This window comes from Schistocerca americana, chromosome 5, assembly GCF_021461395.2.
Source record: "Schistocerca americana isolate TAMUIC-IGC-003095 chromosome 5, iqSchAmer2.1, whole genome shotgun sequence".
Classification (NCBI taxonomy): Eukaryota; Metazoa; Arthropoda; class Insecta; order Orthoptera; family Acrididae; genus Schistocerca; species Schistocerca americana.
In genome coordinates, this window is record NC_060123.1 from 392,381,611 (window position 1) to 392,453,699 (window position 72,089).

The window sequence follows — 72,089 nt, forward strand, 5'->3', positions numbered from 1 at the left end:
ATTTAGTAGAAATGACTGTGTCAAACTGCACTGTACTAATGTTTATTTTGAAATTTGCAGGACTGTTTTTCCTATTCATTAACTTACATTGAATCAACTTACATTCTCATAAATTTAGAGCAATCTGCCGGTCATCATACTTACTACAAATATGGTCTAAGTCATCCTTTATCCTCATACAGTCACTATCTGACATCTTCTCGTACACTACAGCGTCATCAGCTAACAGCTACTTACCCTGTCCGTCAGATCATTCACGTATGTACAGAGTACGAGCTGTCCGATCACAAATCCTTGGGACTTTCATGAGGATAACCTTGTTTCTGATGAACGCTCGCCGTCGAGGACCAAGTACTAGTCTATATGACATAAGAGATCTTCGAGCCAATCACATATGTGGAACCTAACCGTATGCTTGGACCCTTGTAAATAGTCTTTAGTGGAGCATCGTGTCGAACACTTTCCGGAAATCGAGGAATATGATATCTACCTGTTATACTTTATCCATTGTTCTCATAATTTCGTGTGAGAAAAGGACAAGTTGAGTTTGACACGACTGATGCTTTAATTAACCAACCATAAATGACTGGCAAAATATACCCTCCTTGCTCCTTCTAATGACATATGGCTAACTGAAAACTTAATCGAGTCACAAGAAAACCAATATCCTCCAACGACGGCCTGGAGAGGGCCCATGTTGCCTAGGAGTTGCGCTAGCGTTAGCCAAACTACAATGCTGTTCAAAACTTAATAACGAAACTAACTTTTGCATTATGTGTCACTGCTAGGTAACATATCCCGATGAATTGCTACAACATAGTACAAAAGGTAAATGCAAGAAATACGGAAAGACACGAACGTAAGTGACATTTTTATTAAAATAAATCAGTTGTACTAAAGACATTGCGATTCATAATGGTCCCCTGGACATTAGAAAAGGCGGAACACGGTTTTTGATAGCTTACACGGTAACCGCTTTGGGCACTGCATGCTCTGCAAAGTGCTCCCATGCTGGACACAACGCTGGTGCTGAGTTGTCGTTGGGGGATTCAGTTTCTCAACCAGCGCGTTTGACAAGTGTTGGATGGTCGTTGGTGCATGTGGTCGTGCTGCAATACGTTCCCGCAACGCCTCCCACACGTGCTCCTTGGGATTTAAGTCGGGGAAATGGGCGGGTCACTCCATTTGCCGAATATCCTACCGTATCCACAGTTCATCCAACCGCGTTATTCGATGCGGTTGCTCGTTGTGAATCATAAGAACGAACTCAGTATCGAATTCACTCTGAACAGAGGCATGTCGGGAAGGAGTACAGTGACACAATACGGTTGAGTGGTGAGTGTATCGTGTTCAGAGAAGTGGAGGTTTGTACGCCCACGCAACATTACGCCTTCCCACATCGTTAACACCTGACCCACAAAGACAGTCATTTTCAGCAATGATGGACGTGACGAGAGGTGGGAACATGCAGCACCCGCGGAACACTGTCGCTTACGTCAACGTTTCTGAAGCTACTCGTCGTTGATTAGATACCGTGGCACCATTAAATTATAAGGATATTGATTGTTACTTTTACTCGCTGTTTCAAAGACACCCAGATATTTGCTATGGGATTAGTGTCGAATGATTTAACGAACCAGTTGCGGAACTAAAAATTGCCTGAAAATTATTAGATCGGCCACAAACGCGAGCAGCCCTTTGAACGTCGTTGTTATCTCGCTGTGTGGGAATGCGTACACCACACACATGATGTAAAGTAAGGACAACATGAGGTCCCAGAGAATGTTGAAATCAATTTCCTGGTGCACGTTAACGGTTACATTAATGAGTGGTTCTAGATCGTTGTGCCCATCATACCACTTTGGTCTGCACATTAATTTCCACTTTCTGATGTTAAAGGCGTAATGAGCCTTTAGTGCACTCGACATATCATTTAGACGGCTGCTGAGTATGTCTTTCATTAGAACTAGCCCTAAGTGGAAGTAAGAGTAGCTGGTGTCCAGATAAAACACATTGTGACCTGTGAATCCAATGATTCTCCTGCCGTGCTGCTTTTCCCGATCACCAAGGGCACTTAAGATTGTTTGTACATGTCTCCACCAAGGTAGAGCCCAAAAATTACCTCGTACAGCGGGAGGAACCGCAGGATATCAGGCAGCCCCACTGTTTTTTCATTTCAGTAATTATACTGTCATTTAATTGTGCTTCAACAAAATATTTTCTAAAATTACTCTACGGTGACTTATAGCTACTGTACGCTTTTGTGTGGATATGTGAAAGAGTCAGATTGGGAAAAATGGATCAGGTTGCTGTTACAGATTTTATATGTAAGGAAGACGTTTGAATGGGTTAAGCAATTAGCCTTAAAATATCTCAACTACGCGGTTTGTAACTGCGACTGAATTTTCTCATGTTAACAAATCAGAAGGAGCAATCTGTTTTACTTGGTAAAAACTTTCTCAAGCAAAGAGAGCATAAATTTCTTTTTATCTACAAACAACGGTTTTCCACAGCTTGCCTGTCATCTTCAGGCTTTCACAAATTTTAGTTATAAATGTTAGGATGATGAGAATATGTCCAGCTAAAGCAAACAGATGTGCTACTGTGCGTAGTTCGTAATGTTTGAGCTCAGTATACGTTCCAAAATCTTACTGCAAATCGACGTCAGTAACAGGTCTGTAATTAAATGGATTACAGCTTTTTTAGTCTTCCATGTTTCACCCACCTGTGCTACTTTACAGTCCACAGGCTTGGATCTCTCGTTGAATGAGTCGTTGCTTTTATTAAATGATTTAAGTTGCTTCGCTACACTCAGAGTACCTACTTCGAAGTAATTCTTATACGCAACTGTTCTTGACTCGAATTCTGGAATATTGATTTCGTCTTCATTGGTGAAGGTATTTCGTAAAACCGTATCCCTCAGCTCCGCTTTAGTGGCACCGTCATCAATTGATTATGTCTCGCCACTGGTGTAATTTACATATTACCATAATCTTTTTGAATTTTCTATCATGTTTCGAGAAAGTGTAGTTGTTAAAACTATTAAAAGCGTCTCAGATTCAAATCCGCGCTAATTTCGAGTTTCTGTGAAACATTGCCAATAATGAAAATTTTATGTACTTCTGCATCGGCAGCAGTGTTCTGGCGTGTTTTGTCTACAACGGGGTCTCTTATTAATTTATTTGGTATAAATCTGTCAACTACCGTCGATACTATTTCTCTGGTCTACGCGTACACAGTTCGCTTGGTAAGAGAGCAATCTGTCTCTTATGATGGCCCCAAAATAGGTATATTTTCCGTTTATTTTTGGTGAACTTGAATGTTACTCTATTCACTCTCACTACAATGGTCTTGTAACGATGCTCCTCATTTGCTCTGGACTGTTAGTTGCTTAGACGTTATACATGTTATGGCAACCACCTACACTTCGAGTCGATCCCTGGACTAGCTGTTGAAATAATTTCAGTGAAAGCATTTAAAGGAATTTCCAATAAGGCTGACCGACTTAAAAAACGTAATTTCCCCAATATATCGGGTGTAGATTGAATTTAGTACTAACTTAATTCTGTTAGTTGCACGCTTTTATTTCAACTGTATTCATCTTGTTCTACTGTAGTGACCATTCGATCTGCAGTCCTGATATGACACTATTAATGTGAGTAAAACTTGCCGTTTTTCAGATCGGTGTGGAAGGGCAGTTTCAGATGTCAGTCGGACGAGGAAGAGAAACATTTCGCTTTTTCCTGAACTCTCTTTTTCACTGTGTTGGCGTCAGTCATTTCGCTGCTCCCTTCGTCACAGGAAATTAATAACAGAATAAATATTATCCCTTCCGCTACCATTTTCGCTCTCTGTTTTTACTTCCTGTATATTCCAGCATGGGGAGTAAAACATATTTCGACGCGGAAATGGTTCCAGTGAATTTTTATTGTGGTGACTTGAGAACGAGTTTTGTAGGTTGTGCTCTGAACAATTATTCTGACTAAATGATTAAAATATTAAGAACAGGAAATTTTTTATTTGTGGATTATGATCTCCATTAAAATAATTTCCGCTGGTTGAAGTTGTAAAGACTCCGCGAAGAAAAAACAGCATGAGTGTTGCTCTTCCGTCTCCAAGCGGGTGAAATTTTTTAGGCAGGATGACCGAAAATCGATGTGGCGTCCTATCCGCTCATTGTCAGGGTGTCCTTATGATGGGCTTCTGGTGTTAAAGTGCGGTAAGAGTAGATGGATGCGAAATCAGAAAAGGAAATTTATGTATTCAGATATTGTTGCTAATCTTCTACATAACTCTGAAGGCTAGATCGAGAGATAAATGATAGAGAGTAATCATCATGAAATCGAGTCCGTATATACATATAAAAGTTTATGTGTGATAAATTTTAAGATAAAAACGTCTCGTAGAGCTATGACATTTAGGATTAATTTCAAACGATACGTACTGTGTGCAAAGCATACGTTTGCAGTAAATGGTTATTGGTGCAATGTTAACGTCGCTAGTTTCGTCTTACACAATGCGTTTAGGTAGACAGATGTAATATTCACTTCCAGCAGAAACAGCTATAAATGAATAAATAAAATTAAAAGGACAGTAATATACAGCCTTAGGACCACCATATTATTTAGAGTGAGGAAACCAGTGACCGTGGCCTATGGTGTTCTTTAGCGATTCCTTAATGCAAAAATAAAAGGCGGTAATATACTGGGTGATCAAAAAGTCAGTACAAATTTGAAAACTGAATAAATCACGGAATAATGTAGATAGAGAGGTCTAAATTGACACACATGCTTGGAATTACTTGGGATTTTATTAGAATCACAAAAATACAAAAGTTCAAAAAATGTCTGACAAATGCGCTTCATCTGATCAGAATAGCAATAATTAGCATAACAAAGTAAGACAAAGCAAAGATGATGTTCTTTACAGGAAATGCTCAATATGCCCACCATCATGCCTCAACAATACCTGTAGTCGAGAAATAATGTTGTGTACAGCACTGTAAAGCATGTCCGGAGTTATGGTGAGACATTGCCATCGGATGTTGTCTTTCAGCATCCCTAGAGATGTCGGTCGATCACGATACACTTGCGACTTCAGGTAGCCCCAAAGCCAATAATCGCACGGACTGAGGTCTGGGGACCTGGGAGGCCAAGCATGACGAAAGTGGCGGCTGAGCACACGATCATCACCAAACGACGCGCGCAAGAGATCTTTGACGCGTCTAGCAGTATGGGGTGGAGCGCCATCCTGCATGGTGTTTACCAGCCAGGTTGGGGATGATGCGATTCTGTAACATATCGACGTACCTCTCACCCGTCACGGTAGTAGTTACAAAACCACAATCACGCATTTTGTCTAAGAATATAGGCCAGATAACGGTAGGTGTGGTAAATCCAACACATACCGTGACTTTCCCTTGAATCAGCTTTCACTTTACAAAATAGGGTGAGGACAGCCATTGCGTTGCCATACATATTAATACCAGCTTCCATTAAAATCAACTGTAAGTTCTACACGCAGAATGATTACAAAATAACCATTCAAATATTTGTATCACACTTACTCTATTGAGCACCAAAGCTAGGCAACTGGAAAAATCTCACACAAAAATCCTCAACACTCCGACCTCCGAACCCTCTCGCACCGGCTCCGATCACAGTGCAATGGAATGCAATGCCCTACTCAAATCTAGAGGACCTCTTGGTCCCGACAACCGCCAGCGTTTCTAATTGACTGTTGCCCTGAGCAACACCCCACAGATGGACAGTGTGGAAACGAGTGGATAGGTCCAAAGACTTACACGGCTACGCGAAGCTGACCACTGGTTGCCTTTGCTGGAATGGTAAAGATTATTTCGTAGTTTTATGACGTAAAAAAAAAGCTGTAGGCAGAAACGAAAGTGCAGTTTGAAAGTCAACTTTTAATCCTTCCCAGTGCAACAAGCTTGCCAAGTAACATCATGAAGAGTCTTAAATCACGCCAATTGCGTAACCTCGCCTAAATGAGTTTCCGAATCTTCAAATTGAAAATATTCCTCAGAGTCTCATAGCAATAACTGATCAACTGGCAAGACGAGATAAAAGGATTTTCAGTTAATATGTGAGGAAGGGCGAACACCATATTGGCACTGCCGTTCTTCTTCAGCACATCTGAGAAAGAAATTGAGTCAAAGGGAAATGGAAATAAAGAATCGTTTATCTCTTTTAATCTGTATCAGTCTCTGTTAAGTTCAGTAGACTCCTTCCGTGTAGCGATCTGCAACTGGCGTTTGTGATCGCTCTAACTGCATGGTGCTAGTAGTTCTGCTTAAGTCCAGTAGATGGCGATATAGCCGCTCTGGCTTGAGGAGGCAACTGCGCTCGACTTCCTTGTCGCTCGTTCGAGCATCACACGCTCGAATTGCCTGGCCATCTGCTATAGTCACCCGAGCTCCGCTTGGCCGCCCGCTATGGGATCAAGGCGCATGAAGGTGAGATCAAGAAGAGTACGAAAGTGAAACTGCTTTCGAAAATAGGATTATTGAGTGATATACACGGTATTTGTAACAGTATTAGGGAGATATTTTCATCAGTGACTGATAAGGATGTCGACCGCATGTGCTGGGCAAGTGCTTTGCAGTTCTATCTTACAGATCCGCCAGCAAGTATCTGAAGACAGAACACGAAAAAAATTTAAGTTCTGAAGTATTACCAGTTTCAGTGAGAGCTACAGTGGTTAAGAAGGTGCGTGGAAAAGAGTGTCAGAGACCACCTTCCATTTACATGAACATTAGGTGTACGATTTCGCGTTTTGTGTCAGGAGCTTGTAAACGTCGGTTTGGAATTGGGACGGTAGACGTCTCCGACATTTTGCCTCATCTAGTGTCAGTACCATGAAACACTGTAGGGCATGGCGATGAAGTACGAATGAATACGACGCCGGGCATTATTCAGGCCATAGGTGTAAATGCATGTGTACGTACAGTGGATGTATGCTCCAGTACATATCGGAAAATGTGTTACTTATCTATTAATGCACACTTCCCTTATCAAGATTAGGCACTGCGAAATATGGTATTTTTTTCAAAGCACTTTTCTGAGAAGACAAAAATTAGGGAATTTATTTATAACCACAAAGAGATAACATTATTCAAATTGTTAATAGCAAATTTCCAAAATTATAATAAGATTTAATTTGTCACTGACCGAAGCACTAATATACGCAAGACAAATTTTCTGCATTATGCGTGCATTACACTTGTTCTGACCACATTTCTGAAACAGATGTTGGATGACGATTATTTGATAAGTGGGGCTGCATAGCGACTTATGATGTCGAAGATAGTGTCCGTTTCGTGAACAAGGTAGGTAACGTGAATTCGATATAGACAAGCTTGAAGCAAGAAACGAAGATTATGTCTAACAGCTTCTTTAGAATCCTGCGATCTGTAGTTTGGCAGTACGATAAAATCATGGGTCGTAGAGAGACATCTTTAACAACCTGTTGGTTACGAAAATAAACTGCAGAAGGTCAGCTCACAACATTTTCAGAGCCATTCAGAGATGCAATAGAATTGCTGCAAGGCGAGAAGAATCCATCAATTCTGTTTCTTATGGATGCACAGACTAAAAAGTGGTTGTAATACAGTGCGCGAGGATACAGAGGTACGTTTAAATTACTGAAGAGGCTCTGTGTAAATAGCAAATAAAAAGTGGTCTTAATTGTAAAACGCCGTTTTCAGTGTGGATGGTTTTTCTGACAGTACAGTACAACGGTCGTATTATCGCCTGTTAACTGTAGATGCCACTAGTGCTGGAAGGTCGCTGCCTCCGTCTCACAGATGGGAAAGGCGAAATTTCGTCGTAGTCTACAACAGTAGCAATTCTTTCGATTACTGAAAATGATGCGTGTATCTGATACAGATAATACGTTACATCTTGTGCGTCAAATGTGTGATGAAATACCAGTTCCTGGTAAGATGTACAAAAATTATACTATGATTTAGTTATATTTGTCAATATTTGTTTAGGGCTGTTGAGAGAATGTTAGCCGTACTCAGCAGCAAAGAAAATGGCGTCTCGTTTTCAGAGCACTTCACACTAAGCCTACAGATGAATCTGGATGGCCGGCCATTGTGCCCGAGCGTTTCAGGGTGCTTCAGTCCGGAACCTCCCTGCTGCTCCGGTCGCAGGCTCGAATCCTGCCTCGGGCATGGATGTGTGTGATGTCCTTAGGTTAGTTCAGTTTAAGTAGTTCTCAGTCTAGGGGACTGATGACCTCAGATGTTAAGTCCAGCAGTGCTTGGAGCCATTTGATTTGAAGCCGAACAGACAGTGGTGTCGCCGAAGATCAGCTTGAGCGCTATCTCATGTGGCGAAGAAAATGTTTTGTATTCCAGCCTCAAATATGACAAGGGAAACAAATTTCAGTGCGGCTTGGAATGTTATCTTGGACGGACGAAGCTAACTTGATCCTAAAACAGTCAATTAGTTGTAAGTACTACGACGGCGGGGAATCATTTGGAGACAATTTTGTTCCTGTTAGATTTATAATTTCTTTATGGTCAAGTTCACATATGATGTATAAAGCAGGTGATGTTATGAAAACCTGTAATGGAATTTTTCACTAGGAGATCGACAAAAGTTGGTAGTTACATGGTTCTAAATTTTCGTTACTGCATGAAACAACCTATTTTCTCTTATGGATCACAATCATGTGGCGATTAGACACCACCGCCCTGGAATACACATCTTTTGAGCTGATCTGAGTGTAGTTCCACCAGGTGGTGGGAGTATGTCACAAGCGACACCATTCCGCAGACACACGGAGTTGCTACTGAAGCGGCCGCAACAGCCGCGCTGTAAGCGCACCATACCTGGCGACCTCTGCCCTCGACACGGCGCCTCACTCGAACACAGCATGCCGGTTTCGAGCTCCCATACTCGGGCTAACCAAGCGGCGGGCTGGGCGAGTATGAGCGAGCAGAATTCCCCATTGGTAGACCTCTAGTCCGGTGTAGTTTTCTCCTACCACCTAAGCTACACTATCTTCTTTTCTTTTCTTTCTTTTGGTCGTCGGTCTTCTGACTGGTTTGATGCGGCCCCCGACGAATTCCTCTCCTGTGCTAACATCTTCATCTCAGAGAAGCAGTGCCACCTACGACTTCAATTATTTCTTGGATGTATTCCAATTTCTGTTTTCCTCTACTGTTTTTGCCCTCTACAGCTCCCTTGCTAGTATCATGGAAGTAGCAGATGTCCTATGATCGTTTCCCTTCTCCTTATCAATGTTTTCCACATATTCCTTTCCTCTCCGATTCTGCACAGAACCTCCTCATTCCTTACCTTATCACTACACATCTCAAATGCTTCGGTTCTCTTCTGTTCCGGTTTTCCCACAGTCCACGTTACACTGCCATACAATGCTGTACTCCAGACGTACATTCTCAGAAATGTCTTCCTCAAAATAAGGCCGATATGTGATATTAGTAGTCTTCTATTGGCCAGGAATGCCCTTCTAGCCATTGACAGTCTGCTTTTGATATCCTCCTCGCTTCGTCTGTCATCGATTATTATACAGACTAGGTAGCAGAATTCCTTAACTTCATCTACTTCGTGCCCATCAATGCTGGTATTAAATTTCTCGCTGTTCTCATTTCTACTACTTCTCATTACCTTCATTTTGCTTCGATTTACTCTCAATCCAAACTCTGTACTCGTTAGACTGTTTATTTCGTTCAGTAGATCATGCAATTCTCCTTCACTTTCACTCAAGATCGCAATGTCATCAGCTAATCGTATCATAGATATCCTTTCCCCCTTAATTTTAATTCCACTCCTGAACATTTCTTTTATTTCCATAACTGCTTCCTCAATGTACAGACTGAACATTAGAGGCGAAAGGCTACATCCTTGTCTTACACCCTTTTTTAATTCCGCCCTTGGTAGCTAAGTGGTCAGCGCGACGGAATGTCATAACTGACGGCCCCAGTTCGATTCCCGGCTGGGTCGGAGATTTTCTCCGCTCAGAGACTCGGTGTTGTGTTGTCCTTATCATCATAACTTCAATCGCAAATCGCCGAAGTGGCGTCAACTCGATAGACTTGCACCAGGCGAACGGTCTCTCCTACAGGAGGCCCTAGCCACATGGAATTTCCATTTACCGTTTATGAAACGAGCACTTTGTTCTTGGTCCTCCACTCTTGTTATTCCCTCTTGGCCGTTGTACAGATTGTATATGAACCGTCTCTCCCTATAGCTTACCCCAACTTTTTTCAGAATTTCGAACCTCTTGCGCCATTTTACACTGACGAACAGTTTTTCCACGTCGGCTAATCCTATGAACGTATTTTACTTTTTATTTAGTCTTGCCCCCATGAACCATGGACCTTGCCGTTGGTGGGGAGGCTTGTGTTCCTCAACGATACAGATAGCCGTACTGTAGGTGCAACCACAACGGAGGGGTATCTGTTGAGAGGCCAGACAAACATGTGGTTCCTGAAGAGGGGCAGCAGCCTTTTCAGTAGTTGCAGGGGCAACAGTCTGGATGACTGACTTATCTGGCCTTGTAACATTAACCAAAACGGCCTTGCTGTTATGGTACTGCGAACGGCTGAAAGCAAGGGCAAACTACAGCCATAATTTTTCCTGGGGGCATGCAGGTCTACTGTACGGTTAAAAGATGATGGCGTCCTCTTGGGTAAGATATTCCTGAAGTAAAATAGTCCCCCATTCGGATCCCCGGGCGGGGACTACTCAAGAAGACGTCATTATCAGAAGAAAGAAAGCTGGCGTTCTACGGATCGGAGCGTGGAATGTCAGATCCCTTAATCGGGCAGGTAGGTTAGAAATTTTAAAATGTGAAATGGACAGGTTAAAGTTAGATATAGTGGGAATTTGTGATGTTCGGTGGCAGGAGGAACAAGACTTCTGGTCAGGTGAATACAGGGTTATAAATACAAAATCAAATAGGTGTAATGCAGGAGTAGGTATAATAATGAATAAAAAAATAGGAGTGCGGGTAAGCTACTACAAACAGCATAGTGAACGTATTATGGTGGTCAAGATAGACACGAAGCCCATGCCTTCTACAGTAGTACAAGTTTATATGCCAACTAGCTCTGCAGATGATGAAGAAATTGAAGAAATGTATGATGAGATAAAAGAAATTATTCAAGTAGTGAAGGGAGACGAAAATGTAATAGTCATGGGTGACTGGAATTCGACAGTAGGAAAAGGGAGAGAAGGGAACATAGTAAGTGAATATGGATTGGGGCTAAGAAATGAAAGAGGAAGCCATATGTTAGAATTTTGCACAGAGCATAACTTAATCGTAGCTAACACTTGGCTCAAGAATTGTAAAATAAGGTTGTATACATGGAAGAATCCTGGAGATACTAAAAGGTATCACATAGATTATATGATGGTAAGACTGAGATTTAGGAACCAAATGGTAAGACAGAGATTTAGGAACCAGGTTTTAAATTGTAGGACATTTCCAGGGGCAGATGTGGACTCTGACCACAATCTATTGGTTATGAACTGTAGATTAAAACTGAAGAAATTGCAAAAAGGTGGGAAATTAAGGAGATGGGACCTGGATAAACTGACTAAACCAGAGGTTATACAGAGTTTCAGGGACAGCATAGGGGAACAATTGACAGGAATGGGGGAAAGAAATACACTAGAAGACGAATGGGTAGCTCTGAGGGATGAAGTAGTGAAGGCTGCAGAGGATCAAGTTGGTAAAAAGAAGAGGGCTATTAGAAATCCTTGGGTAACAGAAGAAATATTGAATTTAATTGATAAAACTAGAAAATATAAAAATGCAGTAAATGAAGCAGGCAAAAAGGAATACAAACGTCTCAAAAATGAGATCGACAGGAAGTGAAAAATGGTTAAGCAGGCATGGCTAGAGGACCAATGTAAGGATGTAGAAGCTTCTCTCACTAGGGGTAAGATAGATACAGCCTACAGGAAAATTAAAGATACCTTTGGAGAAAAGAGAACCACTTGTATGAATATCAAGAGCTCAGATGGAAACGCAGTTCTAAGCAAAGAGGGGAAAGCAGAATGGTGGAAGTAGTATATAGAGGGTCTATACAAGGGCGATGTACTTGAGGACAATATTCTGGAAATGGAAGAGGATGTAGATGAAGATGAAATGGGAGATACGATGCTGCGTGAAGAGTTTGACAGAGCACTGAAAGACCTGAGTCGAAACAAGGCCCCGGGAGTAGACAACATTCCATTAGAACTACTGACAGCCTTGGCAGAGCCAGTCCTGACAAAACTCTACCATCTGGTGAGCAAGATGTACGAGACAGGCGAAATACCCTCAGACTTCAAGAAGAATATAATAATTCCAATCCCAAAGAAAGCAGGTGTTGACCGATGTGAAAATTACCGAACTGTCAGTTTAATAAGTCACAGCTGCAAAATACTAACGCGAATTATTTGCAGACGAATGGAAAAACTGGTAGAAGCCCACCTCAGGGAAGATCAGTTTGGATTCCGTAGAAATGTTGGAACACGTGAGGCAGTACTGACACTACGACTTATCTTAGAAGTAAGATTAAGGAAAGGCAAACCTACGTTTCTAGCATTTGTAGACTTAGAGAAAGCTTTTGACAATGTTGACTGGAATACTCTCTTTCACATTCTAAAGGTGGCAGGGGTAAAATACAGTGAGAGAGAGGCTATCTCCAATTTGTATAGAAACCAGATGGCCGTTATAAGAGTCGAGGGGCATGAAACGGAAGCAGTGGTTGGGAAGGTAGGGAGACAGGGTTGTAGCCTCTCCCCGATGTTATTCAATCTGTATATTGAGCAAGTAGTAAAGGAAACAAAAGAAAAGTTTGGAATAGGTATTAAAATCCAGGGAGAAGAAATAAACACTTTGAGGTTCGCCAATGACGTTGTAATTCTGTCAGAGACAGCAAAGGACTTGGAAGAGCAGTTGAGCGGAATGGACAGTGTCTTGAAAAGAGGATATAAGATGAACATCAACAAAAACAAAACGAGGGTAATGGAATGTAGTCGAATTAAGTCGGGTAATGTTGAGGGAATTAGATTAGAAAATGAGACACTTAGAGTAGTAAAGGAGTTTTGCTATTTGGGGAGCAAAATAACTGATGATAGTCGAAGTAGAGAGGATATAAAATGTAGACTGGCAATGGCAAGGAAAGTGTTTCTGAAGAAGAGAAATTGGTTAACATCGAGTGTAGATTTAAGTGTCAGGAAGTCGTTTATGAAAGTATTTGTATGGAGTGTAGCCATGTATGGAAGTGAAACATGGTCGATAAATAGTTTGGACAAGAAGAGAATAGAAGACTTCGAAATGTGGTGCTACAGAAAAATGTTAAAGATTAGGTGGGTAGATCACGTAACTAATGAGGAGGTATTGAATAGGATTGGGGAGAAGAGAAGTTTGTGGCCCAACTTGACTAGAAGAACGGATCGCTTGGTAGGACATGTCCTGAGGCATCAAGGGATCACAAATTTATCATTGGGGGGCAGCGTGGAGGGTAAAAATCGTAGAGGGAGACCAAGAGATGAATACACTAAGCAGATTCAGAAGGATGTAGGTTGCAGTATGTACTGGGAGATGAAGGAGCTTGCACAGGATAGATTAGCATGGAGAGCTGCATCAAACCAATCTCAGGACTGAACACCACAACAACAACAACATTTAGTCTTGCTTTCATTATTAACTGCACTGTCAGAATTGCCTCTCTCGTGCCTTTACCATTCCTGAAGCGAAACTGATCGTCATCTAACGCATCCTCAATTTTATTTTCCTTTCTTCTGTGTATTATTCTTGTAAGCAACTTGGGTGCATGAGCTGTTAAGCTGATTGTGCGATAATTCTCGCACTTGTCAGCTCTTGCCGTATTCGGAATTGTGTGGATGATGCTTTTTCGAGAGCCAGATGGTATGTCGCCAGACTCATACATTCTTCACACCAACGGAAGAGTCCTTTTGTTGCCACTTCCCCAAATAAATTAAGAAATTCTGATGGAATGTTATCCATCCCTCTTGCCTTATATGATCTTAATTGCTCCAAAGCTCTTTTACATTCTGATTCTAATACAGGATCCCCTATCTCTTCTAAATCGACTCCGGTTTCTTCTATCACATCAACCATACCTTCCCCCTTCATAGACGCTTTTAATGCGTTTTCCACCTACACATTCTTTCCTTTGCATTAAACAGTAGGGTTCCCTTTGCGCTTTTAATGTTCTCACCCTTGCTTTTAATGTCACCGAAGGTTGTTTTGACTTTCCTGTATGCTGCGTCCGTCCTTCTGACAATCATTTTTTTATCGATGTCTTCACATTTCTTCTGTAGCCATTTGGTCTCAACTTCCCTTCACTTCCTCTTTATTTCCTTCCTCAGCTACTTGTATTTCTGTATTCCTGAGTTTCTCCGTATAGTTTTTTACATCCTCCTTTCATCGATCAATTGAAGTGTTTTTTGTGTTACCAATGGTTTCTTTGCAGTTACCTTCATTGAGCGTATGTTTCCCTTCCCAACTTCTGTAAGGGCCCTTTATGGAGATGGCCATTCCTCTTCAACTGTACTGCCTACTGAGCGATTCCTTATTGCTGTATCTATAGCCTTAGAGAACTTCAACCGTATCTCGTCATTCCTTAGTACTTCAGTAACCCACATCTTTAAGTATTGATTCTTCCTGACTAATGTCTTAAACTTCAGCCTACTCTTCATCAATACTACATTATGATCTGAGTCTATATCTGCTCCTGGGTACGCCTTACAATCCATTATCGGATATTTGAGTTTCTGTCTGACTAGGATGTAATCTAACTAAAATCTTCCCATATCACCCGGCCCTTTCTTAGTTTATCTCCTCCTCTTGTGATTCTTGAACAGGGTATTCGCTAATACTAGCAAATACTTGTTACAGAACTCAATTAGTCTTTGTCTTCTCTCATTCCTTGTCCCAAGCCCATATTCTTCTGTAACTTTTTCTTCTACTCCTTCCCCTACAACTGCATTCCAGTCTCCATGACTATCAGATTTTCAAATCCCTTTGCATATGGTATTAACCTTTCAATATCATCATACGCTCTCTTTATCTCTACATTTTTAGCTGGCGATGTCGGCGTGTATACCTGAACTATCATGGTCGGTGTTGATTTTCTGTCGATTCTGATGACAACAACCCTATCATTGAACTGTTCACAGTGACACACTCTGTGTCCTACCTTCCTACTCATAACAAATCCTACTCCCGTTGTAACATTTTCTGTTGGTGTTGATAGTACCCTACACTCATCTGAACAGAAATCTTTGTCTTCTTTCCCCTTCACTTCAATGACCCCTACTATATCTATACTGAGCCTTTGCATTTCCCTTTTCAGATTTTCTACTTTCCCTACCACGTTCAAGTTTCTGACATTCCATGCACCGACTCGTAGAACGTGATGCATTCGTTAATTATGTTTTTCTCATGGTAAGCTCCCGCTTGGCAGCCCACTCCCGGAGATCCGAATGGGGGACTGTCCCTGAATCTTTTCCAATGGAGGAATCATCATGACACTTCTTCAGTTACAGGCCACATGTTCTGTGGATACACGTTACCTGTCTTTAATGCAGTGGTTTCCATTGCCCTCTATACTCTGATGCCGTTGATCATTGCTAATTCTTCCACCTGTAGGGACAGTTTTCCACCCCTAGGACAAGAGAGTGCCGTGAATCTCTGTCCACTCCTACGCCCTCTTGGACATGCCCGTCGGCAGAATGAGGCGTGACTTCTTATGCCGGATATCTTCGACGGCCAATGCTAATTATTAATCAAAATTTAAGGGGATTCGTATCCAAGACCGAAGACGTTTTGAGTATGAATGAAAGGCGCTACCCCTAGACCACGCGTAGACTTTCAACATCTTCTTACTAACATTAGTAAGACAATATTGGTAACCGACACCCTCTTGTTTGGAATTTAAAACAGAGGATCAAAGGAGTATTGATGGAGCCGGAAATCGAGCTCACTGTAAATAACAATGTGACATCAGTAATATTTCCTTGAAAGCAACACCACCCCAGATGTCTTCCTATCATCACCAGCCTCCTTAGACGTCCAATTACAGAACTCCTCGATACAAGTAAAAGTGACCGACTACCTGTTCTTCTCACATATCCTATACACCACCTCATCCCCTAGCACCCAGTCCCATGGTCCATCAAAAAAATTATTCACGTCTACTGTCGTGACAAGTGGAATGCCTACCGGGAATCAACATTTTTTCGTTTTTTTCTTTTTTTCTTTTTATTTTTTTTGGTCATCAGTCTACTGACTGGTTTGATGCGGCCCGCCACGAATTCCTTTCCTGTGCTAACCTCTTCATCTCAGAGTAGCACTTGCAACCTACGTCCTCAATTATTTGCTTGACGTAATCCAATCTCTGTCTTCCTCTACAGTTTTTGCCCTCTACAGCTCCCGCTAGTACCATGGAAGTCATTCCCTCATGCCTTAGCAGATGTCCTATCATCTTGTCCCTTCTCCTTATCAGTGTTTTCCACATATTCCTTACCTCTCCGATTTTGCGTAGAACCTCCTCATTCCTTACCTTATCTGTCCACCTAATTTTCAACATTCGTCCATAGCACCACATCTCAAATGCTTCGATTCTCTTCTCTTCCTGTTTTCCCACTGTCCATGTTTCACTAGCATACAATGCTGTACTCCATACGTACATGCTCAGAAATTTCTTCCTCAAATTAAGGCCGGTATTTGATATTAGTAGACTTCTCTTGGCCACAAATGCCTTTTTTGCCATAGCGAGTCTGCTTTTGATGTCCTCCTTGCTCCGTCCGTCATTGGTTATTTTACTGCCTAGGTAGCAGAATTCCTTAACTTCATTGTTTTCGTGACCATCAATCCTGATGTTAAGTTTCTCGCTGTTCTCATTTCTACTACTTCTCATTACCTTCGTCTTTCTCCGATTTACTCTCAAACCATACTGTGTACTCATTAAACTGTTCATTCCGTTCAGCAGATCATTTAACTCTTCTTCACTTTTACTCAGGGTAGCAATGTCATCAGCGAATCATATCATTGATATCCTTTCACCTTGTATTTCAATTCCACTCTTAAACCTTTCTTTTATTTCCATCATTGCTTCCTCGATGTACAGATTGAAGAGTAGGGGCGAAAGGCTACAGCCTTGTCTTACACCCTTCTTAATACGAGCACTTCGTACTTGATCGTCCACTCTTATTATTCCCTCTTGGATGTTGTACAAATTGTATATGACCCGTCTCTCCCTATAGCTTACCCCTAATTTTTTCAGAATCTCGAACAGCTGGCACCATTTTACATTGTCGGAAGCTTTTTCCAGGTCGACAAATCCTATGCAAGTGTCCTGATTTTTCTTTAGCCTTGCTTCCATTATTAACCGTAACGTCAGAATTGCCTCTCTCGTCCCTTTACTTTTCCTAAAGCCAAACTGATCGTCACCTAGCGCATTCTCAATTTTCTTTTCCATTCTTCTGTATATTATTCTTGTAAGCAGCTTCGATGCATGAGCTGTTATGCTGATTGTGCGATAATTCTCGCACTTGTCAGCTCTTGCCGTCTTCGGAATTGAGTGGATGATGCTTTTCCGAAAGTCAGATGGTATGTCGCCAGACTCATATATTCTGCACACCAACGTGAATAGTCGTTTTGTTGCCACTTCCACCAATGATTTTAGAAATTCTGATGGAATGTTATCCATCCCTTCTGCCTTATTTGACCGTAAGTCCTCCAAAGCTGTTTTAAATTCCGATTCTAATACTGGATCCCCTATCTCTTCTAAATCGACTCCTGTTTCTTCTTCTATCACATCAGACAAATCTTCTATCTATGAGGAAGAACTGATATCAGTGGATTGTGTCCTTAGAGGGTCTTAACTTGCCGATACATATATACGCTGTTCGCTGGCCCGGGAGAAAAGCACGAAATTGGGGGATTGGCGGTAGCGTCGCGATAAGAGGTGGTCACGAGGTCCGAGCGAATAAGGAGCAGCATCGGCAACTAACAAGAAAACTTTTTGGTGTTTTACGCCATTAGGCCGTAAAACTCTCATACCATCATTAAAGAGCTTCACTGGTATTTGGTGGTTACATTTAGGAGGTTCTTCACATGCCAACAGAAAGGAATTGCTCGATTTATCTTCATTCATCCAATTACTACATTGCCAATGCACCTCTCCTGGGTATCCGTTGTCTCGTCGATTGCGACCCGTGTAGGACAATTCTGAATTTCGTCTTCAATCGACGCCAAACGATCCTCGTAAATGCTGCTGATATAGTTTTTTCTAAGTGTAGATTTGTCAGGAACATTTTTGCCTGAACTCTAGGAAGCTTTTTATCACTGGATTATCTAATTTCCTAAAATGTATATCTGCAGAAATCATGGCATAACACAAATCTTTGCACAAGGCAAAACTTCGGGTGCCACTGGGTGATAAAAAAACTTTTGTTTGAATTTATTTTTTCTTGTAATATTTGTCTTATGTTTTGTGGTAAAATTGTGCTATGATAGAAACCGTTGCTCAGTCGACACGGACTGTATTAAAAAACAGTACTTTACCATCTGTACTCAAAGTCTGGTTTGAGAAATCTTCAACATATTTATGTAATTTGCAACAGAACATTTGCGGATACTTCGGAATTTTTATGTATATATAGTTCCGCCACCGTAGAAAAGTGGTAGCGTTACCGCCTACCACGCAAGAAGGCCCGGGTTCGATTCCCGGGAGGGGAATGCGTTTTGTGTGACCTGCATCATCATCGACACGCAAGTCGCCGCGGTGGTGTCAACTAAAAAAGACTTACAATACGGCGGACGAACACCGTAGGGCACATCCCGGTCACTAAATGTCATACGATCATTTAATTTTAATGTATACATAAAAAAAACACATTCACAGAGACCGAGATACGCAACTTTTATACTTGAAAGGACGTAGACTCGTAAATAACACAATGATAAGTAGCAGCAAACCTCGTCGTTATCAGAAGTGAATGACGACACGGACGTGTAGTTATACATACGGCTAGCGTACTGCTTGTGAAGGTGCGCGTCAGACGCTGCGAGCATTGTTCGCGTCACTGGTATGTACCGGCCCTCTTGACTGTAAGGGCTTTCCATGCGAAAGACAGTCAGTCAAATGACGAAACAGTAAAGTGGAGGAATACAAATCATGTAACATATCTACTAGGAAGACGGCATATAAGGTACCGTCTATAAACTTCTTCGTGAGCCCTTGCACCCTAGTTTCGACTGGCAGATACCACGGACGTCGAGGGAACCGACAACCTTTGCTGTCGATAGGAAATATGTTTTAGCTGCCTTATTTCAATACCACAGCTTGTAATGGTGTGTTTATAAATGTGCTTTAACGAAAGCATTTAACTTTGGTAAGACATTTTCACTACAGCAGATGACTGATAAACATTAGGGTATAGACAGCAGCGGAAAACACGTCACAAACTGCTCTCTCGCACCCCCCTCCCCTCCCGCCCACCCCCACCTCTCCATCTCTCCGAAGGCATCTTTTCCAGGGTTTCGCACCCCAGTGGAGATTTTGCTTCTTTCCCCTCTTCCCATAATCCCCAGGAAGCAACACTAAAATGCTTGCAGGCTATCTGAAAAACTTGGCGTGATTCAGATGGTGTGATCTGTGTTTTCGACTCGTCCATTCCGAGGCCAGGAATCGCGCTTTCAAGTGCCGTTTAATGACTTTTCTTTAATACTGTTAAGCTTTAAAAAGATCAGTGTTATATAACGTGGAGTTAAAATATGAACTTATGCAATTTTGATATAAAAAAATGGTCAAAGTATGAAATACAAAAAAATACTGTATAACCTAATCTTTGAAATACGGAAAAATATGTAAAACGAAAGCCGCCGCAGCGTTCCTAGGCCATTCAGTCTGGAACCGTGCGACCGCTACGGTCGCAGGTTCGAATCAAAAAAATGGTTCAAATGGTTCTGAGCACTATGGGACTTAACATCTGTGGTCATCAGTCCCCTAGAACGTAGAACTACTTAAACCTAACTAACCTAAGGACATCACACACATCCATGCCCGAGGCAGGATTCGAACCTGCAACCTTAGCAGTCGCGCGGTTCCGGACTGCGCGCCTAGAACCGCTAGACCACCGCGGCCGGCACAGGTTCGAATCGTGCCTCGGGCATGGATGTGTGTGTGTGATGTCCTAAGGTTAATTAGGTTTAAGTAGTTCTAAGTCCTGGGAGAGTAATGACCTCAGATGTTAAGTCCCATATTGCTCAGAGCCATTTGCACAAATTTTTTGGAAAATGAAACTTACATTGTTAGGCTCCGAATGTCATGATTTATGCGGAAATCTACAAAAGAATGAAAATTTGTATTTAAATATTAATCTGCGCCCTACAAAGTACATATAAGGGAAAATACAGTTGCATTGGTGTAACTTGTCTGCGTGGTACGTTCCGCCGTTAATGGCATTATAAGTAGGGAGGTAGGTTATGTCTGAAGATCGTTTTTAATATTTTGTTCCAATATGGAGAGGAGACTTAAGAAAGGCACTCCATGGCTGTTGTCAAAGTACTGTGTTCATCTGCATTTCCATCTACATCAACAACTAAGTCTGCAATCCACACTGCGTCATTAGTGACGAAAACCACGTAATGGATCTAAAAAGCTTCGGTTCCTCCCTGTTCTGTTTGCACATTATGCGCAGAAAATGCGAATGTACATAACTGCCACCCTTCAATCATACTATGTGTCTTAATTTTTTTAATACTAAATCCTAGATCATTACGTATATGTAGTCGTAATTTTTATGTAGTGCCGTGATCTCTCTCTCTCTCTCGCCCTCACTCTCTCTTTCACTGCATTGTTAATACAATGTAGCAAGAAGCTTACGGAAGACATTTCATCATTAGTCACGCGAGGGTTTTAAAGCGAAGTTTCTAACTGAACGTGAATAATGTTTCCATAGCATTCTTCCGAGAAAAAAAATGAAAAAGCAAACTGCCCTATTGTTTATTCGTATTACATTAACTTTATTTACGTAGAGGTTCTGCTACCAACCTTCACATCTAGTTCAGATCATCGTCAAGTCTAACGCATTTCGCAAGAATTTTATGTGATATGACTACCCCGCATATAGCTGGATTGCCTATGAACAGTTTTAGGAAGTTAAAATTACTTTCTTCCCGGTCGCTTCTATGTAGCTGGGGGTATCTTTGATAGGAATTCTTCAGTCCAGTCATATATTTTTTTCTGTTTCTATGTTTTTCTGTATTTCCTTTCTCTTTGTCCAATCTGCATCATGACTCAGCACAGTGAATATTGTTATAATGGCAGTGTGTGCAATAATAATGTATGTACGTGAAATTGTTGATCATTCTTAAATTAAGAGGTAAATGGGTTGGAGGGATTTTTGTTGGCGATTGAGCAAATTCATTGACAAGACTGTCAGGAATTTTGGTTCCAGAACCGAACAAAATTCATATTGGGAAACGGCTTGCATAGATACAGGAATAGTGGCACGTCGGTGTATCAGACTTTTCTATTCGTGGTAAATAAAACGAAATATTGCAAACGGCGGCTTCCTGTGTAGGTTCTATCGTTTGCGTTTATTTCGAAATATCAACAAAATCCGCAAATTGTATTACAGGACTGTAATCACAAATGAAATTCGAGCGTGTTTACTTCGCTTCGGCAAAAGATACTCTCAGTTTTTCGCCCGACGTTCAGTCGTTTACAAACACCATTCCCATGCGACCAGTTGCGAACAACAAATGAATGTTGATTTTCTGCAATTCCCCAGAGAATGTTGAACCTAAATAAAGCTTCCGGTGTCACTGAATGCTCGTACTCTATAACTTGCTGGTGCACAGCGCCAATCACACAAACCCATTACTGTATTTACGAGAAATCTTGTCACCAGGCTGTGACTCATTTGTCATCTGTAACAGGTTTATTAACAGCGAAATTCTGTAATCTGACTAAAAGCAGAGAATTTTTTCCGTCAGAGTGTCTAGTTATTTTTTATCGTATGTACGAGATGAAGTTGTTCTCAACTTTTCATTCACTGTAAGGATTTCAATGTTTGTGAAATCTATAACTGAACAGACACATTTTGATTTCTGGAAAAATATAGCCCACACAATCCTGAAGATAAAAAAGACTCATTAGTGCGAGAAGAATCGAGTTTACATCTCCTCAATCCTAACTGACGACAAAAATAGTATGGAGAAGAATGGAAAGGCAAATTTACAGATTGGTATCAGTAAAGGTAAACCCATACTAAGCACTTCCGCCGTTGAGATTAAGAGTGGCAGAAACACAAGACAACCGAGACACCTTCATGGGATATATCTACCTGGAAAAAGAGCTCAGTTACATTAAGTGGTGTAGAATGTTTAAAATTCTCAATAAAAGAGATATGAGCTATAGGCAGAGACAGATAACATACAGTTTGTACAGAACGGAAGACCAAAACGAAGTGCTCGGGTTAAGGACGCAGTGTTTTCACCATACAGTAAACTTGGGACAATGAATAAACATTGACGGGAACAAAATGTAGGTGAAAGAGTGAGATTAGGAATTAAGCGTGAACAGATATTAACAGTAAGATTTGCTGACAACATTATTACCCTGATTGAAAGTAGAGTGGAAATGAAGTACGTGTTTAACAGCATGACCGGGGTTTTGTTTCTGTTTTGTTTTAGGACGCAAAAACAGCGAGGGTCATACGCGCCCAAGTCAGAACCGTGGAACATGAAGACTAAAAATAGAGGGGATTTAAAAGCGACTTAACGTTAAGCCCAATCGACGGACGAAAAGACAGCTAAAAACAGGTACTTACAGAAAGCTCCATAAATACCCCGTAGAGAAATAGAGGCCCTGAAATAAAGAGTGAATGTTGTTCGCCATATTGCAATGACGGATAAAAAATAGAGTGGGTGAAAGTCCGCGCGTCGTTCGCTAAAACGGCCGATAACTCAGACGGAAAACATAAATTGGAAAGTAAGTGACTAAAAAAAGGGCATTCTGTCAGGAAATGGTGCACCGTAAAAAGGCTGAGGGCAATGAGCACAAAGTCGTGAGGGAGCACCTCTTAACAAAGGGTGTGGCTGAAAAGACAGTGCCTAGTACGCAACTTAGTTAAAATGATCTCACCACGGCGAGAGGGCCGAGAGGAGAGGTTTAATATCCGGGAGCCTGTTCCCATCAAGTGAGAACCAGTTGCGATGCCACACTGAGATATCATCTGCTGACAAACGGCAACACAGAATCATCGGAGGGAATGGAAGGACTAGCGGGCTAAGGTACCAGAATTGCAGCCTTAGCATCATCATCAGCAGCCTCGTTTCTCCTCAGACAGACGTGAGCAATAACATGACCTGGAACACACATAAACATCACAGCGGCTCCATCTAGAATGAGCAAGTGACAGCATTCCTGGACCCGTTGCACTAACGGATCGACAGTGTACAGCACACGGGGGCTCTGAAGGGGACTGAGAGAGTCGGAGCAGATGACGCAATTGAAATGCCTGTGTCTCCGGATGTACTGTGTGGCCTGATACAGGGAAGTTTCCTGGAAACTGATACCGGAAAACATCGGTGCCAATGTCGAAGGCACACCCGACACCACGTTCGTTCTGATAGCCATCAGAGTACTCTGAGGTACTATAGCAACGTTCCGTGTGAAGGTCGTGAAACTTACGGTGATAGACCGAGGATGGACTAGTGTCCTTAGGAAGCGAATGAAGTCCAATGCGAACACGGGCCGTGGCATGAAGCCAAGGTCGTGAAGAGTTCACACCCACTGGGAAAGTGGCAAGTAGCGTGAAGTTTAGCTGTTGGAGCTAGAGCCGAAAGCGTACTCCAGGAGGTAAGAGAGATCAGGGATGCTCCCCATACAGGCGATCAGAGGAGTCATCGAAGTAGACTGCCTGTGTTGGTAGGCATGGAAGACAAACGCATTCGTATCGGCTGAGGAGGAGATCAGACAGGATGGTATGACAGCGATGGTTTGGCAGCTTCTGTACACAGACACTCAACCGGGCTTATGTAAAAAGTGTTAATGGTCAAACAGATGCTACTATGGTGGACTGTATTGAGACGACGTAAGATGGACAGACGTGCAGCTGCATAATCTAAACACCCATAGTCTAGTTTCGAACGGACTAGGGATTGAGACAAACTGAGAAGTGTGGTCTGATCCGCTCCGCAGGAAGTACTGTTGAGGACACGTAGGACATTGAGGGACTGCATACAGTGGGCGGCCAAGTAAGACATGTGGGAGGGCAAGGGAGGTTTCGCAAGGGTGTCCGTTCGCTAGTGGCAGCAGTGGCGGGTATCCGTATGTAGTAACTGTTGGCCTATCATTGGGGCGACGTCGTTGCTTTTCCAGGTCGTGTGAGTGAGCGAGTTCGGTTGGGGACTCAGGAGGAGCCAGGTCCGCTCAGTGCCACGACACGCCGGGACCACTGGCAGCACGCATGATCTGCCAGACGGAATGGCCGTGGTCACGAGGGTGCCCGACCTCGTCGTAAACCGGATCCTGCAAGCTTTAAGATGAGTGAATTTCAATCCAAGTAGAGAAACCTCCACCATTGTGATATCTCGCGATTCTCCAGTGAATTGGGTTCGTGTTGTTGCTCGTAGTTCGCCGAGGCGAAGAGCAACGAGTGGAGTGCTTGGGGAAGGGCAATCTGATTATCTTTCCTTGACTTCTTATTAATATTTACTGCGTTCAACTTTTTACAATTTGATAAGTTCAACCAGCGTAGTTTCTCTTGCCTGGTGGCCACTAACGGCCCAGTTACCTGCTCTGGGGGTTAGTACGCCTTGCCACTGCTGTCCGAGAAGGCGTGCAGTTTTGACAGCTTTCTTGATTGTAGCCTAGTTGTTGATTCTTCTGCTCTGGTGGTAGTGATTCCTTTCTCGTTCCTGCGCTCTAAACACAGTATTTTGGCGCCGTAGTGCAGACCGCCGGTTCCGGCTTTGGCGTATTGTTCCGTCGTTGCAATTGGTTTATCGGACGTCACGTAGCTTCAGCAAGATTATCGAAAGTCATTCGCTAGACTGCCACTAGTCTTAGTTACCATCTTGTGAAGTGAATGCCACTCTTGGCTGCCTATCTCATCGCTCACGTAAGTGATGGTTGCCGAACCTCCTCAGAGGTCGATACCTGGAGCACCGTCTGTTGCCCCTAGGTTCTTGTAAGACATATGTGTTCTAACAGGAGGTCTGATGGCCAGTAGTTCAGTGTAACGCTCCTTCAGCCCACGCCTTCTGCGGGTGTAATCTGTCTGAGTACCCTTTAAGGAATTTATGTATTGGTCCTTGTGTTTTATTATTGTATTATTTATTTCAATACCTTTTAATGCCTACATTAAAGGTTATATATGTCTAGTGAATAGTTCTGGTCGCCTTCTGGAATAAATCTAGCACTGCAGTGTTCAGTGGACGTTAAGGGTTGTCTTACAAAGTTTACCACCACCTTAGTTCACCCATTTGGTGATCAGTTGCTTGTTTTTTAAATTAAACTTTACTATTGTATTTCCTATTTTACAGCAGGTTTCTATATTATTGCCGTTCCTAGCGTGTAAGGCCTTCAGCCGTGATTGTCGTCATTTGCTTTAAAATTCTAATTTGGTATTTGAATTTAGCAGTAAGCCTTAAAACCTTATTTACTGCCATTCCTGGCGTCTGATGCCCTCTACTATGTTTGTGGCGACTTGCCTTTAATATTTCACTACCTTTAACTTGTAAGTTGCAGCGAGTCTTAAACGATTTTTAATTTATGGCCATTCATGGTGTGTAAGACCTTCTGCCCAGATCACAGTGGCTTGCTTGCAAAAATTATCTGCTGTATATGTATGTTGAGCGTGGTTACGATTGTCATACCGCTATTTCAGTTAATGCTGGTTTGATTTGTTAAGTCTGTTAGTGTTGTATGATTTCTGCCTTTGGTACTGTGTTCTGTTTTAGGTGATCAATTCTTTAATGGCGGTCAGGCAGTTCCTCGGGATCGGCCTATTGAGGAAAGAGCACCTCACTTATGAGTTGGCGATAAGACGCCCGCCTATTGAGGGTAGTGTTCCGGGCTTTGCAGCCCGCTTGCGTGCTATCGTTCTTCAGCCAGTTGAAGTCACGCCTGATGTTGTTGGTGAGACTAACGCAGCCACAGAGTTTTTTTTTTTTTTTTTTTAAAGCTGTTAGGAGTCTTGAGGACAACATCGGCTTTTTGAGCGCACACAACCTACTGGCAGTCAGGCAGACAGGGCACGGGCACAGTTGATACATTTAACCGACCGGATATCTGATGTAAGGGCATTAAAGTTATAGGATCGTGATAAGGAGTCAACCGCTGAATTGGGGTCCTTGGTTAATACATTGCAGTTTAAGGTCAGATGTTTAGAGCTTGATCGAAACAGGACGGGGAAGCAGGATTTGTTATCTTCCGGGCAGTGCGCTAAAGAGTCCGGGAATAACGCCCTTATGTCCTCCAAGGGATTAGCTGGGGCGTTTGCTAAATTACCTAATGCCCTGGTGCATCTGTTTCGAGATCACAGAATTAGCTACAGACTGACTCGAGCAAATTGAAAGGTTGTTATGGTTGTTTGTCCGCTTTGAGCAACACGCTGATGGATTTGGTGTTTCGCATCAGGTAATTTTATCTCTACTGTATTCTTTAACTAGATGCGAATTTAGGGTACTGGTGTCCATGGCCATAGCAGAAGGGTTTTCATTGCAGCAGTTGATGGAGCTTGTGATCAGCGAAAGATTGACCACGGGAGTTCGTAAACAGCTCGAGTTGCAAGATAGGGAAGAGCTGCATTAATACGTGGAAAGAGTTAGGCGGCCTGTTTTGCCTTGTTAGTCGACTTGCCAGAACGGGAGTTAGTTTCAGTGCTCCTGAGGGGAACGCGAGTGGTAGGTAAGTCACATTTCATTTTTCGTGGTCGTCCATCCACTTGGGAAGAACTTCGTGTGGCCGTTTTAGCGATATCCGCGTTGCTGCTCTCGGACGATAGACACAGTGAAGTTAAAGTTCAGCCCGTGGGGGTCAATGAGGGCAACTCCGGGTTACTAACATCAGCTGAGTCTGCTAAATCGCGGCGTTGCTTCAGGTGCGGTCGAACAAGGCATTTACTTCGTACTTGCGTTCAGCCGCGGACACCCAGAGTTAATAAACGACGCCGGGCTGGGCAGCAACCCCGGGGTCGAGACTTTAAACACTGGTCTGCCCATGTCGCTGCTCAATCATCACCCCCACTGCCTTATACTTATTCTAGAGTAGGTGGCGAACCTATTTGAGCCCTTTTGGATTCTGGTAGCTCCTTTTGATTGTTGAACTTGGAATAGTTTCTTGAATTTAATAATCTTGCGAGACTTAGGCCGGTCCTCTCTTCGGTATAGAGATGTCGGTTTGCCAACGGGCAGCTGTTGCCTCTGCATGGTTGGGTTCGAGGAGTATCTTGGTTGGGGATATCTCGTGGCCCTTGCTTTTGGCCTTGGTTAACGAGCTGCCGATCGATTTGATTTTGGGATGTGGTTTTATCGGTAAAATTGGTCTTGTCTTGGATTATTCGGTGTACACCTTTTTCTTTAAGTTTGCTTCTGGTCAGAAATTTGGGTTCTGTGAGTGTACTAAACGTAAGGTCTATTGAGATGTGGGAATGCTGCCTATTGAGGCTAAGGTTAGTAAGTTTGATCTCACCCATCTTCCTTCCCAGCAGGCCTCTGAGCTAGGGGGTACGCGTTTCAGAGTTTCAATTCGATGTTAAGCACGTTAGAGGCACTGAGAATGTGCTCGCAGACGTCCTCAGCCATATGTTTACTTAACAACCATCTAGTGAGGGCGCCCCAGAAGCTTGGGAAGGCAATCTTAGTTTTGTCGTGCTAGGTGGTATTCCTCATTTGTTTAGTGACCTTGCCGATCATCGGGATCAGGACCCACTTGGGGGCCCGTTACGAAACCGCTTTCGGCGGGGAGCGTTCAGATGAATGCATTATCAGGAAAGGCACTTTGAGTAAAAGGGTGGGACGTAACAAGGAGATTAAGATCTGTCTACCAGGCACGCTAGTACGCCCCGTTTTCCATTATTTTCAAAACTCGTTGATCGGCGGGTATTTAGAAACCCTCTAAATTCTTCATTTATTGCCATTCCTGGCGTGTAAGGCCTTCTGCCCAGATCACAGTGACTTGCTTTTAAAACATTATCTGCTGTATCTGTATTTAATGGTGATTTGTTATACTGTAACTATTATTTACATGGTTGTTTATTTCTTCATTAATAATGTGTGGTATTTTTATTTATTGTTGAGTCTAGAATTACTGGTTTAAAACAAACGTATCTTTAACTGTAAGAGGCAACCAATAATAATTGATTACGGCCCCATCAACAATCGTAACCGAATCCTGCCTCCCCTTGAATATCAGGTTTCAACATGGTTAATGGCGATTGCAAAGAGAACGACGCTCAGGACGGAACCCTGAGGCGCATCGTTTTCCTGGATAAAGGTGTCTCACTAGGCAGAACCCACACATACCTTGAAAATTGAGTCTTTTAAAAATAGTTGAAGGAAATGGGGCATGAGGCCATGGATGCCCTATGTGCAGAGACTACGAAGGATACCAGTCGTCCAGCAGGTGTCGTAGGGTATTTCCAAACCAAGAAACACGGCCATAGTCTGGTATTTCGGCAGAAAACCATTCGTGACGTGGGTTCACAAATGGGACTAGATGGTCAACTGCAGAATGGAGCGCTCGAAATCCATACTGCGCAGTGGTCAGTAATTGCGAGACTCGAGCCACCATACAAGCTGGGCATAAATCATACGTTCCATCACCTTGCAAAGACAGCTACTGAAAGTAATGGGGCGATAACTAAAAGGAAGGTGTTTTTCCTTATAGAGCTTAGGTATGGGTATGACAGTAGTTTCATGCCAATGTCTGGGATACATGTCCTCTGCCCAGATGGGAATGTATGTATGAAGGAAAAAATGTTTGCCCATAAGAGAAATATTTTGCAACATCTGAATGTGAACATCATCCGGCACTTGGGTGGCGGATCAGGATGAAGTGAGAGAAGGATCTAGCTCCCTCATAGTGAACTCAACATTCTAGCCCTCACAATTCTGAGAAGGGTAGCACTTGAGCGTCTTGTTTCCCACGGAGGAAGGCAGGATGACAGTCCGAGGAACTCGAAATCTCCGTAAAGTGGCAGACCAAGGTATTGGAGATAGCAATGGGGTCCATTATGACGTCGTCTGCTACCGTGAGGCCGGAAATTGAGGACTGGACCTTGGTCCTAGAGAACCGTCGGAGGATGGCCCGTATTACAGAAGAGGGAGCGGAACTGTTGAAAGACCCAATAAATGAAATGCCGCTAGCTTTCATGCTATGCCGAAGAACACGACGACATGACACTGTGCATGCAACTGTTTATAAAAAATGCAGTTGTCCATCGCAGGATGACGGTTAAAAACGCACAGAGCACGTCTCTACGCGCGAATGGCATCGCGGCATGCCTCAGTCCACCAAGGGGCTGGGTCACGGCACAGTAAAGAGAAAGTGCGAGGATTGTAACGTTCTGCGGCGGTAACGATAGCATTTGTAAGACAGTGTACTTGGCCGTCACTCGGAAATTATGGTTTGTCGAAGGTAGAAGAATAAAGCCTTCAGTCGGCCCTAGAAAGATGCCACTTGGGTGTGTATGTAGGTGGGGTAGGAGTCAGAAAACGGATAACAGAGGGGAAATCATCCGAGTACACGTCAGAGAATAGACCTCTGGAGACGATGGGCACAATGGGCAGTGCAGAAGGAGAGGTCCAAATGGGGCTAAGTGGGCGTGGAGTATGAAAGGAACATGGATGCTCCTGTGTTAAGGCAGATGAGGTTCAATTCAAGAGAGTACTTCTCATATTCTGGAAGATCCACAAAGGGGAATGGTGAGCATTAAAGTCACTGAGCAGCAGAAAGGGGAAAGGGAGTTGCCCAATAAGCTGGAAGAAGTATGCCCTGGTGGTACCGAATGGTGGAGGGATGTAAACGGTATAAAGGGAAAAGGTCAGGTGAGGAGGGAAAAAGCAAGCTCCAACAGCTTGAAGCCAGGTAGTCAGGGAGATGGGTTGACTATGAACGTCATCCTAGGTGAGCAGCATGACTCCCTCATGAGATGGAATGCCGTCTTCGAGGGGAAAGTCAAAGTGAACTAGAAGAACTGTGGGAGTTAAAAACGGTTGTGAGGACGCAATTTTGTTTCCAGGAGGCAGAGAGCAAAGGGACGCTACGATTCTAAGAGCAGCTGTAAGTCATCTTTGTTGAATCGAAGGTCACGAACATGCCATTGGAGGGAAGTCATGACGAAGGAAGGGGAGGAGAGAAAAAATAAAACAGGGTTGTCACCTCGGCGGGTGCCGAGTGTCAGTCTCCGCAGACCCACTGCTACAGGGCACAGAGGCTGGAGTATCTAGCTCCATGAGAACCACAGAGGCTTCGGAATTCTCCTTCTGTAAGTCTGTAGAGTCCTGGGCTGAAAAACAGTTAGCCATGCGCACCGGCAACGGAGACGACCATTTGTCTTTGTTTGGACTCTTGGAGCCTTTCCGGTTGTGGAAGACTCAGGTGTTGGTTGGCTGGAGGATCATAGAAAGTATTTGTGGGAGTATTCCTTCTGTACCTCCCAGCCTGCTGGTTGTGTACATTCGCCCTGTGAGGCGAAAGTTTGGTGCTGCTACCATGAGACTGGGCGATTTTACAATCGCAGTGCTGAACTTGAGGCCGCAAGTCAACATGGCCATGTCCTTCGTGGAACGAGAGCAGCAAGAAAAGTAGCGTAAGTGCCAGATGGTGGAACGCAGGATTTCTGACTAGCCAACAACTTATGAGCGACTTGGTAAGGCACTTTTTCCTTCACCTGTATTCCTGGACATCGTGTTCATTAAGATACATGGGATAATCTCGGGAGGAGACAGCATGGTCGCCATTGCATTTGATACAGCAGGGAGAAAGAGGCGGACAATCACCCTCGTGGGCATCCTTACCAGTGGTTACACATTTGGCCGGTTATCGAGAGGACATTCGAGTGTGTTTGTAACGATTACACTGGTAGCAGCGCATCAGGTTCTGAATGTACGATCTAACTGTGATAACTTCATAACCTGCTTTGATCTTTGACAGAAGCACCACTCTATCGAAAATGAGAGAAAGAGTGCGTGTGGGTACTAAGGAGGATTCTACATTTTTAATCACCGACGGACTGCAATGACACCCTGATCAGAAATGTACATTTGGATTTTTGCATCAGCCATACCATCATGCAGCCTAGTGTAAATAACACAACAGGAAGGATTCAGCGTTCAATGGGCCTCAACACGAACAAGGTAGCCATGGAGGAGCGCAGCTGCAAGCAGTTGTTGTGCTTGGGAATGAGAAGGGCCCCCAAAAGGAAAGTGCCAGTGTGTAAAGGAGAGAGGGATTTCACACGGCCAGCAGTTGCATCTACACCTTTCTGAATAATAAACGGATTTACTGCAGCTGAGGACCGACCATCTTCAGTACGTGAAACCACGAAGAACCATGTAGCAGCTGGGAGGATCTGTGAATCGTTAGCCTCATTCCGTTTACGTTTCGAAGACCTTGACCGTGAAGAAGATATTGGCTCATTGCGAGAAAATGTCTCATGACTGCAAGCGTCTCCGACGGTGCGCTCCTTCCTAATGGGGGGGCCCGCTTCAGAGCGGGTCCACCTGCCTTAGGTGATTGTTCGCGCTTCAGGTCACATCTCCCGAACACCTGACAGATGGACCAATCGGCAATTTGGGAAGGCAGCAGCTCAGGCACTCATCCCTCCCTGGGCCTGGGCTGTATCAAGGTGCAAACCCTACCTGTCAACCTGGGGCTGGGCGTTACGCGTTACCCAGTGACCTGTTGCCCGTCAGACGCGTGGACTGACCTCCAGGAAGAAGAAAAAGAGGAACCTCAAACGCAGAAGCGGAGGGAGAGTAGGAGAAAGGGAACGAAGACAAAAGAAAAAGGAACGAAAAACAGTGGAGAGACTGTTCTGGTAGTGACTAGTGAAAATGGAGAACACATTTCCAAATTCATCCCAGACATATCCCCCATGGGAGCGGCAAATGAACAGCAAGAAAATAGACCGGCAGCACGGAAGGGAAAAGATGCTGCGAAGGCTGGGGCCCCGCAGTAGCCAAGCACGAACCAATCAAAGAGCGGCGAGCCCCCTGGGGAGAGCTTGGACGGGGTAATAAACAAAGTATATGGATTGAGATTCAACCAAGGAAATGAGAAAGTAATGAAGAGTTGCTGGAATGACATCAGGGAGTAGCTTAATACCAAAACAGGATGCCACGAAGTAAAAGAGTTGGTGGAATTCTGCTACCTGGCAAGCAAAGTGAGACATATAGATGAAGTAACGTGGACACAAAACGCAAGCTAACACACGTGAAGAGAACATTTCCGGTTAAAAGAAGACTGCTATTATCAAACATTGGCCTTAACCTGAGGAAGATTTTTCAGAGTATATGCATTTTGAGCACAGCACAGCATTGCATGGAAATGTCTCAGGAAAACAGGAAAAGAAAAGAAGCGTTTGAAATTTACTACCATAGGAGGTTGTTGAAAACGTGATGAGGCTCTCCAAACAATTAGCGATGAAAGGAATATGAGGAAAACAGTGACCAGAAGAAGAAAAAGCAGGACGTACGGTAAGACATCAGAGAATAATATTCATGGTACTAGTAGGAGCTGTAGCATGAGGAAAGTCTAGGGGAACACAGAGATTACAACAAAGCCAACAAATAATTGAGGACGTCAGACTTAGGACCTGGAGTGACTTAAGGAGTTTAGAGCAGGAGAGGAATTAAGAATTCGTGGTGGGCTGCATGAAACCCGACGGAACACTGATGATGCGAAAAAAAAGATAAGTGTTTGTGATATACTAGGGCATGCTGGAAGGTAACGCCTCTAGCTATCTTACCTGAGAATTCTTTAAATAAAACAAACGTTATTAATATTCTACATATTTATGCTTCACGTCTACATATTTGTAGCCCTGTACACTCAAGCGCGCCGAACTGCAGAGCGCAACGTCACGGCGTGCAACGTAACTACACTGACGGAAAAAGGATAGTAATATTAAAAAGGATTTATGCAACATAAACGAAACTTGCTAGGCGAGTTGCTACATCTGAAAGAGGATGTTTATTCAAATTTCGTGCCACTCACATAGGGTTTGTGTCAAACGTTACTTTGGAGCTTTAGTTACCTTTGTGATTGGAGATGGTGAGTTGATGGTAGTAAAGAATGCTTTTAAGGTCACAAAGTCGCTATTACTCATAGCTCACTGAGTCTGAACGAGGTCGCGTAATAAGGCTACGACAAGCTGGATGTTGCGATAATGAAGGAATCCCTGGTAGGAATGTAGCAACTGTTTACGATTGCGGGCAGCGATGGTTACGAGGGTGTATGGAAGCGAAAAGAGTGGGCTCCTGACGGCCACGAGTGGAAAGACCATCGTGTTCGACGCATTCATCTGGGGCATCGTAGTGCATCTGTAGAAGAAATTTGAGCACCAACTAGCAGCATAGTGGCACAACTAAGTTTTACATATCTGTTACTACAAGGATAGCTCCGAGCCAGGTCCCACTGACCACAAACCACCGCCATTTGGTACTTCAGTGGTGTCAAGAGAAAGCTCATTGGAGGCCAGGGTGGAGGTTTGTTGTGTTTTCGCAAGAATGCTGGTTCTTCTCGGTGCCAGTGATGGTCGTGAGTTAGCTAGAAGGCGGCCAGTTGAGGGCCTGCTAACACCCTGTGTGTGTGCTAAGTACAATGATCTGCTCCTGGGGTTATGGTCTGGGGTGCGACTTTGTATGACAGCAGGAGCGCTCTCGTGGATCCCACGCACCCTGACTGCTCATCTGCATGTCAGTCTGCTGACTGGACCTGTTCTGCTGCCATTTATGAACATCATTCGTGAGGGTGTTGTCCAGCAGGATAACGCTCACCTACCTATTACTGTTACAACCCAATATGCTCAGCAGTGTGTCGGTATGTTGTTTTGGCATGCTGGATCAGCGTATCTGTCTCCCATCGAGCACATATGGGACATCATCGAACGAGAACTCCAGTGTCATTCACAAACAGCATTAAACGTCCCTGTACTGATCGACCAAATGCAGCAGATAGGAAACTCCACCGCACAAACTGACATCCGGCATCTGTACAACAATAGCTTATCACGCGCTTACATTAACCTGTGATCTTAAATTGTTAATCACGTAATTATGTTACCCGGACAAATACAATCCTGCAATTTCATTCCTGTGTAGTCTTCATTTTTTCCATCAGTGTAGATCAGTGTGTGAGAAACAGTGGTGTAATTCAGTTTAAAATTCGAGCAGTTCGCCAATACAAGGAGCGCCCAAACCTGCAGCTCGAGAACACACGACGTCTGCGACATCTGCTACCATCCGAAGCCTTCGGTTCGCTGTCATCGATCATCCTTCGTACAGCGCTGACTTGGCTTCATCCTATTTTCACCTTTTTCTAAATATTAAAGAACACCATCGAGGTCTTCGGTTTGACAGTGATGAAACGATGCAAGCAGAGGTGGGGGTCCGTCAACAAATCAGACATTTTACAACGCTGGTATCAAGAAACTGTTCTCTCCTTGGGAGAAACGTGGTCGTCGCGAGGGTGACTATGTTGGGAAATAAGTATGCAGACCTCAATAATGAAGATGTTGAAACTTAATTCGCTTGTTTTAAATGAAACACTTTAACAGTTTTCAAATAAAAATTCAGTCAGCATTAATTTTCAGCACACGCTCGTATAATAGCGTTGTGGACACTGTAAACGTCGGACATTCTTTTGCTCAGTGATCAAATAGACCTGCTTTAGACTGCCTAACACTCTCGTCAGGATAAGTCCTGGAAAATACTTTAAGAACCTTTTTCAATATCTGTTGCAACTTCTTCAGTGGAGGTTTTGTCTTAGCTTCGATCACTTAATGATCAACTTCAGTCCTCAAATAAAATGACAATTATGCATTAGTAAGTATCTATTTAGCTGGCCGGTGTGGCCGAGTGGTTCTAGGCGCTTCAGTCTGGAACCGCGCAACCGCTACGGTCGTAGGTTCGAATCCTGCCTCGGGCATGGATGTGTGTGATGTCCATAGTTAGGTTTAAGTAGTACTAAGTTCTGGCGGACTGATGACCTCACATGTTAAGTCCCGTAATGCTCAGAGCCATTTGAACCAAGTATCTATTTAAATACACTACTGGCCATTATAATTGCTACACCAAGAAGAAATGCAGATGATAAACGGGTACTCATTGTACAAATATTATACTAGAATTGACATGTGATTACATTTTGACGCAATATGTGAGCATAGATCCTGAGAAATCAGTACCCAGAACAACCACCTCTGGCCGTAATAACGGCCTAGATACGGCTGGGCATTGAGTCAAACAGACCTTGGATGGCGTGTACAGGCACAGTTGCCCATGCACCTTAAACACAATACCATAGATTATCAAGAGTAAACACTGGCGTATTGTGACGAGCCAGTTGCTCGGCCACCTTTGACCAGACGTATTCAATTGGTATGAGATTTGGAGAATGTGCTGGCCAGGCCAGAAGTCGAACATTTTCTGTATTCAGAAAGACCCGTACAGGACCTGCAACATGCGGTCGTGCATTACCCTGCTGAAAGGTAGGGTTTCACAGGGATCGAATGAAGGGTAGAGCCACAGGTCGTAAGGCATCTGAAATGTAACGTCCACTGTTCAAAGTGCCGTCAATGCGAACAGGATGTGACCGAGACGTGTAACCAATGGCACCCCATACCATCACGCCGGGTGATACGCCAGTATGGCGATGACGAATACACGTTTCCAATGTGCGTTCACCGCGATGTCGCCAAACACGGATGCGACCATCATGATGCTTTAAACAGAACCTGGATTCACCCGAAAATATGTTTTGCCATTCGTGCAGCCAGGTTCGTCGTTGGGTACGCCATCGCAGGCGCTCCTGTCTGTGATGCAGCGTCAAGGGTGATCGCAGCCATGGTCTTCGAGCTGATAGTCCACGCTGTGCTGCAAACGTCGTGGAACTGTTCGTACAGATGGTTGTTGTCTTGCAAACGTCCCCATCTGTTGACTCAGGGATCGAGACGTGGCTGCAAGATCCGTTACAGCCATGCGGATAAGATGCCTGTCATCTCGACTGCTAGTGATACGAGGCCGTTGGGATCCAGCACGGCGTTCCATATTGCCCTCCCGAACCCACCGTTTCCATATTCTGCTAACGCCGGTCAACTGCTGTTTGTGTATGAGAAATCGGTTGGAAACTTTCCTCATGTGAGCACGTTGTAGGTGTCGTCACCGGTGCCAACCTCTGAAAAGCTAATCATTTGCATATCACAGAATCTTGTTCCTGTCAGTAAAATTTGCGTCTGTTGCACGTCACCTTCGTGGTGTAGCAATTTTAATGGCTAGTAGTGTATACAACAGAGACTGATTATACTTAAAATTATTAGTAGTGTATCTGAGTAAGAAGATGGCATTAATTGAAAATATTTAAAATTCTTAAAACTCTACTTCATTAATGAAGGGTTGTCAAAATTCAGAATTATTTGTACAAAACTCTCGTTAGCTAAATAAGTTGCCACAGAAGAAATTTCTCCAATAACAATTGGTATGTTATAATGTCATGTCGCTTTCAACTGAAATTGCTATCGTGGTAATTCTAATAGCCGATAATGAACATGATGGCGTTCAGAAGATATACGCAGGGCTTTTCGATATGGGGCTCTCTTGTTGTTTGGATTGACTTTATGATTGCAATTAAAATAAAGGTAAATCTGAACGGCAACTGACATTTTAGAAAATAAAATAGATCTCTGAAAGGGTTTTCTTATAAACGATTAAAACTCAGTCAGAAAGATTCGTCAGGCAAGATTGCAATTAACGTGCGTACAGCTCCACCCAGAAGCGTTTGTATAAGGGGAACGCTGCTCTCACAGTACCCGGGTCTGTTCCAGCTGACGGCTTCGTTTCGGGCGGCCGTAATTTTTGTCCTTTTTGCTGCTTTCCAGATGGGCTCCCACTGTTTTCCGATCACGTTCCGCGCCAGTTGGCCGTTTAGGTAATTCTGCGGAGGCCTCCCGGGGAGCCCGCAGGGTGCCGGCGAGCTGCGCAGATATAAAAAGCAGCGCGGGGCTGTGGGCGGCGGACTATGGACTGTGGGCCGTGCCGCGCCGGACGGAGGCGGTCCATTCTGCAGCCCACCCGCATGAGGGTGGCCGGGCCGCTCCTTTCTCCGCCAGACGAAACGCCGCGCGGCCGTAACGGGCTACGTCCGCCAGCCGGTCCACCCACGCTAGCAGCACCCCGCCCAGCCCAGCCCAGCCCAGCCCAGCCCGTGTCCCAGGCACACCAGTGCAGCTCAGCGCAGCGCGACACGAGCGCGCGCTTCTCCCTCAGTATACGGCACTCGCCATGCTGACTGTAATTAGGGGGCGTGGAGGTCTGCCTTGCCCTCTTCGGTGCGCTCCACACTTGTAGCATTTGAAGCTCAGCGTCCGGATGCAAAAGTGCTGAAACGTAATACTCAGATATATATGTGGAAAAAATCTCTTTTGAAGATAAAAAGAGTTCCAAGTGCTGTTATGAAGAAAACATTTCTGGCTTAACCCTCATAATACCAACGGATTTTCAGTAGCGCGTAATACCAAAAGGAGGAGGGTGAAGCGTTCCTTACGCCCAACCTAAAAGAAAAATTATAAAACAAACTAATTTTTTAACTGTTTTTAACTGATATCGGCAACATAGTTCCTAATGAAGCACTGGTGTGTACGTAGTGTCCAGAAACAGTAAAATAACTTTCAGCGCACTCTAAGCAATACGAGCGATTTTCAGGAGGGGTACTTTAAGATCACCGTAAAAAGAAATATTAGTTTTGTTCACTTTTACTCACAACATACTTTTCCAACAGTGTTCCAGTTATAGTAGGACTTGACTGCTGGATTATTAAGTATCGAGGCTTGAATGGAATCATTATTTCTAATTTCTTTAAATGGTCTTCAACGCTTTGAAACATTAACCTCTCGGATGTTCCACAGTCCACTGTACGATGACAGGATACGAACACTATCTCACTCCTGATGAATCTCTGTATCCCCCCCCCCCCTCCCATACACACACACAAGGAACACCTCCCGCAAAATCAGGTGGTAGGGCTTGCACCCAGGCCAAAGTGGAACACGCTGCTACGTTATCCCAGAAACTAGGAGTGTAATCACTACCCGCTTTCTTGAAGTAACTTAGAGCGAACTTAGCGGTTGGTTTCACAGCTTAAGTTTCCAATGAAAAATTACGGTTTTTCATCGACCCGTTTTCGCTCTAATGGGCGTGTCCCATTGCCAAAGCTCAACTCTTTAGCGCCGAGATAAATACAAACATCGCAGAGCAAGAAAGAGCGGTAGTAACTACAATACTAGGGGAAGGTTTTAAACATCAAACATAAATGGCGGGCAAGGCAGAGTCAAGCCTTAGCAACATGGTTCTTAGAACAAACTTAATAGTGGCGAAGTGCATGATTACTAAATTAAGCTAACATTGCCCAGCTGCAGCGACGACAAGGCTTTTATAAATTACTATGCTAAAAGTATACTGGCCAAGTTCAATGACCTGCTTCATTCGAACAATAAGGTACCATCACCCAGACGCGCTATACGCTCACAGGACCACAACAGCAATGCGATACCTTAACCTTAACGCGGCGTAGCCACGCAAGCGAGGCCGAACTCTGGCCAGGCTGTAACCGGGTGGACACTGAGGCGCCTGCGCAAAATAATGTTAAACAAGACCGTACGATCGTACACAACACATCAGTTGCTGTCAAGTACTCTTACATAAAATTTACTAACTGCAGTAGTGCATCACTTCACTATTCAGCTAAAGCGAAGGACTCTACTTCAGTGAACACACTCCGCTATACAACCGGCTCAAAAGGGCATCATACACACTTTATTATAAAATTTTTAGAGCCAATTCAAAGGATACAGGCGCTGACCATACAACGTTCTGCACTGCCAGGACATTATGACCACATACACAGCTTCAGTTCAAGAAAAAGAAGTATTCACGCTACACACCACCACTACCCCTCTCCTTCCCCCCCCCCCCCCCCCCCCCTACCTCCTTCGCCCTCTTAGGTAGCATCAGTAGCAACTAAGATACATACAATCCAGAATCGCTAAAACCAAGAATGGTATAACTGCTAAATAACGACCCTTCACGTGAGCTTAGTAGAGACAATCTTTACAACATCTCACAACGGTCTCACCAAACCACAACAAGACAAGGACCATTAAACGCAGTACCTCTAGAATAGTAGTAGGTACTCCTGAATGGTCGTATCCAATCACTTTAACACGGTGGATATGCTTTTGTAGTCCCCTTAGTAGCAGGACTATTACCGAGCAGATATGTTATCCCAGCCATTCCTTGCAATAACTCACAACGACCGCACCACAAAACAAGGAGATCTACACGTCGCATACAACTGAATAATTTCGCTAACAATTCTCAGTTGTTACCGGCACTTTAATGCTACAGACAACACAACCAAGAAGCTAAGGAACATGCTTAGCTGTATTAGTCAGTTCTCGTAGTCAGCCACCGTGTCAGCACCACACACCATCTTATCGTCGGCTCGGTCTTTCGGCGTTGTCTTCTTGAGGTAAGAATAAACGTTACAACAACGCTATTCACAATTTGACCGAAACAGGCCGGCAACGTTGAAGAAAGACAACAGGAACCATCAGCCGAGTCTGACGACAAATGTTGGCTACGAATTACTCTCCCCAGTATCCTGACTGAATCCAACTAATAATCAGAATGATGAACTAAACCACCAGAAACTTATTTCAACACTTTCGCAGATCTAACGCCAGCGCACACATTTGCTGTCGTCAGCCACGACGGACGCTGAATAATACAACTCTGCCTCGTCGCTGCAGTGCCACTATGCAACGCTGCGGCCCTAAGCAATGGCAGTCAAAATCTGAGCGCCCTGCCTAGCTTGCACTACTCCACGCTGTCACCTTTGACGCCACAAGCGACATCGCACCGTAGCTCGGTGCCCTTAGTACAAACTACACACCATGGAATACAGTGGAACATTGACAGAACCGCAAAGGCGCGAAATGCAAATTGCCGGAGGAGGAAACCAACCGGCACAAGAGGTATTCATGTGTAAGTAGAGTCATGAACGTGAAAATACTGGACATCACATTAATTATGAAAGTCACATCAACTACCAAGGCTTAAATTTTCAGATTACGTCTAACTGAAAAATTTAAAACACTTGTGGAATTTGGCACAAGACTTAATTAAAAACAAAACATATTTATTTCAAAATTTTAAAATATGACGTACCTTGGTATTTCGTGTTTTCATGACATACTTTTCGGTAGTTGAGTGTATGCAGGCACTGTAGCTCATCTTGTTCAGTCGTGGGATCCTGTGTAGTAAGAAAGCTCAGAGAAATTTTCATTAGCAAACCGCGCAGAACTGTTGACGCCATATAACAAAGAAACATATAAAATGAAAAGAAAACTGTGTAGCATAAGAGGCTAGTAATCTTAAGTCAGTGGTTCGAATCTCGCTGGTGGTAACGATCTCTTCACTTCTATTGAGATTCAGTATTTATTAAGAAACAGAAACATTAATTAAGAAATATCAAATTTTAATATTTTTTAAATAATGACAATTTTAGTTTTAATTTCTAGCTGTACTAAAATAAATTAGAACTGAATATTCACTTGGAATATAATGTTGTATACACAAGGTTTAGGAGAGGTGGGCCAGACAATGGTGCCGCAGCTGTCGTCGTAGGGAAGCTGGACAGGAGCACAAATACTTAGTGAATACATAAACATAGGAGACAGAAGTTCTGCTTAACGTATAGCTTTCTGAAGAAACTTTATAAATGATCAAACGGCAATAATGTTGAGCAATTACAAAAAGCAAATTAAAGAGCGTCGTCCAGAGTGGGACTCTCACTACTACATCAAGAGCGAACTGTCGAAGGTGGCTAAGACTGGCGACTGTAGAAGACTGTAACTGAGACTGAGCGTATAGCTGCCAGCAGCCGTCGTACACACATCTAAATATTTTTTGCGTCACCTCGGTTCCGAGAGTTCTGGAACTTGAACAGAAAACTGGAATAGAGATCAACATACATCATTTCCGCCCTTTTTATTGCTCATGCAAGCCACACATTGCACCACCGTACAGCTGGACCTTCAGAGGTGGTGGTTCACATTTCTCTACACACCGGTACTCCTAATAACCAGTAGCACGTCCTCTTGCATTGATGCATGCCTCTATTCGTCGTGGCATACTATCATCATCAAGGCACTGTTTGTCCAAATTGTCATATAAATCAACTCTAAATGTTATCACCCTTGCTTATAACGTAACAGAAGGTTGTTTTGACTTTCCTAAATGCTGTGTCCGTCCTCTCGGCAATCATTTAAATTTCTTCACATTTTGCCTGCAGCCATTTCGTCTTAGCTTACCCGCACTTCCTATTTATTTCATTCCTCAGCAACTAGTATTCCTGTATTTCTGAGTTTCCCGGAACATGTTTGTGCTTCCTCCTTTCATCGGTCAGTTGAAATATTTCTTATGTTACCCATCGTTTCTTCGTAGTTACCTTATTTGTACCCACGTTTTCCTACCCATCATCAGTGATAGCCCTTTTTAGAGAGTCCATTCCTCTTCAATTGTACTGCCTACTGAGTTATTCCTTACTGCTGTATCTATAGCCTTAGAGAACTTCAATCGGATCTCGTCCTTCCTTAGCACTTCCGTCTCTTTGAGTATTGATTCATCCTGACTAATGTCTTGAATTTCAGCCTACTCTTCATCAATACTATATTGTGATCTGAGTCTATATCTGCTCCTGGGTATCTGATTTCGGAATGTCTGTCTGACCATGATGTAATCTAAATGAAATCTTCGTATATCACCTGGCCTTTTGCAAGTATACCTCCTCCTCTTTTTGATTCCTGAAGAGAGTATTCGCCATTACTAACTGAAACTTGTTACAGAACTCAATTAGCCTTCCTCCTCTCTCCCTTCTTGTCCCACGCCCATATACTCCTGTAACCTTTTCTTCTACTCCTTCCCCAACAACTGCATCCCAGTCCCCCATGACTATTAGATTTTCATATCCCTTCACATACTGTATTACCCTTTCAATATCCTCATACACTTTCTTCATCTCTTCATCATCAGCTTGCAACGTCGGCATGTATGCCAGAACTATTGTTGTTGGTGTTGGTTTCCTGTTGATTCTGATAGGAGCAAACCTATAACTGAACTGTTCACAATAACAGACTGTGTGACATCTCTTCCTAGTCATAACAAATCCTGCTCCCGTTATACCATTTTCTGCTGCTGCTGATATTACCCTATACTCATCTGACCTGAAATCCTTGTCTTCTTTCCACTTCACTTCACTGACCCGCAGTATATCTAGAATGAGCCATTTGCATTTGCATTTCCCTTTTCAAATTTTCTAGTGTACCTACCACGTTCAAGCGTCTGACATTCCACGCCCCGACTCGTAGGACGTTATTCTTCCGTTGATTATTCAATCTTTTTCTAATACCAAGCTCCCCCTTGGGAATCCCCTTCCGGAGATCCGAATGGGGGACTATTGCGGAATCTTTTGCAAACGGAGAGATCACCATGAAACTTCTCCAATTTACGGCCCATGTGCATTGTGGATACACGTTACGTGTCTTTAATGCAGTGGTTTCCATTGCTTTCTCCATTCTCATGCCGTTGATCGTGGGTAATTCTTCCGGCTTTAGGGACAGTTTCCCACCGCATGGACAAGAGATTGCCCTGAACCTCTGTCCACTCCTCCGCCCTCTTTGACAAGGCCATTGGCAGAATGGAGGTGACTCCTTATGCTGGAAGTCCTCGGCTGCCAACGCTGATTATTAATGGAAATTGAAGAAGCAGCAGGATTAGAACCCGGGACAGAAGCCGCTTTGATCATGAACCAAAGACGCTACGTCTTTTTTTCTCTTTTTTTGCTTTTATTTTCCCGAGAACAGGGTGAATATACAAAATATCTTTATTGGTACAGCCGGCCGGGGTGGCCGAGCGGTTGTAGGTGCTACAGTCAGGAACCGTGCGACCGCTACGGTCGCAGGTTGGAATCCTGCCTCGCGCATGGATGTGTGTGATGTCCTTAGGTTAGTCTGTTTAAGTAGTTCTAAGTTCTCGGGGACTGATGACCACTGAAGTTAAGTCCCGCAGCGCTCAGAGCCATTTGAACCATTTTTTATTGTTGCAGTCTTAAATATAACAGTAATGCCATCATTTCGGCGGAAGTAACACATTACACTCGAACAAAGGGAGCAAATTTATTTATTAACTATGTGTAGGAAAAAGTATTATAATAATACAGCTGTAAGCTAAGAGGTGTTAAGCAATAGACTTCAATCACTTAATAAAAGCAAGTCTTCTGGTCCAGACTGTATACCAATTAGGTTTCTTTCGGAGTATGTTGATGCAGTGGCTCCATACTTAATAATCATATACAACCGTTCGCTTGGCGAAATATCCGTACCCAAAGACTGGATAGTTGCACAGGTCACACCAATATTCAAGAAAGGTAGTAGGAGTAATCCTCTAAATGACAGGACCATATCGTTAACGTTGATATGCAGCAGGATTTTTGAACATGTATTGTGTTCGAACATTATGAATTACCTCGAAGAAAACGGTCTATTGACACACAGTCAACTAGGATTTAGAAAACATCGTTCCTGTGAAACACAAATAGCTCTTTATCATATGAAGTGTTGAACGCTATTGACCAGGGATTTGAGATCGATTTCGTATTTCTGGATTTCCGGAAGACTTTTGACACGGTACCACACAAGCAGCTCGTAGTGAAATTGCATGCTTATGGAATATAGACTCAGTTATGGGACTGGATTTGTGATTTCCAGTCAGAGAGGTCACAGTTCGTAGTAACTGACGGAAAGTGATAGAGTAAAACACAAGTAATTTCTGGCGTTCCGCAAGATAGTGTTATAGGCCCTTTGCTGACCAGGAGGCGTGTAAAAATTTTATAGTCTGCGATAAGCACAGTCAAGGGACGGTAATGTGCTGTCGTCACCCCCGGTGTCAGTTTGTTGATGGGTATAATAATTCCCGTGACAAAGGACGGCGGTAAGGCGTTCCCCATCGTCATCAGTTCATGACGTGGGGGGCGAGAGTCTGCTGGAAGCCCAAAGGTGATAGTAAGATATTGTTAACAGAAAACACAATTACTGTTCACGGATACGCAGGTGTCTCCTTTGAGCTGGTCAGTAGTCAGGGAAGTAGGTGAAGCACATGCAAGGCCAGTATGAGCTGACGCCCGCACACCTCGCAGCCTCAGCCACCGCAGTGACGGGGCTGGCCTAAACGCTGCAAACGCAGCGGGCAGGTGTACAGGCAGGTCGCTGACTGGACGCACCGTGGAGACTGCCTGTGTAGTCCCAATAGCCAGCAGCACGGCAAGCACGTTGCCAGGGCACTGTCATTGACTTATAGATGGCGGCTCGGTAAGGCTTCCACGAGTGCTGCACGAGGTGGCTACAGTCATGAAGAATTGCATTACAGTCTCTTAGCGAGAGAACAACTAGCGACACCATTGTCCATTTGTAGAAGCAAGTCGAGGTTCGGTAGCTACTGCGCACCCTTGGGATGATTGTAGTTTGGCAGCTCTCCAGGTACCATCAGCTAGACATCAAGAGGTTGTGGTGGTAAGAGGCTCCGAAGTCTTCTGATCAACGAAGGAGAAGACTGGCGGAAACAGCCCTTGGCGGCAAAGTCCTTCAGGCTTGGCTGGCCGTTGCATCATATATAGAAGCAATCTAGGAGGACTGCGGTTGGATCATCACAGATGCAACCTCGCGACGTTAGTTGCACACTTAGAACCAAGCTTTGAAAGTGAGAGGTTTCGTACCATTCAGTCTGTGGAAATGACATTATCGTCTGGCTAGCATGACCCAATATGGCCTAGTTTTGTGGATCCATCACTGCTCTGCTCTCTCCCCTGTCTCGCAAACCTTCTCCTCAGGCAATCGGTTTGATTATTTCTGAAGCATATGTATGATATTCTGCCAAGCGTGGCTCTTTTGCCACCGAGGGAAAACCTTAAAAGTTTTCAAATTCACCCGGATTACCATTCTGTGGCACGACGTTGCCCCTTCCTATACAAAATTTGCCACGAATTTTTCGCTTGTAATGATCCTGGAACAGTCTCGACGTAGAAGTAATACGCCAAAAACTGTACACTATATATTGTCGTTATCTACATTCTCCCATGGAGCAGAATCACATGGCTCGTATTTAATCCCTTAATTCTCTAAATTTCACGTTCAGTCCATTCAAATTATCCTCTAAAACCCATATATTTTCTTGAATTCATCTCTTATGCGCTGGTACAATCTCTCATAAACTCAATTTTTGGTCTACTAGATAAACGCGTATTTTAAATGCTTGCTTCTATTGGTCAACCAGTCAACGGGTATCTAATATACAGGATATTCATTGTGCTGTACAGATTTTCGCTTAAATCAAAAGGGCTTTACAATTTCAATTGCTCTGCCATTATCGGAAATATTCTGTCTGGGCTTTTATTATCTATTGAGGTCCTGCAACGGGAATAGTGAGCCTCAATTTTGAGAAAAGTGGTGCTTAGTGGCTGCGCTTATGAACTCGTACCGGAAACGTAAACACTTATTGGTATTCGAAACAAGACCTGGCTCCATAACGGCTAGACAGCCGCAAGTTGTACTGTTTGTAGAAACTGGGTAACAAGATAAAACTACAGAACAACTGAAACAAGAAGGAATGTAGCTCACGTCCAATGATATAAGGCTTGTCGCACAGTGTTGCGGTAAGTCAGTTACTTAATTAGTTAGTTAGTTAGTTAGTTACATGTTCCCGAGATCATCTGAACGATTTGCTTACAGAAATAATGTGGAACAAGTCAGTTTACAGCATATGTATTACTGTCAATATAATGAACACAGTATCATTTTACTGCTATTCTTGCAACTATACTTAAAAATAGTTATTATTTAATTTTCTGGCTGGTTGTTTTTAAGTAGAAATTCTTGAATGCACTAGAAGCAGTTGTTCAAGAGAAATGATTTTAAATTGGATTTGAAACATGCTTCGCTAACTGTCGGACTTTTATGTTCTATGTTATTGGATAAACGATCAAAAAATTTATCTGAGCCACTAATAGCTTTAACAATAGGTAATGAAGGACATTTCTCCGTCTAGTGTTATAGGTTTGCACATCACTGTTCTTCACAAATTGTGATGATTTACCTATGACGAATTTCCCCAGCGAAAATATGTATTGTGACGCAGCAGACGGCTCCTCGCAGACGGACCTACATAATTCCCGTGGGAGAACACACATTTACTGCTCTATTTTGTACTATTAACACTTCCTTTCCAGGTGATACTTACTACAGGAACTTACTCCGTACGACATTTTTGAGTGGGCATTTCCAACGTATGTCAGGAGGTTGATACATCTGCTTCCAAGATTAAAAATTACACGAAGAGAAAACGGTAGCTGAACTTAATTGTTTGAGAAGGTCAGTAATAGGCTTCTTCGCGTTCTAGTTTTCGTCAATATGTAGAGCCAAAAATTTGTAGCAGTCTACCCTGCTTCCTGCACATATGCTACATCACTTGTGCGATGACTATTTCTTGTACAGAACTGAATGTGGAGTGTTTTTCCAAAACAGAGAGTGTCCATATCCAGAGAACCACTTAATAATTCAATGGAAAATATCATTTATTAACTATTCTGTTGCTTTTCCTCTATTGCAATTTGTTAAAACACTAGTATCGTTCGCTAAAAGTAGCAATGAATGTTAACTGGAAGGTCATTCACACAGGAATAGGTATGGATCCAAAACTGAAAGCCGTGGGACTCCTTCGTAATTTTACTCCATTCACTAAATTTTTCTACCTCTTAGACACTGACAGAATTATTTATCATAATCTTTTGTACTCTATTTGTCAAGTATTACTCAAACCTGTTGTGTGTAAAGCCATCAGATCAACAAAACTTGAGTTTTTCTGAGAGACTGTCAGGATCTAGTCAATCGGAGGCCTTGGACAGTTCACAAAAAATATCAACAGGCGATATATAACTATTTATGAGTTCTACTATTTGATAAGTAAAGGTATAAATTGCATGCTGAGATGAGCAACCTTTCTGGAATCCGAACTGTGATGCCCTAAGTAATTTTTTCCAGTTATGTTTCCGAATATTCTTGAGTGAATTATTTTCTTATTCGACTATTTAGGAAAGCATCGTCAGTAAAGAAACTGGACGATGATTGCTTACGTCTGCCTTGCCACCCTTCTGACGAACTGTCTGAAAAAATTCCCCGTAGCAGTGATCCTTTGCTTATATCACTAAGACATTACTTATTAAGGTGGAACAATTTTTCATAATTCTGTTTGAAATACCATCGACACAGCAAGAGCTTTTCCTAAACGTGTATGTTGACCACACGTAACACCACAGAAGTGTTTGAGATGAGAAAGACTGGTAAGAAGATGGAGAAAGAAATAAGAAACTGTGATGTGTTTAAGATTATAACTCTAGTATGGGAACAGTTACCCGCATTTTCGTGTTACATAATTGAGTCGAATCACTGCAGACTGTGAGGGGATACAAAAAGTTTATTTTCATGTTTTTTTTTCTTTTTTTTTTTTGAGATAGAGGTGGAGCCCCTCCACGCCCACACCGGCGTGATGGCCAACACAAAAGGTCTAGTGCCATCTCTGCATAAGGGTTAGTATTCACTAAAGTGAGGTGTCGCAGGATGTGGGTACTGCGATGTTTGCGTACGTCTGGTTAGGATTAACCATTAATACGCGCTCATCTGGAGATAGATTGGTCGAAATCTGACGAAGGGTAGCGGTTTGAAGGGCAGAGGAAAAAAAGTGCCAAGGCGAGAGCCAAGGGAAAAAAACCTCTGCGAAAGTTAGGTCGGGTGGTAAGAGCAGTAGCGGCTGTCTTGCTGCCTGCGATAGGTTGTGCAAGGATAGGCTTTGTTAGTAGTGGGTATCATGCATGTCGATACCTAGACGTTGTGCGTTTGAGCTGCTCGGCGGCTGGCGCTGGGTGCTGGTGCCGAATCCTCGGTCAGTGTCAGCAACCCGCAACAGTTAGGTTTGTTATCGATCTTGTGTCCGATAGGTCATATACCGGAGGCATAGTGTGAGGGAATGTTGGCAGATTGTTTGTGCGTCTGTGGGCGAGCTCGTCGGTGTCCCTGCTGTGGCCTGTTGGTCGGCTCTAATAGCAGCTGGTAGTTGCCAGTCAGTGTTGCTGATATGCAGGGGATTGCCGACGTTTGTCGCTGTTTGAGTATGTTAGTTTACCATAGGTGGCTATGCCCTAGCTAGCAGTGTCTTTGGCCGCTTGTGCTTCCACCTGTGGATGTGATCGTAGTTTCCCAGAGTGAGGATGAAAGGATTGTTTGAGTGTCTCCAGTTTCTGTATAGTAGTGTGGCGTGTTTTTTGAATACTTCCTTGAGGGTATCAAGGCGGTATTCATGGTGAAGGTCCACGGTGCGTGTGTAGCCTGGAGCGTTGCTAATGATTCGTAGCACCTTGTTCTGTATGATCGGCAGGCGGCGCAGTCGTGTAGGAGCTGCATATCCCCAGACGGGAGCTGCGTACGTCATCAGAGGTCTAATCAGTGTCATGTATATGGACTTGGACACCCTCCTATTCAGTGTGCTTTCCCTGTTGAGCAATGGGTAGAGCTGTTTGAGCCTCGCGTGCGCTCGGTTGGCAACGTATTCGATGTGGTCCCCCCATGTAAGTTTCCGGTCCAGCCAGACACCAAGGTACCTGACTTTCTCTCGGAAACGTATTGGGCGTGTATGTAGTGTTATTGGTCTACAGTGTTCGTGTTAGCGCAGTAGTTTCGGTCTGCATGTGAACAGAACTGCTTCGCACTTGTCGACGTTTACTTTAATACGCCATCGCTCCAACCAAGGCTCAGCTGTTCTGAGTGCTGTCTGTATCCGTGAATTGATGTTCGACGGTTTCCAGTCTTGCGCAAGGATGGCTGTGTCATCCGCGTAGACGGCTAACGTCGTGTTTTGTGTCGCTGGGAAGTCATTAATGTACAGGTTAAACAAGATAGGCCCTAGGATGCTCCCTTGGGGTACTCCAGCTTGGATACCGTGTTATGTTGATTGTTTATCCTTCACGTTAGTGTTGAAACATCTGTTCGTGAGATATGAGTGTATGAGACGTACGAGTCCGTCCGGGAAACCAGCTTCGCTTAGTTTGCATGTGAGTCCGTTGTGCCATGTACGGGGCCTATGGGTTATAAATTTGTACGTTCTTATGAAAATAGCAATAGAACAAAACCTGCGAAATTTCAGCTTTGATAGGTGATCTTCCTGAAGCAAACGGCACAGAAAGGTAGAAAGGTGACAGAGGGAGCCGCTCTGGTGAGAATCTTTTACGATTTACTTGGAGGCACTTATTAAATATTTGTGGGGCCAATTGCTAGATGAAAAGTACTAAAATCTGAAAATCTTTAGTTTGCCCAAAACAGAAAGTATGCGGAGAAACCATGTGCGAATGCAGAACATGCAATTTACCACTATGTATTGTGTCATCTTTGGAAGCTTATCACATAAGGAATTTATTAATAGTCGATAACTGCAGATAGATGATGAAATTAAACTGATAATTTTCTAAAAGTATGTCCAAAATTAAAAAGATATATAGGAATTAGAACTAGAACAAAAAACAGATATATTGGTGACAACGCTATTGCAGTTCCAAAGACCAGATGTAATACAAGGATGGATAATTTTACGGAAGACATAAAAGATATTGGATCACTTAAAGTTCTTGGCTATTATATTTCGTTACAGATGAATTACTGCTCTGAAAAACATGTGAAAACCTCACAGATTTCATATGCCGCTGTATCTGTCTAGCACGTGAAGTACAAAAACTAGGACCACAGAACACGTTGTTCCAATGAAATAAAATTACACCTTATTCCCTATTTCGATGCACATCTTTAATTTGAATGAAGTCAGTTTCCTCTTCTGGTTGTTCTTTTGTTGTAAATAAATACTTACTTACTTCATTATTCTGCAATAAGCTAATCTGGCCCCCCTGGATACCAAGCTTCATCAAAGTAAAAATGGTTATGTGTACAACATTATTCCACACATATCACTGTGATGGAGCCAATTAGTTTTTAAGATGATGAATACGCCAGTGCATTTTCACATGTTGTATGCTGGCACAGTGACAACGCTTGCATAAAGATTTCACTTTTTAATTTTCTTCACGTCTCAGGCAGCTGTGGGAACACCAACGGTTTTGTGAAATCCGTGTTAGGGACACCATCACATGCTACTTGCTCCACTCGAATGTGTGGATTGTTTCATACTAGCTAAAAAACAGCTTCTACTCTGATGTGGCATGATAACTTCAAATGGGGTGGGATAAGCTGGTTGCAGAATGAAATTTTCACTCTCCAGCGAAGAGTGTACATATGAAACATCCCGGCAGATAAAACTATGTGCAGGACCGAGACTCGAAATCGGGACTTTGGCCTTTTGCAGGCAAGTACTTTACCGACTGAGCTACCCAATACGATTTACGACCCGTCCTCAAAGTTTTAGTTCCGCCAGTATATCGTCTTCTACGTTCCCGACTTCATAGACCCCCTGCTACGAACCTTGTAAGACTAGCACGCATGAAAGATAGGATATTGCGGGGATTTGGCTTAGCAGTTTTTATCTGCCAGGTAGTTTCGTATCCGCGCACACTGCACTGCAGAATGAAAATTTCACTCAGGAAACAACCCCAAGGCTGTGGATAAACCACGTCTCCGCATTATCCTTTCTTCCAGGAGTGCTATTCCCGCAAGTTTCACAGCAGAACTTCTGTGAAGTTTGAAAGGCAGAAGACGAGTTACTTGCTGAAGTAAAGCTGAGAGGACGGGTCGTGGGTCGTAACTGGGTAGCTCAGTCGGTGGAGAAATGACCCGAGAAAGGCCAAGGTCCAGAGCTTGAGTCTCGGTCCAGTACACAGTTTTAATCGGCCAGAAAGTGTTAAGCTAATTGCTGATAATGAAATAAGGTGTTCATTTAAAAACAAAGAACAACCTAAGCAGACAGAGCAGCACATACAAACGGCTATTGGCCTAAAATTTAATCTGATACACAGCTTGACTATTTGGTTTTGAAGGCTGGGTAGGGACATTCCCTTTGGTTTATGTGCTCGAAAAAATATGATAAATTTCCAAGGAATTATCCGACACACAGTGTCTTTCCCTAAAAGCTGTTTCAGTGTTGGATCAGGCATACTGTAACTTTTGGACAGTTCGGATGTTGAAATGTTTATTTCTTGTGTTACGTAGAATAGACAGAAAAGTAAACATCAGTATGCCAGAGCAATCTCAGTTTCAGACACCTAGCCATTCTGAATACCTTCTAACATTCTTCAGAAAGTGTACATGTAACTGGAAAAGACTACATTTAGCTTGTGATCTCGTATGTTTTGCCTTCATAATTTAGGAAGTTACATATTTTTTTTATCCATTGTCTACGAACCCAAGGATTATCCTTGGTAGTTACGAAATATGCGCACATAAAAATGTGCTTCCTTGAAACAAGGTTGCACATCATAATATTTTCATTATTATTGTTCATAAAGAACTGATATTTTCCCGCTGAAATGCTTTTTTAACAAATTTCTGAACGTGCTCATCAACTACAAACATAGGGGACGTACTACGTCCTTCAGTTTGATGTCATTTTCTTTCCTTGGAGCGTAATGCGTGAAGAGGGCACCAGTCAGCCATAGATACTATTGTAGTGACGTTGACTGCTAGTGTGTACAACAATTTCGTGGAGTAAAATACTTGATAACGGTGAATGGAGTCGCTAGTTTGGTGGATTTACATTAGTAAGTCGACTGAGTAATGTAACAGACTCAGATACAAGACTTTTTCGTGGCTAAATCAATGTCGTGATTGCTCGAACCACGAGTTCATCAAGCACTGAGGCGAATGAATGTAAAAGGGTGAGCAGCGGCTGCATGTTTAATATGAGACGTAACCAGCCCGTAATATGTTGACTGCTCACTACATACACGTCTATTCTTCAGGTAAAATGCCGAGAATGGTTTATCTTTCCTGCTTAGACTTCTGAAGGGAGGATCATTTACGTTAGAAAAGTCAATATTAATTACCTCTGGGCAAAATATTACGTGATATATAGTAACGAGTGTTAGTGGTACTTGAAAGCTTATAATTTTGTCCCTACCATGTCATACCTCAAAGTGATATTGTCAATGAAAGAGTAGTTAGAGGCAGTTTAAATTCTTTTCCACTCATGTTAATGTAACATAATAGATGTAGGAGCATAAATAAAATGCCTTCAGCTGTCCCTGAAATGGTGGTTAATCGAGTTGTTTCCATTCTAAAAATAACTAAAAGAGTTATAGTTAAAAAATAATTAATAGTTTAGCTAGTTTATAGGATATTGATAATGAAGGAGTAGTTAGAGGCAGCTGAAATACTTGTGCACTCATGTTAACGTAACATAATAGATGTAGGAGCATAAATAAAATGCCTTCAGCTGTTCCAGAAATGGTGGTTAATCGCGTTGTTTCCATTCTAAAAGTAACTAAAACAGTTATAGTTCAAAAATAATCAATAGTTTAGCTAGTTTATAGGACTGGTCGTGTTGCCAAAGTTAGTGGTAAGTTTGACCTTTAGGATCTTGTCACTAAAGTGTGGTTGCTTGCTTCAATTGAAGAAGTATCATGTTAGGGATTTTGAGTCAATATACAGGAACCACTCTCAATTTTTTTTTTCGTTCAGAACTGGAGACTTAATTCTTTAGCATATTTTTCTTCATTTGGAACAACCAAAAGATAAAGTAGTATAGTTTCTCGTCAGATTGTTGGAAACAAGTATAAAACTAAACTCACTGAAAATTTTAATATAAATCACCTGTTTCAGTGTCCGACTCTCTTAATATTAGTTATTTCTTACGCAGAACAAACGTCCGTGTAGCATTATTTAAATGTAACTAGTTCACTCAAGTGTAAAAGTACGAAATGACATGCGGAAGCTGAATTCCCGTTCACAAAATCAGAAAAGTTCTCCGCGTTGCAGTTTTTTGGAACACCGTTCATAGAAACAGCAGCGGTTGCAAAAGAACTGTTTAAACGTTTTACTTGGCCTTGTATTTGCCTTTACGATGAAACATAAAAGGTAAAATCACAACTAAAAATAAAATTTCAGTGAATTCTGTTACACATGATCGATCCACCTTGACCAAACACTGAGTTTCCTACGGTTTAAAGTAAAATCGTGCATTAAATTACCGAACTCGAGGCCCAATAGGATGGATTAAATTTTGTGAAACGGAAGTTTCCTGATATGTTTCGCAGTAAACTGACTCAATGACAGTACAGATGAGGATATACCGGATCCCCTCATATCACTGAAGTTAAGCACCATCGTGCGTGGCCATTGCTTGGATGGCTGACCGACCGGTCACGCTTCGCTTTCGTCATAGTCTACTAAAACTGTGTAGAAAACTACTGTAAAAATTTAATTCTTAGTCGACTAAGCAGTTTTAATGCCTCTCTGACTTTATACAGCTATTCAGTTTAGGTCTCCTTCAATGTCATGAAGTTTAATTGCCTAAATAATTTACAGATCTATTGACTTCAAGCCATATTAGCGTTGATCATACCCAGAGCGATTGTCCGCTCCAAAAAGTATTCACTACAAACAGAGATAAGCCGCGCTGGTGAATCAGATTGCAGAACGAGGGCCAGGTAGTCAGGGAGGAAGTAGGCGGATTAACGATAATAACGCAGTTCTCAACACGTCAGGTAGCACAGATGTATGCTGCACTTAAGAGGAAAGGTTAATCCAAAGCACTGTGGAAGTCATTATATAAATTAATAGAGCTATGCCAGTGACTTACAATTTTTGACAAGAACGGGGACTGAAAAACACCGACCATCCCACTGAGATGCCTTACTGTTTGCAACAAATGACAAGCCATTCCGCGAATTAGAGGAAAGGTTCTTGTCATTCATGTCTCCCTTCCAGTGTGAGCAACATTGTGCGTTACTTTGAAGGGAAATATGACTAGAAGTTATTTCACGTTGTCCATTAATACACTGCAGCGTTAGTTTACATATCACGGAGTTAAACTGCTTCCGCTTCTTTAGGTAGAATCAGTAGATTCGCATCCGCGTCTTTAGATAGAATCAGTAGATCGGACGATATCGTCTAAAATTACACCCATGCTGTTCATTGTACGAGGGAGTCCTTAATTAACGTAGCTAGCAACTCCACGATGTTGTCTAGAAAAGCTAGAAATTGCGTCAGTAAATTAGAACCAATGTGATATCACAGTCAAATCCTTCAAGGGAGTTTCTCCGTGGAGATACTCGCATGGGTTCGACGAAAGTTGGAGCGCCCACGTTACTCATGGGGAACAGACCAGGCGAGTCCTGCACTCGCTTTCGGCACCGACGAGGGCATGGTGGGCTGTTGTTGGCGCCCGAGGGTGATGGATGCCCACTGCGTGCAGCTGGCGTGCGAGCAAACACTTGTCGCTGAGGGCCCTGGTTCAGTATACACGGTGACCGTCGGCCGTTAATCCAGACCTCACGACGTGCCCACAGGCCCGTAGCTGCTGATATCGAAATTTGGTGCCCTGGTTGCTTCGCAGTGTGGGCCAAGTTGTTTCGTGGTCTCCACGTTTTAATTTCTCATTTTTGAAACATACGTACTGAAGTAACTGGCACATATTTCTGATGTTAGATGAATAGTTCTTGCCTTCTCGTTAGAAGCCAATAAAAGACTGGTGATTGTTTCAGTAATAATAACGAACAGATCACAGTTTAAGAGAATATTCCGAAAGAATCAGTTTAGAATAAATTTGGATACTGCGATACTGTGCACTCACAGGATTTGTCTACGAAAAAAGCATTCGACAATGTAAAGTACCTGAAGTACTCAGCAAAATACTGGCTAATCAGAAACTGTATAAGATTTTGTAAAGGAGTCTGAGGAGAGATTGACTGAGAAAGAACTGTTACGAAAACAATTCTATACGTTGCACCAATTCTGCGTTATTTAGCATTGAAGTTAGCTAGTCAGGTCAACGTTCACGCAGATTCTTGCAGTCCACAAGAGGAGGTGTTCCCCAATTTGTTCTGGGCATTTCACATGACACCCTAGTGCCTCGAAAACAATCATTTTGCCCAGAGTGGTGGCGTAGCGTAGTGTTTAAGAGAAATTCGTAAGATTCCGATAGTTGTGGGTTCGAGTCTCGTCAGGTGATTTGATATTTTGATTTGTAATTTATTATCGAAATTACTTTGACAATTGTTTATGTGCAATTACTTGCTTTTAATATATTGGCCACTTTTATTTCCGTTTCTTTGTAAAGTTATGTTATTCTTTGTAGTAATGTTTCAGTTGCCTTAATTTTTTTCTGCCTATCATTGTTTCACCTATTGATACCTTTGTGCAAGTGGTTTGGGCTACTTTTAATTATGTATCATAAAACTGAAACATTTGAAATTGGTGATCTACTGATTAAAGCCAAAAACACGAAATACTGTATTCGTACTATCTGTGCAAAGGCATCACAAATGTATGTTTCATTACAAGACGTGACTGTTGCGGATGGTAATCGCCATACAGATATTTAAAACAAAAGTTCTTGCTGTATTATGAAAGAAAATTAGGCAGCTGAAGAAGTGAATGAAAAAAAAGATTACCAGCAAAAGCGAAATTCAACCACAAAGACGAATAGAGATAACGAAAGTCACAACATCGATGAAAACATAAGATGTTAGAACGGCCGAAGTGAAATCGACGTTAGAAGAAAAAAATATTAAAAATCATATGAAATGCAAAAAGGATGATAAGATGAAACTATGGGATCGAATGAGAAAGAAGCGAATAGAAATGAAAGGTTACATTTGAGTCACGTAACTTCATAAACTCGACGCTCAAAGTAATTTCGATTAAGATTTAAAAATAAAAAATATCAAAGCAACTGCAGAAATTCCAACCGAACTTTACGTACCTAAATATCTACGCTATGCTATTGCACCATTCTACACAGTCCTATTATCTGTAAGCCACTAGCGTTCCAAGAGAAAGCTAGAATTCCATCCCTGGGGATCTCTCCTTGTTAGTTAACAGCCAAAACCGTAACATAAACAAGGATAAATAATGATAACGATGAAGCAGTAGGTACGATATTTCCTCAAGTCATTAATGTAACAAAATAATCAAGAACGCAAAGTAACAATAATTATTTATTACATCTACTCGAACTGTCCTCCTCCAACCTTAATTCACGAACTGCAACACTACTTCGTAGAGTATACAAGTTTTCCAAAGGAGTTTTCCCGGATTTCATCATAGGTTAAAATTATCCTCGCAAGAAGCTCTTCGATAGTGTGTACTGGATTCGCGTAGACAATTTTCCTCACATGCCCCCATATATAAAAATCTAAAGACGTGAAATCCGGCGAACGAGCTGTCCAGAGAATTGGATCATCTCGAAAAACCCATGATTGCAGATACAGCGCATCTAAATGCTCCCACAATGCAACGGCGAAGACAGTGGCCTACGATACCTGCTCAAATGTTAACGCTATATTTATGCTGATATATGCTCAAGAGCTAAAGAAACTGGTATACCTGCCTAATATCTGGTAGGGCTCCCACCAGCACGCAGAAGTGCCGCAACACGACGTGACATGGACTCGACTAATGTCTGAATTAGTTCTGGATGGGACACCATGGATCCAGCAGGGCTCTCCATAAATCCATAAGAGTGCGACGGGGTGGAGATCTCTTCTGAACAGCACGTTGCAAGGAATCCCAGATAGGATCAATAATGTTCACGTCTGGGGAGTTTGGTGACCAGCGGAAATGTTTAAACTCAGAAGAGTGTACTTGGAGGCACTCTGCAGCAATTCTGGACGAGTGGGGCGTCGTATTGTCCTGCTGGAATTGGCCAGGTCCGTCGGAATACACAGCGGACATGAATGGATGGAGGTGATCAGACAGGATGCATACGAACGTGTCACCTAGCAAAGTCGTATCCACAAGTATCAGAGCTCCCATATACTAAATCTGCACACGCCCAGCATGATTACAGAGCCTCCACGAGCTAGAACGGTCCCCTCTTGACATGCAGGGTCCTTGGATTCATGAGGTTGTCTCTATACCCATACATTTCCATCCGCTCCATAAAATTTGAAACAAGACTCGTCCGATCAGGCAACATGTTTCCAGTCATCAACAGTAGAATGTATGTGTTGACGGGCCCAAGCGAGGCATAAAGCTTTGTGCCGTCAAGGGTACACGAGTGGGCTTTCGTTGAATGGCTCGCACGCTGACACTTGTTGATGACCCAGCATTGAAATCTGCAGCGATCTGCGGAATGGTTGCACTTCTGTCACGCTAAGCGAATCACTTCAGTCGTCGTTGGTCCCGTTCTTGCAGGATCTTTTCCCGGCCGCAGCGCTGTCGGAGATTTGATGTTTTGCCGGATTCCTGATATTCACGGTACACTCGTCAAATGGTCGCACGGGAAAATCCGCACTTCATCTCTACCTTGGAGGTGCTGTGTCCCATCGTTCGTGCGCCGATTGTAACACCACGTTCAAACTCACTTAAATCTTGATAATCTATCATTGTAGAAGCAGTAACCGATGTAACAACTGCGCCAGATACTTAACATAGCCTCTTGCGACCGCAGCGCCGTATTCTTCCTGTTTACACGTCTCTGTATTTGAATGCGCATGCCTATACCAGTTTCTTGGGCGCTTCAGTGCATATTCACACACCTATCAAGTATTTTTTCATCGTTCCAAACGTGACTGTTTAGAGATATGGCAAAACATTTCTCGTCGCTCCACAGCACCCACCTTTCGGAATCTGGAATTTCGATGCATTGATTTAAGTTTCACAGGGAATACGGTTTCAAAAAAGGATAGTCCTCTTCCACCAAATCTTGCACTTTCTGCAGGTGGTACGGAAATGAGTTTTCGTTCTGTAAGACGTCAAATGCTACAACTTGCAAAACCTTTAGTGAAAAACAAACGGAGATATTTTAACATGTTTAGTTTTCACACGTAAGTTTAGAACACTGCATTAACTTTACTTACGCCCAACGAATTACCAATGACCTTCGAGCTGATAGCATGATTTGCAACAACCATATCAAGAACTCTTTCTTCAAACCGCCCTTCGCGTTGTCGTGCAAATTCAGCTACGTTCACAACAAAATTCCCGTACTCCCTTAAGCTGCTATCGACCACTTCACAAGTATTCATCATCGAATAACACGGTTTGGAAATTTTGAGTTGTAAATTATGTGGGCCTCCACTGCACTTTGACACGCTGCGCCTTTTGCTGAACGCACATCGGCGTCGAAGGAATTTCAAAGACGCGCCACGATACCACTACGCTTCCTACTGTGGGTGGATCTGTATGGCACGCTTACCAACGACCTGCACCACATTCCGTGTACATTCGCAGCGAAGTGAATATACCGACAGTGGTAACTTGCGTCAACACGATTTTCCAAGATGATCAACTGACTATCAAATAAAAGTCTGCAACACAAGCTGATACCAGTTATGCCAGTTTTCTCGTAGCCTAGGTACGAGTAGTAGCACACCGTACTCTTGAGCTGTTGCTTCTGGTATTATCCCCGCTACCGTTAACTTTTAAATTTTTTAATTTCTCTCTTATTTAGTCTGAGGAGACCAAACGAAAATTGCCACACCAACATTGGCACACGGATTGAATTTGTGCGCGCGACAGCCTGATTGGCTACCTTCAGCGATAAGTAACTGTGATGCGGATCAACGTATCGAAAATTTGTATTATTTCTCATCACAACATTTCCTGCAACACCCTTACAAACTTTTCAAATTGTTTCTGACCGCCCTGAATATTCAAGCTAAGTAAAACATATAATAAGCACAACAACCAATGGATGAAAATATGATTGAAGTCAAAGGACGAAAAGGTCGGAATAGAAAGGGAAAGGGAAGAAGACTGTCCAAGCTGATATGAAGAGTGAATGACACTGGAGACTTTGCATCGTACTTTCGATAAAATATGGAGCACACAACTCGAAGGACAAAAAAGGCTGGTATGGGGAAGAACTATAGTACGATTAGTTCAACAAACCATGGAGTCATATCCACAATATGAAGAAGAATGGAAGAGAAAACTGAAGCTCTGCCAGATGGCGATCAGTTTGGCTTTCGGAAGGATAAAGCCTGGAGAAAGGCAGTTCGGATGCAGTGCTTGACTATAGAAGCAAGAGTAAAGAACAGTCAAGACACGTTCATAGGATTTTCGACCGAGAAAAGGGGCTTGATAACTTAAAATGAGGCAGGATGATCGGCTTTCTGAGACAAAGAGCAGTAAGCTATAGAGATAGACGAATAATGTACACTATGTGTAAAAACCATGAAGGAATAATAAGAATAGAAAACGAAGAACCATGTGCTCGGATTAAAGAAAATTTTAAGACAGAGATGCCCTATTTCTCAGTCTGTGCATGTAAGAAACATTGACGGAAATGAAAGGCAAGAGAGGTATTAATATTCAGGGAGAAAAGATATCGTAGATAAAATTTAATAATTGTGTTGGTGTCAACAATGAAATGAGGAAGAATTTCTCCATCTCACGAATGGAATGAACAAGCGTTGTGTTTTTTTTTTTATTTATTTTTCTGTCATCAGTCTTCTGAGTGTTCTGATGCGGCCCGCCACAAATTCCCCTCCTGTGTATGTTCTTCGTCTCAGTGTACCACTTGCTACCTACGTCCTCAATTATTTGCTGGCTGTATTCCAATCTCTCATCCTTTACAGTTTTTGCCATCAACAGCTCCCTATACTATCATCGAAGACATTCCCTGATGTCTTAACACATGACCTGTCATTCTGTCCTTCTCCTTGTCGGTGTTACCCACACATTCTTTCCTTTCCCATTCTGCACCGAACGTTCTGATTCCCTACCTCACCAGTTCACCTACTTTTCAACGTTCGCCTGTAGCACCACTCCACAAATGCTCCGATTCTCTTCTGTTCCGGTTTTCCCACAGTCCATGTTTCACTTCCACACTACGCTGTGCTCTAAACGTACAGTCTCAGAAATTTGTTCTTCAAATTAAGGCATATGTTTCATCCTAGGGGAGTTCTCCTGGCCAGGAATGAACTTTTTGCCAGTGCTAGTCTGTTTTTCATGTCCTCCTTTCACCGTCCGTCATTGGTTATTTTGTTGTCTAGGCAGCAGAATTCCATAACTCCATCTACTTCGAGGGAGTCAATCCTGAAGTTAACTTTCACCCTTCTCTCATTTCTGCTACTTTTGATTACTTTCGCCTTCTACGATTTACTCTCAATCCATATTCTGTATTCATTAGACTGTTCATTCCGCTAAGTAGACTATGTAATTCTTCTTCACTTTCAATCTGGATAGGAATGTCATCAGTGAATCGCATCATTGATATCCTTTCACCTTGAATTTTAGTTCCACTCCTGAACATTTCTTTTATTTCCATCATTGATTCTTCGATGTACGGATTGAACAGGAGGGGCGAAACACTACATTCTTGTCTTACACTGTTTTTAACCCGAGCACTCCGTTCTTGGTCGTCCACCCGTATTATTCCCTCTTTGCTCTTGTACATATTGTATATTACGCGCTCTCCCTATGGATTACCCTACTTTTCACAGAATTTCGAACATCTTGCACCATTTTACATTGTCGACCACTTTCTCCAGGTCGAGAAATTTTATCAACGCGTCTTAATTTCTTTTAGTCTTGACTTCGTTATCAAATGCAACGTCAGAATTGCTTCTCTATTTCCTGTACCTTCCACAAAGCTTAACGGATCGTGACATAACTCATCCTGAATAATTTTTTCGAATCTTCTGTATATTATTGTTGTCAGCAATTTGTATGCATGACTTGTTAAGCTGACTGTGCGATAATTCACGCACTTGTCGACTCTTGCAGTGTTCGTAATTGTTAGGATGATGTTCTTACGAAAGTCAGATGGCATGTCGCCAGATCCGTACATTCTACACACCAACGTGAATTGTGGTTTTGTTGCCACTTCCCCCAATGATTTTAGAAATTGTGATGGAATGTTATCTACCCTTTTTTGCCTTATTGGATCTTAAGTCCAATAAAGCTGTCTTAAATTCCGATTTTAATACTGGATCCCTATCTCTTCTTAATTGAGATCAGTGGGAAGCAGTGACAGATGTCCGCCTTCATAACATGTTCTCAGGTGCTAAACTTCCAAGTGGATTCGACCTACCCTGCAAGACCTGGATTACCCTCAACACAATCCGCACAGGCCATGGCCGATGCAGGATGTTCTCTAATCCAGCCTGTGACTGCGGGCTCCATACCAGACTGTTCACCACATCGTCAGTGATCGCAGGATTCGAGTCTATCACGGTGCTGAAGAGGATTCAGGGCTTTGGATTGATGGACTGGATATTCAGTCGTAAAGCCAAACTTGTGTGTAAATATGTACACACACACACACATATATATATATGAAATTTAATTTTATGTTATGTCTGTAGTTGGCATACGCTAAATAAATTAAATAAATGACTCCAATTTTTTCCTCTATCACATCAGATAAATCTTCACCCTCATTGTATTTAGCTTCCCTGCACTTTCTATTTATTTCATTCCTAGGTGACTTGTATTTCTGTATTCCTGAATTTCCCGTTACATTTTTGTACTTTCTGCTTTCATCTATCAACTGAAGCCTTTCTTTCTGTTATCCATGGCTTCTTCGCAATTACTTTCTTTGTACCTATGTTTTTTTTCTTTCGAGCTCCTGTGATTGCCCTTTTTAGAGATGTTCATTCCTCTTCAACTATACTACCTACCGAGCTATTCCTTATTGCTGCACCTATACCCTGAGAAAACTTCAAGCGTATCTCTTCATCCCTTAGTATTCTATATACTGCTTCTTTGCAACTGATTCTACCTGTCTAATCTCTTGATCATCAACCTAATCTTCATCACTACTACATTGTGATCTGAGTCTATATATGCTCCAGAGTATGCCTTACAATCCAGTATCTAATTTCGGAATCTCTGTCTGACCATGATGTAATATACTGTAATCTTCCTGTATCACCTGGCCTTTCCCACGTATACTTCTTCCTCTTCCTATTCATGAAGAGGGTATTCGCTATTACTAGCTGAATTTTATTGGCTTGCCGCTGTGGCCGAGCGGTTCTAGGCACTTCAGTCCGGAACCGCATGACTGCTACGGTCACAGATTCGAATCCTGCCTCGGGCATAGATGTTGTGATGTCCTTAGGTTAGTTAGGTTTAAGTAGTTCTAAGTCTATGGGACTGATGACCTCAGATGTTAAGTCCCATAGTGCTTAGAGCTATTTGCACCATTACTGATTTTGAAATTTATTACAGATCTCAATTAGTCTTTCTCCTGGCCTATTCCTTAACGCCAGCCGATATTCTCCAGTAACGTTTTCTTCTAGTCCTTCCCCTACAACTGCATTCCAGTCCACCAAGACTATTAGATTTTCATCTCCCTTTACTTACTGTATTATCTTTTCAGTATGCTTTTTCTATCTCTTCACCTTCGTCTTGCGTCGTCGGCATGTATGCCTCAGCTATCGTTATCGGTGTTGTATTTGCTGTCGTTTCTGATTAGTGCAACCCTATCACTGCACTGTTCACAGTAACACACACTCTACCTTACCTCCGTATTCAAACGAATCCTATTACCGTTATATCATTTTCTGCTGCTGTTGATATTACCCTATACTCATATGACCTGAAATCCTTGTCTTCTTTCCATTTCACTTCACCGACCCCTACTTTATCTAGATTGAGGCTTTGCATTTCGCTTCTCAGATTTTCTAGCTTCCCCTATCACATTCAAGCTTCTGACATTCCTCACCCCGACTCGTAGAACGCTATCCTTTCGTTAGTTATTCAATCTTTTCGCACTGTCACATCCCCCTTGGCAGTCCTCTCGCGGAGATCCGACTGGGGGGCTATTCCAGAATCTTTTGGCAGTGGAGAGATCATCATGACTCTTCTTCAGATACAGGCTACATGTCCTGTGCATACAAGTTATGTGTCTTCAATGCAGTGATTTCTATTGCCTTCTGCATCCTCATGCTGTCGATCATCGTTGATTCTTCTGCCTTTAGGAGCATTTTCCCACTCCGAGGTCGATTGAGTGCCTTGAACTTCTGCCGCCCGTCTGCCCACTTTGACAAGGCCGTTGACAGAATGAGGGTGACTTCTCATGCCACCAGTCTTCGGCCGCCAGTGCTGATTATTAATCGAAATTGAAGCAGTAGCGGTTTTCGACACAGGAAAAAGATGCTTCCTCTTAGATCTGGGGCTGTATAGAAAGATATTGCTGTAGAAAGGTATTCAAAAGTAGGTTAATTGTTAAGAAGTGTGGAAGTTCTCCAGAAAATCGGTACGGCGAGGGACACATGGATAAATCTGACGGGGGAAAGAGACAGGATAATAGGAGCTGTATTCACACATCAAGAAATAACCTCCTTAACACGTAAGGTGGGTGTGTAAGGTAAAATATGGAAGTCGGAGATTGGTGCGCATACAATAAGCAATTTAAGACAATGGGTGACAGTGTTTCTCTGATCAAGAAATTGGCACTTTACAGACCTCCAATAATAATAATAATAATAATAGTAACAGTAATAACAATAGTAACAATAATTTCCTGTTTCTCGATTGCCTGGTGCAGTTCACTCAGTTATCTCTATCAGCTTTTAATATTTAGATTATTTTTATATATGTCGTTCACAGGGAACATGAAGATCCGATGTCTCCCAATCCCATTCATTAATTAAGGATAAAAATTTAATTCAATTCTACAACAGGTAATACACTATCACCACTGAAATCCATCAAATTAAAATGTTCATAATTTACAGTTATTTCCTTGTCCTGAATCTTACCATGAATTTTAACAGATACAGGGTATGTGCTCATGAATTTATGGTGCACCAAACTCAACAGTGGGCCTGAATTAAGAAATAATCTTAGTTTCTCAAAGAAAATGTTAGGAATGTTTTTCAAAGCTTGAATCATATGTATTAAAATTAATTTTAATTAACTGAAATGGAATAATTTTAACAATATCATTATCAACTCTCTTTTCACTAGCAGGAATAGGTTGGTTATTAAATCCTACTTTGATACTATCTTTTACTTGTATATTCAAATTTAACTTAATACTGAACTCAATAGTACCTCCATTTAATTTCTGATCTCCTTAAATGTGAATATTAGGCTTTTTTGTGGGACTAAAATTTTCTACACTTTTCAAACTATATTGAGACATTAATTTCAGTTTTCCCTCCATCACAGTAAGATTTATTAATTTAGATATAATATTTGGAATAACAAACGGTGTGTAAAAACCAACAAGTGCAACATCATTATAACTATATTTTGTAAGTTCAGTCAATCTTTGTTTGTGACCATATGATTTACCACTCAGCTGAAGTATTGTACTCATTCACTATTTATCAAATGTTACTAATGCAGACTTCGATCTTAAAATTAGTATTAAAAAAAGCATGGCAAGCTTTAGCCTTAATCAATTTGATATGCAATAATGGGGCCAAGTGCATGTCAAAAAACAACATTAATAATCGCTAGCGCTATTGTAGCTCCATGATGGTCGAAATGGCAAAAGAGCAATCATTTGTACATTTACTCTAAAAGTTTAGGTAACCTAAAGTATCAAGAGTTTATGAAACTGTGTAAAAAAGTGGAAGACGAATGTAATAATAAAATTACTACTTTTCTTGAAAACAGTGATGAAATAATACCATTGGTTGAATACCAAGTTTATTTTCTTGTAGTATCTAATGACATCATTCACACAAATCGGTATGTACTCAGAGAAAATTCTACTAGAGGAACATATAAAGTAATGGACTCCTTTCAGTCAAATCTATTCGAAGATACCAAAATAATTAGTCAGTGACTTACTACTGTTTTAGTAATTTTGGACATGGTGATATCAATTAAATCATATCTACCATGAGTTTGTTGATTGTAATTTAAGGATTGTTAATTTTAAAGGAAAGTGTAGTAAGAACTGTAATACGGATCAGATCAGAATTTTTACCATAGGCATGACTAGATGACTCAATGAAGCAACAATTAAATATTTTTAGTGATATTATCTTTGAAGCCTATGAATTTTCCACATTTAAGCACCAATCTTAAAAATCAAATCATTAATGTTTTTATCTTTGGCTGAAATAGAATGAAAAAGTAGGGATTAAATGAAGCTTTTACAACATGGAATGAACTTCAGAAAGCAAAGTATAAGGAACATGAAAAACAAGATCAAAGCAACTACAAAATTTAAAGCAAGAATTGGAGGTTTAAATAATAACATATTAGAAGCCACTGAATAAAATAGAGAAGTTAAGAAACAAACAGATTGGAATGTATACCGCAGAGATGGGCTGGACAGTGAAGGGGGAGGCGTGTTTATAGCGATAAGAAATGCAATAGTATCGAAGGAAATTGATGGAGATTCGAAATGTGAAATGATTTGGGTGAAGGTCACGGTTAAAGCAGGCTCAGACATGGTAATTGGATGTCTCTATAGGCCCCCTGGGTCAGCAGCTGTTGTGGCTGAGCACTTGAAGGATAATTTGGAAAATATTTCGAGTAGATTTCCCCACCATGTTATAGTTCTTGATGGAGATTTTTAATTTGTCGGATATAGACGGGGAGACTCAAACGTTCCTAACGGGTGGCAGGGACAAAGAATCCAGTGAATTTTTTTTAAGTGGTTTATCTGAAAACTACCTTGAGCAGTTAAACAGAGAACCGACTCGTGGCGATAACATATTAGACCTTCTGGTGACAAACAGACCCGAACTATTTGAAACAGTTAAAGCAGAACAGGGAATCAGCGATCATAAAGCGGTTACGGCATCGATGATTTCAGCCGTAAATAGAAATATTAAAAACGGTAGGAAGATCTTTCTGTTTAGCAAAAGTGACATAAACCAGATATCAGAGTACCTGACGGCTCAACACAAAAGTTTTGTCTCAAGTACAGATGGTGTTGAGGATCAGTGGACAAAGTTCAAAACCATCATACAATATGCGTTAGATGAGTATGTGCCAAGCAAGATCGTAAGAGATGGAAAAGAGCCACGGTGGTACAACAACCGAGTTAGAAAACTGCTGCGGAAGCAAAGGGAACTTCACAGCAAACATAAACATAGCCAATGCCTTGCAGACAAACAAAAATTACGCGAAGCGAAATGCAGTGTGAGGAGGGCTATGCTAGAGGCGTTCAATGAATTCGAAAGTAAAGTTCTATGTACTGACTTGGCAGAAAATCCTAAGAAATTTTGGTCTTATGTCAAAGCGGTAGGTGGATCAAAACAAAATGTCCAGACACTCCGTGACCAAAATGGTACTGAAACAGCGGATGACAGACTAAAGGCCGAAATAGCAAATGTCTTTTTCCAAAGTTGTTTCACAGAGGAAGACTGCACTGTAGTTCCTTCTCTAGATTGTCGCACAGATGACAAAATGGTAGATATCGAAATAGACGACAGAGGGACAGAGAAACAACTAAAATCGCTCAAAAGAGGAAAGGCCGCTGGACCTGATGGGATACCAGTTCGATTTTACACAGAATACGCGAAGGAACTTGCCTCCCTTCTTGCAGCGGTGTACCGTAGGTCTCTAGAAGAGCGTAGCGTTCCAAAGGATCGGAAAAGGCCACAGGTCATCCCCGTTTTCAAGAAGGGACGTCGAACAGATGTGCAGAACTACAGACATATATCTCTAACGTCGATCAGTTGTAGAATTTTGGAACACGTATTATGTTCGAATATAATGACTTTTCTGGAGACTAGAAATCTACTCGGTAGGAATCAGCATGGGTTTCGAAAAAGACGGTCATGTGAAACCCAGCTCGCGCTATTCGTCCACGAGACTCAGAGGGCCATAGACACGGGTTCAAACGTAGATGCTGTGTTTCTTGACTTCCGCAAGGCGTTCGATACAGTTCCCCACAGTCGTTTAATGATCAAAGCATATGGACTATCAGACCAATTGTGTGATTGGATTGAGGAGTTCCTAGATAACAGAACGCAGCATGTCATTCTCAATGGAGAGAAGTCTTCCGAAGTAAGAGTGATTTCAGGTGTGCCGCAGGGGAGTGTCATAGGACCGTTGCTATTCACAATATACATAAATGACCTGGTGGATGACATCGGAAGTACACTGAGGCTTTTTGCAGATGATGCTGTGGTAAATCGAGAGGTTGTAACAATGGAAAATTGTACTGAAATGCAGGAGGATCTGCTGCGAATTGACGCATGGTGCAGGGAATGGCAAATGAATCTCAACGTAGACAAGTGTAATGTGCTGCGAATACATAGAAAGATAGATCCCTTATCATTTAGCTACAAAATGGCAGGTCAGCAACTGGAAGCAGTTAATTCCATAAATTATCTGGGAGTACGCATTAGGAGTGATTTAAAATGGAAAGATCATATAAAGTTGATCGTTGGTAAAGCAGATGCCAGGCTGAGATTCATTGGAAGAATCCTAAGGAAATACAATCCGAAAACAAAGGAAGTAGGTTACAGTACGCTTGTTCGCCCACTGCTTGAATACTGCACAGCAGTGTGGGATCCGTACCAGATAGGGTTGATAGAAGGGATAGAGAAGATCCAACGGAGAGCAGCGCGCTTCGTTACTGGATCATTTAGTAATCGCGAAAGCGTTACGGAGATGATAGATAAACTTCAGTGGAAGACTCTGCAGGAGAGATGCTCAGTAGCTCGGTAGGGGCTTTTGTTAAAGTTTCGAGAACATACCTTCACCGAAGAGTCAAGCAGTATATTGCTCCCTCCTACGTATATCTCGTGAAGAGACCATGAGGATAAAATCAGAGAGATTAGAGCCCAAACAGAAGCATACCGACAATCCTTCTTTCCATGAACAATACGGCACTAGAATGGAAGGGAGAACCGATAGAGGTACTCAGGGTACCCTCCGCCACACACCGTTAGGTGGCTTGCTGATTATGGATGTAGATGTAGATGTAGAACTGTTTCTTACAACCATTGCTCAAAAAGATTAAAGACATATCATGAATTAACTGTTGATGATGGAGAATATGAAGGTAGAGATGAATTAAAGAAACTGTTAACTAAAAAACAAATTACTGAGGATGATTTGAGCACAGAACTTCATTCTATTGATTTATAAAATTATGTGAACCTGTTATTTGACTCAGGTCAGTGTATTAAGTTTAATAACCTCATAAAAGAAATGGTGGAAGATTATATCCTAAAATTAGCAGTAGATTCGTCAAATGATGAAAAGACAGGTGAAGGATTAAAAAAAAAATTCTATATAAAACTTTTATTCTGTATAAATAAATAATGTCAGCATTGATTACAGTTAGCTAGCTAGTGGTGAGCCTAAAGCTAATCGACTTGAAATGAAACTTAATGTGAACAATTACATAGTACAGATAATTTTTTAACTGATACTTAACAACTAAAGTGAGAAAAGTGACTTACTCATAAAATTAGGTTTAACTGTTGTTAAAAATGTTACAAAACATCTAAGAGAAATTATAAATGGATCAGGACTAACATAACATTGAAGAATTATTGAACCTTTATTATCGGGTGCATTGACATTTTTTGGCACCTGGAAACCTGAGGGCAGCAGGAGCAGCAGCAGCAGCTAATACATTCATAAACAAGAAAAAAGCCAGTAAACTGCTATAAGAACAAAAAAGACACAGTATGATAACAGAGAAGGTTCTGGAACAAAAAAATCCAAAATGTAATCGATGCTTTCCCTAATGCAATAAATAATTTTCATCTAGAAGAGTGTGCTAAACATCTGGAAATCAAACATTTTTGTTGTGTTTTGTGATTTATGAATTACATAATGAAACAAAAAATAGAACACAGACTACTAAATTGGATATTTCTGATTGTGTCTGTATTCACTGAGTATGCTATTACAAGAATAATATCAAGAAACTGTGCTTGATTCATTTTCAGGTAATATTCACAAAGACTTCGTTAAATATCTTCACTCAAGTCAGTTGTTCTGTAATGGATAGCAAATACAACTTTTAAAGAAGTAATGCATGGCCATTTGTGTCTTGATGTTTTAAAAATGCTATCAGATAATTATAATGTTAATGAAAGTCAGAATTTAGTAAACAGACACTTTCAGAAACAAGATAAATAAGCAAAACAGAGGAGAAATAGAGAACACCAGAAATGTCTTAGAACCAAGAATCGAAACTGAATCAGAATGAAAAGACAAATATTTAATTGAACACTTCATGAACTGTTGTGTAATAGTTCTAAAGTAACTTAATGATATACTGATTTCAAAGTTAGAAGACTACTAGATGTAAAGATCCTGTAAGTCAGGTGATACAGTTACTAAATGAATTAATCAAACATGTTATCAAAGCTGAATATACAAGTATTTTAACAATACTCAACAACTATGTAGTTAAACAAGTTTAGAAAAAGAATTAAAAAATATGTATGCAAGTATTCTCTCACAGTTCAATAAAATAAATGCAATATAGGGTGGTACCATGGAAGAATACCATAAAGAGGTAACAAATGGATCCAGAGTCCTTAACCATACGCTAGATCATGCTAGATGCGATGGTCTATTATAAAGAAGGGCTTGATTCAACATTTTCAACAGGAATAAATAAAAAGTACATATTTAGTGTATTTTTTATCTTTAAGAAAGTTGCTGTTGTAAGCAAAAATATAGATAAGCGTGCATTACTCAATCACTTTGATGTGTTGATAAGTGCCTTGTTCCATCCTATCATTAAAAACAGTGCATTGATCAAATTTTGACAGTAAGATAAAAAATAGATTCATAACAGTACCAGTAGACGTCAAAATAATTACATTTGGTGAAACTTAATCTATACAACTGGATAACCATATCTGGTGCTTGAAATGCAAGAAATTTACAGTGACTCATTTTCCTCATAAAGTAATAACTAGTAATGGGAGAGACAGGATTGAAGGTATTTTTACACTCTATAAAACTTAAAAAAAAGAAATTGATAAAGAATAGAAATGTTCATGAAGAAATTATTAATGAATAACATAAACAGATTAGAATTTTTTAAATAAACGTTGTTTGCCTTAATCTAGATGATTCATCGCAAGCAGATCTAATATAAATATAATTTCAACAATTAAAACGAATTATAAAATTAAAGTAGTGTGTAATTATTCATCAATTGTATTTGCTGTTTTCTTCAACATTTTCATGAACTATTTCAATTTCATAAATCGGGTAATTATATCAGTATCTTCTCAAAAAATTTGATTGCCAGAACTCTGAGAAGTCAACTAACATTCAATAGAAAATAGTTCTATAATACAGAATTTGAAGAACTTTGGAAGAAATACAACATTAATCATTACTTACCTTTTACACACTTTAAAACATCTGCTATTGAAAGATTTAACAAAACACCCAAAGAAAAAATGTGGAAGAGATTGGCTTTTTAAGGAAACTATAATTGGATTGATCTTTTCGAAAAACTTATCAGTCGGTTCAATAACACAAAACAAAAAAATGATCCAAAGGATGTAGCCAAGGGTAATGAAAGCGAACTGCTGGTGAAGACAGTTTATATGAGGGATGCCAAACTTAAGAGTGTGTGGTGACGTAATGATGAGCAAGTTGAAGGAAATTTTTGAAAGGTGGATACACAGCCAATTGCTCAATGTGAATTATTGTGATTGATCATGTTGCCCATTATAATATAATCACATAGAAGCAGCAGGCACTGGGTGGAGAAGAAGTGAAAGAAATTTTAATGAATGTGATTATAGAACACCAATTATTCCAATATACATCTTGATGACAATTTTTTAAAGGAGAAAGGTAGCTTTTATGTTAATGGTGAGGATTTGATAACTCAGTAACAATTGAGTAAAGAGAGACATTGTAACTGTATGAAAGATTTCTTACATGTTGTAAAAGACATTGCTCAGTGGAAAGTAATTGAGGTAATGATCAAAATTTTCATTCAACATTTTCTTCATATCATTATTAATGAATTTGTAATATATTCGAATCTTATTATTTGTTCACAGTTTGGATGTCTGTCCTGATGTACGTATAATTGTCTTTGAAGAAGTCTTTTGACATTCAGTCGCATAGGAATCAAACACAGATTAATCATGATCATCAAATAGTCACAGAATAAGGAACATGTTCCTGTAATTGATATCTTCAAATGTAATAGTCTAATTTCTTCTCATTTCATTATTTTCTTCTACAGTCTCTTCCTCTTGTCTTTTTAAGTTTACAATTTCTTCACTACTTCTCTTCACAACACACATAACCATACCCTTAATAATTTCTGAAACCAATTGTTCCTGTTAGTTTCTAATTGTTTCTTGTAGCTTCTACACAAGAAGTTTTCTAATGGATGGTAAAACTTCACCACAAATCCAGTCTCAAAATTTTTCGGATTCTTTAATTTTTTATTTCAAAACTACTATACATAAATGAGGTTCATTAATAAACAGAGTGTGTGGTTGTTTGTTTAAAAGGTGTAACTGGTTATTACATCCTATTTCTTTCCATTTTGAAATCTTTACCTCTAGAGCCAATACATCAGAAACATCCTTAGCTTTGAACCATGGATCATCTCAACTAAAACAAATACTTGTTTACTGTTATAAATAAACCTGTTGTTCTTCTAAATAAATTCAAATATATTTGGCAAAGGTTCTTCTAAACTAAATA